The 72,089-nt window shown below is 46.0% G+C and overlaps 2 protein-coding genes across 2 annotated transcripts; one reads left to right on the top strand and one right to left on the bottom strand.

Moving 5' to 3' along the window:
- The first annotated feature begins 42,469 nt into the window (after window positions 1–42,469).
- On the top strand, window positions 42,470–46,757 carry LOC125532319 (UDP-glucose 4-epimerase 1). Its single transcript, XM_048696433.1, has 9 exons — window positions 42,470–42,861; window positions 43,561–43,610; window positions 44,106–44,241; window positions 45,187–45,288; window positions 45,400–45,627; window positions 45,769–45,853; window positions 45,959–46,041; window positions 46,151–46,242; window positions 46,358–46,757. The coding sequence occupies exons 1-9, from the start codon at window positions 42,667–42,669 to the stop codon at window positions 46,440–46,442; spliced, it is 1,056 nt and encodes a 351-aa protein (XP_048552390.1). The 5' UTR covers window positions 42,470–42,666; the 3' UTR covers window positions 46,443–46,757.
- A 1,638-nt stretch (window positions 46,758–48,395) lies between these two features.
- LOC125532332 (pathogenesis-related protein PRB1-3-like) lies at window positions 48,396–49,130 on the bottom strand. The gene has a single exon (XM_048696434.1). The coding sequence runs from the start codon at window positions 49,128–49,130 to the stop codon at window positions 48,396–48,398; it is 735 nt and encodes a 244-aa protein (XP_048552391.1).
- Window positions 49,131–72,089: the final 22,959 nt, after the last annotated feature.

Raw genomic sequence — 72,089 nt, 5'->3', positions numbered from 1 at the left:
TAAATCATGCTCCGAATTCGTTACATAACGGTTAACCATACGTGCATGCTATGGGAATCACAAACCTCAACACAAGTATTTCTACTAATCCACAACTACCCACTAGCATGACTCTAATATCACCATCTTTATATCGCAAAACTATTGCAAGGAATCAAACATATCATATTCAGCGATCTACAAGTTTTATGTAGGATTTTATGACTAACCATGTGAATGACCAGTTCTTGTCATCTCTCTAAATAGATATAAGTGAAGCAAGAGAGTTTAATTCTTTCTACAAAAGATATGCCCACGCTCTAACAAATATAAGTGAAGCAAAAGAGCATTCTACAAATGGCGGTTGTCTAAGTGAAGAGAAACAGGTGTTACGGCATATCTCTCTCAAGGTAGTTTTGGTGATTGATGACAACATGTTTGCGGACTAATCTTGTGCTTTGAATTATTCATAGATTCTCCCCTGGCACGAGATGCCTTCTTCCCCTCGGAGTGTATTTCAAGACGGTGTAGCTCTTTCGTTTCTTTCTCGGTGGACTAGTTGCGTAGAGGGCACCGTACTATCAAGAGGGGGTCCACTGGGGTTTTGCATGGGTGGAATCATCACGTACACATCAGCTTCTCACCCTCCGAGCATTTCCTTTCCATTGAAGAGATCTCTCCTCTCTCCTCCTTGTCCTGGCTGGGTCAAAGCAGTAGTACCGCGCACCCAGCGGTAGTACCGCTGAGAACCACAAGCGGCAGTACCGCTCCGCAGCGGTAGTACCGCCCGTGGCTCTACAGCAGTAGTACCGCTGGGGGCCTGACACCTCTGCCTTGTCCTCAGCTACTTTTAGAGATTTCTTCTCTCTCTCACGCGCGCCCCAGCGGTAGTACCGCACTGCCTGCGGTACTACGGGCGAAGGGTCACAAGCGGCAGTACCGCTCCACAGCGGTACTACCACCCTTGACCCCACTGCCGTAGTACCGCTGGGCAGTCTGGTTCCTACCGCCTTGATTCGAGAGGTCGTTTTCTCATGTCGGGTTTTGCGGCACTAGTCACGGTTGTAGTGGCGGTAGTACTGTTCCAGGAGTGGTAGTACCGCCCTACCACCGCGGTAGTACCGCATTTGCGTCCGTTCCCTACTTGTCTCCCCAGCGCGGCAGTACCGCTGGCTGGCGCGGCAGTAGCGTTGTCCTGGCGGTAGTACCGCCCCATCTCAGCGGTAGTACCGCCCTGTGCGGGGCTGGTTGGTGGGGGGCAACGGGATTGTTGCCCCACTATAAAAGGGAGTCCCCTTCTTCCTTCTCACTAACCTCTTCCTCCCCCAAGCTCCATTTATTGCTCAAGCTCCATTAAATACTCCAAGCTTCATTTTCACCCGATCTATCTCTCTAGCCAATAAAATTTGTTGATTTGCTCGGGAGTGGTTGAGAAGGCTCCGATCTACACTTCCACCAAGGGGTTTTCGATTCCCCCACTCATCCCTAGCGGATCTTGTTACTCTTGGGTGTTTGAGCACCCTAGACGGTTGAGGTCACCTCGGAGCCATATTCCATTGTTGTGAAGCTTCGTGGTCTTGTTGGGAGCCTCCGATTAAGTTGTGGAGATTGCCCCAACCTTGTTTGTAAAGGTTCGGTCGCCGCCTTCAAGGGCACCAATAGTAGAATCACGGCATCTCGCATTGTGTGAGGGCGTGAGGAGAATACGGTGGCCCTAGTGGCTTCTTGGGGAGCATTGTGCCTCCACCCCGCTCCAACGGAGACGTACTTCCCCTCAAAAGGAAGGAACTTCGGTAACACATCCTCGTCTTCACCGGATCCACTCTTGGTTATCTCTTACCTTTACTTGTGCAAGCTCTTTAGTGTTTCTACCCTTGCTTGCTTGTTGTTATTGCATCATATAGGTTGCTCACCCAGTTGCACATCTAGACAACCTAATTTGATGCAAAGTTTAATTTGGTAAAGAAAAGCTAAAAATTGGTAGTTGCCTATTCACCCCCCCCCCTCTAGTCAACCATATCGATCCTTTCAATTGGTATCAGAGCCTCGTCTCTTTTTTAAGGACTTTACCGTCCAAAGAGTATGGTTGATACCATAGACGGTGTGGAGGAACACTCCGGTGTGAATCCGATCTCGTCTACGGGAGATGGGGGAACTTCGGTCTCTCGTGAGGAGTTCAATGTGGCCTTGGAGACATTGAAAACCTCCATGACGACCGAAGTTGAAAGCATGTTTACTAAATTTCTTGAGGGGCTTAAACTATCCACCGCACCGTTGAAAGTGGGTGATCCCGCCAACAAGGTGTCGGATGCTATCCCCGACAAGGGGGAAGCTAGTAGTGAAAAGGCTCCTTCATCTAGTGGCAAGAATGGCACCGACATCTTTTCCCATGTGGAACCACCACTTGTTTATGGTGGACCGGTTCCTTCCACTCATTTGAATCATGCCGGTCCTCCCCCTAAGATTGTGAAAAATGAGGATTTTGATTCTTGGGTTTACCGCTTTAAACGTCATTTAAATCATGTGAACACTAACCTTTGGAGAATCATTGAAGAAGGTTTCTATCCACATGATCCAAGCAACTTCACTCCTCGAGAAGCCGCGGACAATCAATTCAATGAGAACGCTCTCTTCATCATTCAAGATGCAATTCCACCTGAAGACCTACCTCATCTTCGTCCCTTCGCCTTGGCCAAAGATGCATGGCATTGTGTCGTGTCTCTCTACCGGGGAAGCGCAAGCATTCAACGCTCCAACTATGAAGTGGTACAAGATGAGGCCGATGAGTTTGCAATGAAGGAAGATGAAGAACCTCGTGAGCTTTATCGGAGAGTAACCAAACTCGCGGTCTCACTACGAGATCACGGGAGCAAGGACACGGATGACAATTGGATCAAGCGCAAATTCCTCAAGGCAATGATGCCCTACCACAAGGCCATGTCCTCCGTCATTCGTCAAAGACCGGACTTCCACACTTTGACCTCAAGCGAAGTGTTGGATGAGTTTGTGGCCATGAACATTTTGGACAAGACCGCCGACAATGCGGTGCTCCGTTCTCAATGGGCAAAGAAGCCTAACCTTGCATTGAAGGCCAAGCTCACCGTGGAAGAAGAAGAAGAGGAAGAAGAGGAGAGCAACCCCGAAGATACGAAGTATGCATATCATGAACACATGGCACTTGCTTCAAGGCAATTTTGGAGGAAGAAAAACTCGAGGCCCAATTTTAGCAAAAACAACTCGAGTGGCACAAGGGGCAAGGAACGTGTAAGTACTTGCTACAATTGCGGCAACGTGAGTCATTTCATTGCGGAATGCCCGTATGAGAAGAGGGAAGACAATGGTGGCAAACTCATCCGAAAGGACAAGGCCAAGTCGTTCCCCAACAAGAACAACTTCACCAAGAAGACTCCTCCCAAGGCTTTGGTTGTGCAAGAAGAGTACAATGAGGATGATGACGATGATGAAGATGATGAGTCGGTTGCCATGGCCTCCGTTGCCATTGCAACAACGTCACGGGTGTCTCTCTTCGACTCACCCAACGAGAGCATCACCGCCAAGTGCCTCATGGCTAAAGCCACCAACAAGGTAACCTCCAACATCAAAACTACCATCATTAATCATCCCTCCCCAATGGATAGCATTAATGAACTTGAGGGAGCTAATGTGGAGGCTAACGAGTTTGAGGCCTTTATGGGCAAACTCAAGGGAAAATCCAAGAAGCACTTTGTTGCTCTCTTGGAACAACTGGGTGAGGCCAATGACATGATAGAGGCTCACAAAGACACCATCTCTAAGATGGAAGGGCATAGTCGTGACTATGCCGATGAGATTTCGGATCTTTCCAATGCTCTTGAGGAAGAGCGTGGTCTTCGTTTGGCTCTTGAGGAGTCACACAACGTTGATCATGCTAAGTTAAAGAAAGATTAGGATCATGCCCTCATTGTTTCTCGTGTGCTAAATTCCGAGAAGGCCAAACTTGGGGTTGATCTTGCTAGACTCAAAGAGGAGTTTGATATACTTGACAAGGCCCACAAGGCCTTGAAGGGTATACACGCTAGTCTCAAGGAGTCTCATGATCAACTCCAAGTGAAGCTAACTAAGGAGAAAGCAACTTTTCCTCATATGGTTTTAATTGATAATGCAAATGCTACTAACCCGTGTTGTGAGCATATACATCTTGTTGAGGAAAATGCTAAGTTGAAGGAGAAACTTGAGAGAGGTCTTGCGACTTGCATACAAGGCAAGAAGAACCTCAACGATCTCTTGATCAACCAAAAGGGAGGTGTGGCCGAGGAAGGGGTTGGGTACGTGCCCGACTCCAAGAACAAGAAGAAGAATGACAAGACCAAACGACCTCCTCCCCTCATGCAAACCTTTGTGAGGGAGGGAGAGAGTGCCCCCAAGGAGAAGAAGAAGAACAATGTCAAGAAGGGCAATGTCACCCCTCCCAACAAAGACGGTGATTTTAATCCTTCTTATGTGTTATGCCGTGCCAGTGATGGGCATGTTTATGCCAAATTTGTTGGTTCTCTTCATGAGTACATTGAATGGTCTATTTGGGTTCCTAAGACGCTTGTTACTAACATCAAAGGACCCATTACAAAATGGGTACCTAAAACCAAGCATTGATTTCTTGTAGGTGTTTGCTTCCGGTGGTGGATCATGGTTGCTCGATAGCGGAGCTACAAATCATATGACCGGAAGCAAGGACTTGGTGGTGGACATGCACAAAGTTCCATCTATGCCCACCAATGTCGAGTGGGGTGACGCCTCATCCTCTAAGGTATTGGGACTTGGCAAGGTGGTCATCTCTCATGATCTCACGATCGAGAAGGTCATGCTTATTGAGTCCCTTGCATACAATTTACTTTCCGTTCGTCAACTTGCAATCATGGGCTTTGCCACTTTCTTTGATATCGATACCGTGGCCCTCTTGTGGAGCAAGACTCTTAAAGTAGCTTTTGTTGGGCATGTCGAGAACGGTCTATATGTGATTAACTTTTCGGAGTGACCCACTAAGACCGCGACATGCCTAATGGCTAAAGTTGATGTGGTATGGCTTTGGCATCGCAATTTAGCCCATGTCAATATGAGATCTTTGCAAAGTCTCCTCAAGGGGGACCATGTACGTGGACTAATGAATGTTAGTTTTGTTAAAGATCGTGCTTGCAGTGCCTGTATCGAAGGAAAGCTACATGAGAAGGTTCACCCTCCCACGACTATCATTTATTCAAAGAGGCCCTTGGAGCTCCCACATGGATCTTTTTGGGCCCCCATCATTCGATAGTCTTGGAGGTAGGAAGTATTGCTTGGTGATTGTAGATGACTACTTAAGGTACACGTGGGTGTATTTCTTCAAGAGGAAGAGAGAGACCCAACAAACAGTCATTGACTTTGCAAATGAAGCACAACTTCAACACAATGCAAAGATCTTGACAATAAGAAGTGACAACGACACCGAGTTCAAGAACTACACCTTGGATGAATTTCTTAGTGATGAGGGAATCAAACATCAATATTCCGCACCATACACCCCTCAACAAAACGGTGTTGCGGAGAGGAAGAACCAGACGTTGATGGATGCGGCAAGGACCATGATGGCGGAGTTCAAGTCTCCATACAACTTTTGGGCCGAATCCATCAACACCGCGTGTCATGCATCCAATCGGCTCTACCTCCGCAAGGGCTTGAACAAGACTCCATATGAGATACTCACCGGTAACAAGCCCAACCTCAAGTACTTCCGGGTATTCAGGTGTAAGTGTTTCATGTTGGGGAACGTTGCAGAAAACAAAAAAAATTCTACGGTTTCACCAAGATCCATCTATGAGTTCATCTAGCAATGAGTGATTGGATTGCATCTACATACCTTTGTAGATCACGCGCGGAAGCGTTCCAAGAACGGGGATGAGGGAGTCGTACTCGACGTGATTCGAATCACCGAAGATCCTAGCACCGAACGGACGGAACCTCCGCGTTCAACACACGTACGGAGCAGCGACGTCTCCTTCTTCTTGATCCAGCAAGGGGGAAGGAGAGGTTGAGGAAGATGGCTCCAGCAGCAGCACAACGGCGTGGTGGTGATGGAGCTGCAGTACTCCGGCAGGGCTTTGCCAAGCACTATGGAGGAGGAGGAGGTGTTGGAGAGGGAGAGGGAGGCACCAAAGGCAAGGGGGTAAGAAGTCCTCCATCTCCCCACTATATATAGGAGGGCCAAGGGGGGGCCCTGGCCCTAGGAGATCTAATCTCCTAGGGTGGTGCGGCCAAGGGGAGGAATCCCTCCTCCCCAAGGCACCTAGGAGGTGCCTTCCCCTCCTAGGACTCTTCCTCCTTGAAACACTAGGCGCATGGGCCTCTTGGGGCTGGTGCCCTTGGCCCAGGTAGGCCAAGGCGCACCCCCTAAAGCCCATGTGGCCCCCGGGACAGGTGGACCCACCTGGTGGACCCGACCCCCGGGACCCTTCCGGTGGTCCCGGTACAATACCGATGACCCCGAAACTTGTCCCGATGGCCGAAACAGGACTTCCCATATATAAATCTTTACCTCCGGACCATTCCGGAACTCCTCGTGACGTCCGGGATCTCATCCGGGACTCCGAACAACATTCGGGTTACTGCATATACATATCCCTACAACCCTAGCGTCACCGAACCTTAAGTGTGTAGACCCTACGGGTTCGGGAGACATGTAGACATGACCGAGATCGCTCTCCGGTCAATAACCAACAGCGGGATCTGGATACCCATGTTGGCTCCCACATGCTCCTCGATGATCTCATCGGATGAACCACGATGTCGAGGATTCAATCAACCCCGTATACAATTCCCTTTGTCAATCGGATGTTACTTGCCCGAGACTCGATCGTCGGTATCCCAATACCTTGTTCAATCTCGTTACCGGCAAGTCACTTTACTCGTACCGTAATGCATGATCCCGTGATACAACCACTTGGTCACATTGAGCTCATATGATGATGCATTACCGAGTGGGCCCAGATGATACCTCTCCGTCATACGGAGTGACAAATCCCAGTCTTGATCCGTGTCAACCCAACAGACACTTTCGGAGATACCCGTAGTACCTTTATAGTCACCCAGTTACGTTGTGACGTTTGGCATACCCAAAGCTCCTACGGTATCCGGGAGTTACACGATCTCATGGTCTAAGGAAAAGATACTTGACATTGGAAAACTCTAGCAAACGAACTATACGATCTTGTGCTATGTTTAGGATTGGGTCTTGTCCATCACATCATTCTCCTAATGATGTGATCTCGTTATCAATGACATCCAATGTCCATAGTCAGGAAACCATGACTATCTGTTGATCAACGAGCTAGTCAACTAGAGGCTTACTAGGGACATGTTGGTGTCTATTATTCACACATGTATTACGATTTCCGGATAACACAATTATAGCATGAATAAAGACAATTATCATGAACAAGGAAATATAATAATAATGCTTTTATTATTGCCTCTAGGGCATATTTCCAACAAACAGTCTCCCACTTGCACTAGAGTCAATAATCTAGTTACATTGTGATGAATCGAACACCCATGGAATTCTGGTGTTGATCATGTTTTGCTCTAGGGAGAGGTTTAGTCAGCGGATCTGCTACATTCAGGTCCGTGTGTACTTTACAAATATCAATGTCTCCATCTTGAACATTTTCACGAATGGAGTTGAAGCGACGCTTGATGTGCCTTGTCTTCTTGTGAAACCTGGGCTCCTTGGCAAGAGCAATAGCTCCAGTGTTGTCACAGAAGAGCTTGATCGGCCCCGACGCATTGGGTATGACTCCTAGGTCGGTGATGAACTCCTTCACCCAAATTGCTTCATGCGCTGCCTCCGAGGCTGCCATGTACTCCGCTTCACATGTAGATCCCGCCACGATGCTTTGCTTGCAACTGCACCAGCTTACTACCCCACCATTCAAAATATACACGTATCCGGTTTGTGACTTAGAGTCATCCAGATCTGTGTCGAAGCTAGCGTCGACGTAACCCTTTACGACGAGCTCTTCGTCACCTCCATAAACGAGAAACATTTCCTTAGTCCTTTTCAGGTACTTCAGGATATTCTTGACCGCTGTCCAGTGTTCCTTGCCGGGATTACTTTGGTACCTTCCTACCAAACTTACGGCAAGGTTTACATCAGGTCTGGTACACAGCATGGCATACATAATAGAACCTATGGCTGAGGCATAGGGGATGACACTCATCTCTTCTATATCTTCTGCCGTGGTCGGACATTGAGCCGAGCTCAATTTCACACCTTGTAACACGGGTAAGAACCCCTTCTTAGAATGATCCATATTGAATTTCTTCAATATCTTATCAAGGTATGTGCTTTGTGAAAGACCTATGAGGCGTCTTGATCTATCTCTGTAGATCTTGATGCCTAATATATAAGCAGCTTCTCCAAGGTCCTTCATTGAAAAACTTTTATTCAAGTAGGCCTTAATGCTGTCCAAGAGTTCTATATCATTTCCCATCAAAAGTATGTCATCTACATATAATATGAGAAATGCTACAGAGCTCCCACTCACTTTCTTGTAAACACAGGCTTCTCCATAAGTCTGTGTAAACCCAAACGCTTTGATCATCTCATCAAAGCGAATGTTCCAACTCCGAGATGCTTGCACCAGCCCATAAATCGAGCGTTGGAGCTTGCACACCTTGTCAGCATTCTTAGGATCGACAAAACCTTCCGGTTGCATCATATACAATTCTTCCTTAAGGAAACCATTAAGGAATGCCGTTTTGACGTCCATTTGCCATATTTCATAATCATAGAATGCGGCAATCGCTAACATGATTCGGACGGACTTCAGCTTCGCTACCGGTGAGAAAGTCTCATCGTAGTCAACCCCTTGAACTTGTCGATAACCCTTAGCGACAAGCCGAGCTTTATAGATGGTCACATTACCATCCGCGTCTGTCTTCTTCTTAAAGATCCATTTATTTTCTATGGCTCGCCGCTCAATGGGCAAGTCAGTCAAAGTCCATACTTCGTTTTCATACATGGATCCTATCTCGGATTTCATGGCTTCTAGCCATTTGTCGGAATCCGGGCCCGCCATCGCTTCTTCATAGTTCGAAGGTTCACCGTTGTCTAACAACATGATTTCCAAGACAGGGTTGTCGTACCACTCTGGTGCGGAACGTGTCCTTGTGGACCTTCGAATTTCAGTAGGAGCTTGATCAGAAGTATCTTGATCATCATCATTAACTTCCTCTCTAGTCGGTGCAGGCACCTCAGGAACATTTTCTTGAGTTGCGCCATTTTCCGGTTCAAGAGGTAATACTTCATCAAGTTCTACTTTCCTCCCACTTACTTCTTTCGAGAGAAACTCTTTCTCTAGAAAGGACCCATTCTTGGCAACAAAGATCTTGCCTTCGGATATGAGGTAGAAGGTATACCCAATAGTTTCTTTAGGGTATACTATGAAGACGCATTTTTCCGACTTGGGTTCGAGCTTTTCAGGTTGAAGTTTCCTAACATAAGCATCGCATCCCCAAACTTTTAGAAACGACAGCTTAGGTTTCTTCCCAAACCATAATTCAAACGGTGTCGTCTCAACGGATTTCGACGGAGCCCTATTTAAAGTGAATGCGGCAGTCTCTAAAGCATACCCCCAAAAAGATAACGGTAAATCGGCAAGAGACATCATAGATCGCACCATATCTAATAGAGTGCGATTACGACGTTCGGACACACCATTACGCTGAGGTGTTCCAGGCGTTGTGAGTTGTGAAACTACTCCACATTTTCTTAAGTGTGTGCCAAACTCGTGACTCAAGTATTCTCCTCCACGATCTGATCGCAGGAACTTGATTTTCCTGTCACATTGATTCTCAACCTCACTCTGAAATTCCTTGAACTTTTCAAAGGTCTCAGACTTGTGTTTCATTAAGTAGACATACCCATATCTACTCAAGTCATCAGTGAGGGTGAGAACATAACGATAGCCACCGCGAGCCTCAACACTCATTGGACCGCACACATCAGTATGTATGATTTCCAATAAGTTGGTTGCTCGCTCCATTGTTCCTGAGAACGGAGTCTTGGTCATTTTACCCATGAGGCATGGTTCGCACGTGTCAAATGATTCGTAATCAAGAGACTCTAAAAGTCCATCTGCATGGAGCTTCTTCATGCGTTTGACACCTATGTGACCAAGGCGGCAGTGCCACAAGTACGTGGGACTATCATTATCAACCTTACATCTTTTGGTACTCACACTATGAATATGTGTAGCATTACGCTCGAGATTCATTAAGAATAAACCATTCACCATCGGAGCATGACCATAAAACATATCTCTCATATAAATAGAACAACCATTATTCTCGGATTTAAATGAGTAGTCATCTCGTATTAAACGAGATCCTGATACAATGTTCATGCTCAAACTTGGCACTAAATAACAATTATTGAGGTTCAGAACTAATCCCGTAGGTAAATGTAGAGGTAGCGTGCCGACGGCGATCACATCGACTTTGGAACCATTCCCGACGCGCATCGTCACCTCGTCCTTCGCCAGTCTCCGCTTATTCCGCAGCTCCTGCTTTGAGTTACAAATGTGAGCAACTGCACCGGTATCAAATACCCAGGAGCTACTACGAGTACTGGTAAGGTACACATCAATTACATGTATATCACATATACCTTTCGTTTTGCCGGCCTTCTTGTCCACTAAGTATTTGGGGCAGTTCCGCTTCCAGTGACCACTTTCCTTGCAATAAAAGCACTCAGTCTCGGGCTTGGGTCCATTCTTTGGCTTCTTCCCGGCAGCTTTCTTGCCGGGCGCGGCAACTCCCTTGCCGTCCTTCTTGAAGTTCTTCTTACCCTTGCCCTTCTTGAACTTAGTGGTTTTATTGACCATCAACACTTGATGTTCCTTCTGGACTTCTACCTCTGCTGATTTCAGCATAGCAAATACTTCAGGAATGGTCTTTTCCATCCCCTGCATATTGAAGTTCATCACAAAGCTCTTGTAGCTCGGTGGAAGCGACTAAAGGATTCTGTCAATGACCGCGTCATCCGGGAGATTAACTCCCAGCTGAGTCAAGCGGTTGTGCAACCCAGACATTTTGAGTATGTGCTCACTGACAGAACTATTTTCCTCCATCTTACAACTGAAGAATTTGTCGGAGACTTCATATCTCTCGACCCGGGCATGAGCATGAAAAACCATTTTCAGCTCTTCGAACATCTCATATGCTCCGTGTCTCTCAAAACGATTTTGGAGCCCCGGCTCTAAGCTGTAAAGCATGCCGCACTGAACGAGGGAGTAGTCATCGGTACGTGCCTGCCAAGCGTTCATAACGTCTTGTTCTACAGGGAGAACAGGTGCGTCACCCAGCGGTGCTTGTAGGACATAATCTTTCTTGGCAGCTATGAGGATGATCCTCAGGTTCCGGACCCAGTCCGTATAGTTGCTGCCATCGTCTTTCAGCTTGGTTTTCTCTAGGAACGCGTTGAAGTTGAGGAATACGTTGGCCATTTGATCTACAAGACATATTGTAAATATTTTAGACTAAGTTCATGATAATTAAGTTCATCTAATCAAATTATTCATTGAACTCCCACTTAGATAGACATCCCTCCTGTCATCTAAGTATAACATGATCCGAGTTAACTAGGCCGTGTCCGATCATCACGTGAGACGGACTAGTCAACGTCGGTGAACATCTTCATGTTGATCGTATCTTCTATACGACTCATGCTCGACCTTTCGGTCTTCTGTGTTCCGAGGCCATGTCTGTACACATGCTAGGCTCGTCAAGTCAACCTAAGTGTTTGCATGTGTAAATCTGTCTTACACCCGTTGTATGTGAACATTAGAATCTATCACACCCGATCATCACATGGTGCTTCGAAAACAACGAACTGTCGCAACGGTGCACAGTTAGGGGGAACACTTTCTTGAAATTATTATGAGGGATCATCTTATTTACTACCGTCGTTCTAAGCAAACAAGATGGAAAACATGATAAACATCACATGCAATCAAGTAATAATAGTGACATGATATGGCCAATATCACATAGCTCCTTTGATCTCCATCTTGGGGCTCCATGATCATCTTGTCACCGGCATGACACCATGATCTCCATCATCATGATCTCCATCATTGTGTCTCCATGAAGTTTCTCGCCAACTATTACTTCTACTACTATGGCTAACGCGTTTAGCAATAAGGTAAAGTAATTTACATGGCGTTTCTCAATGACACGCAGGTCATACAAAAAATAAAGACAACTCCTATGGCTCCTGCCGGTTGTCATACTCATCGACATGCAAGTCGTGATTCCTATTACAATAGCATGAACATCTCATACATTACATATAGATCATTCATCATTCATCACAACTTTGGCCATATCATATCATAAAGCACTTGCTGCAAAAACAAGTTAGATTTCCTCTAATTGTTGTTGCAAGTTTTACGTGGCTGAAGTAGGGTTCTAGCAAGAACGTTTTCTTACCTACGTGAAAGCCACAACGTGATTTGTCAACTTCTATTTACCCTTCATAAGGACCCTTTTCATCAAATCCGCTCCAACTAAAGTAGGAGATACAGACACCCGCCAGCCACCTTATGCAACTTGTGCATGTTAGTCGGTGGAACCGGTCTCACGTAAGCGTACGTGTAAGGTTGGTCCAGGCCGCTCATCCCACAATACCGTTGAAGCAAGATAAGACTAGTAGCGGCAAGAAAGTTGACAACATCAACGCCCACAACAAATTGTGTTCTACTCGTGCAAGAGAACTACGCATAAACCTGGCTCTGATACCACTGTTGGGGAACGTTGCGGAAAACAAAAATTTTCCTACGGTTTCACCAAGATCCATCTATGAGTTCATCTAGCAACGAGTTATTGGATTGCATCTACATACCTTTGTAGATCACGCGCGGAAGCGTTCAAAGAACGGGGATGAGGGAGTCGTACTCGACGTGATTCGAATCACCAAAGATCCTAGCACCGAACGGACGGCACCTCCGCGTTCAACACACGTATGGAGCAGCGACGTCTCCTTCTTCTTGATCCAGCAAGGGGGAAGGAGAGGTTGAGGAAGATGGCTCTAGTAGCAGCACGACAGCGTGGTGGTGATGGAGCTGCAGTACTCCGGCAGGGCTTCGCCAAGCACTATGGAGGAGGAGGAGGTGTTGGAGAGGGAGAGGGAGGCACCAAAGGCAAGGGGGTAAGAAGTCCTCCATCTCCCCACTATATATAGAGGGCCAAGGGGGGGGCGCCGGCCCTAGGAGATCTAATCTCCTAGGGTGGTGCGGCCAAGGGGAGGAATCCCTCCTCCCCAAGGCACCTAGGAGGTGCCTTCCCCTCCTAGGACTCTTCCTCCTTGAAACCCTAGGCGCATGGGCCTCTTGGGGCTGGTGCCCTTGGACCATGTAGGCCAAGGCGCACCCCCTACAGCCCATGTGGCCCCCGGGACAGGTGGCCCCACCCGGTGGGACCCCCCGGGACCCTTCCGGTGGTCCCGGTACAATACCGATGACCCCGAAACTTGTCCCGATGGCCGAAACAGGACTTCCCATATATAAATCTTTACCTCTGGACCATTCTGGAACTCCTCGTGATGTCCGGGATCTCATCCGGGACTCCGAACAACATTCGGGTTACTGCATATACATATCCCTACAACCCTAGCGTCACCGAACCTTAAGTGTGTAGACCCTACGGGTTCGGGAGACATGTAGACATGACCGAGATTGCTCTCCGGTCAATAACCAACAGCGGGATCTGGATACCCATGTTGGCTCCCACATGCTCCTCGATGATCTCATCGGATGAACCACGATGTCGAGATTCAAGCAACCCCGTATACAATTCCCTTTATCAATCGGTATGTTACTTGCCCGAGATTCGATCGTCGGTATCCCAATACCTCGTTCAATCTCGTTACCGGCAAGTCACTTTACTCGTACCGTAATGCATGATCCCGTGACCAGGCACTTGGTCACTTTGAGCTCATAATGATGATGCACTACCGAGTGGGCCCAGTGATACCTCTCCGTCATACGGAGTGACAAATCCCAGTCTTGATCCGTGTCAACCCAACAGACACTTTCGGAGATACCCATAGTATACCTTTATAGTCACCCAGTTATGTTGTGACGTTTGGCACACCCAAAGCACTCCTACGGTATCCGGGAGTTACACGATCTCATGGTATAAGGAAAAGATACTTGACATTGGAAAACTCTAGCAAACGAACTATACGATCTTATGCTATGTTTAGGATTGGGTCTTGTCCATCACATCATTCTCCTAATGATGTGATCTCGTTATCAATGACATCCAATGTCCATAGTCAGGAAACCATGACTATCTGTTGATCAACGAGCTAGTCAACTAGAGGCTTACTAGGGACATGTTGGTGTCTATTATTCACACATGTATTATGATTTCCGGATAATACAATTATAGCACGAATAAAGACAATTATCATGAACAAAGAAATATAATAATAATGCTTTTATTATTGCCTCTAGGGCATATTTCCAACATTTCATTCTCAAGAAAGGTGTTCGGTTGTCTAAATTTGAGGCTAGAGCTTATGAGGGCATATTTGTTGGTTATGCTACAAACTCACATGCTTACCGTGTCCTCAATAAAACCACGGGACTTATTGAGGAGACGTGTAACATGGAGTTTGATGAGAATAACGGCTCCCAAGTGGAGCAAAGTGGCACTTGTGATGTAGGTGATGAAATTCCTCCTCAAGCCATAAGAAGAATGGGTGTTGGTTTCATCCTACCCATTGAGGAACCCCTTGTGGCCGAAGGAGAAGGACAATGCTCCACTCAAGTGGAGCCATCACCAACCCAAGGCCCACACGCTTCCGAAGAACAAAGTGAAGGCCCTCAACCTCATGAACAAGACCAAGGGCAAGATCATACTCAAGACGGTGTTGACACACCAAGTGATGCCCAAGGTCAAGTTCTCTCCCCCGAGCAAGTTCAAGATCAAGAACAAGTTCATGACGGCGCTCAAGATGATCAAGTAACCTCTCCTCAACTCACCACCGAGGAGGAATTAGAGCATCGTGCCGCCAAGGTTGCTTCCAAGCTCTCCACCAAGGATCATCTCATGACGAATGTGCTTGGAAGCTCAAGAAAGGGGGTAAGCACTCGTAGACAATTAGCAAATTATTGTGAGCATCACGCGTTTGTCTCTTGTGTGGAACCCCACAAGGTTTATGAGGCGCTAGAAGATCCGGATTGGCTCAATGCCATGCACGAAGAACTCAACAACTTCGAGCGCAATAAAGTGTGGAGATTGGTGCCAAGGCCAACGGGGAACCACAATGTCATTGGAACCAAGTGGATATTCAAGAACAAGCAAGATGCCCATGGGATTATCATTCGCAACAAGGCTCGTTTGGTAGCACAAGGCTACTCCCAAGTCGAGGGTATCGACTACGGTGAAACCTTTGCTCCCGTTGCTCGTCTTGAATCCATTCGCATGTTGATTGCATATGCTTCTCATCATAACTTTAAGTTACAACAAATGGATGTGAAGAGTGCTTTTCTTAAGGGTCCCATTAATGAATTGGTTTACGTCAAGCAACCCCCCGGGTTCGAGGATCCCTACTTTCCCGATCATGTGTATCAACTCGATAAGGCACTCTATTGCCTTAAACAAGCCCCACGTGCGTGGTATGACCACCTTACCGAGTTGTTACAAGACCATGTTTTGAAGTTGGGCTAATCAACCCCACTCTTTTTACTAAGAAGGTCAAAGGGGAGTTGTTTGTGTGCCAATTATATGTTGATGATATTATCTTTGGTTCTCCTAACAAAGCTTTCAATGAGGAATTTGCCGCTCTCATGACCTCAAAGTTCGAGATGTCCTCCATGGGAGAGTTGAAGTTCTTTCTAGGGTTAGAAGTGAAGCAAAGAAGAGAAGGAACCTTCATCAATCAATCCAAATACACTCAAGACATGCTCAAGAGATTCAAGCTTAGTGACGTCAAGCCGGCCTCCACTCCAATGCCCACCAAGTGCCAACTTGACTTAGATCCCAATGGTAAAGTGGTGGATCAAAAGGTATATCGTTCCATGATTGGATCCTTGCTTTACCTTTGTGCATCTAGACCGGACATCATGTTGAGTGTGGGAATTTGTGCACGGTTTCAAGCCGCACCTAAGGAAAGTCACTTTGTGGCGGTCAAACGAATCTTTCGATATTTGGCTCATACCCCAAACTTTGGCTTATGGTACCCAAGAGGATCAAACTTCAAGCTTGTAGGGTACTCGGATTCCGATTGGGCGGGAGACAAAGTGGATAGGAAGTCCACTTCCGGAGGGTGCCAATTCCTTGGTTGCTCTTTGGTAAGTTGGTCTTCCAAAAAGCAAAGTTGTGTGTCTCTCTCGTCCACTGAGGCGGAGTATGTTGCCGCCGGTAGTTGTTGTGCACAACTTCTATGGATGAGGCAAACTTTAAAGGATTACGGTGTCACTTGTGACAAAGTGCCTCTTTGGTGTGACAATGAAAGTGCCATCAAGATTTCTCTCAACCCAGTGCAACACTTCAAGACGAAGCATATTGAGATTCGGTATCACTTCATCCGGGATCACATTAGGCGAGGAGAGATCGAGCTCAACTATGTCAACACTCATGACAACCTTGCAGATATTTTCATGAAGCCCTTGGATGAAGCAAGATTTCGCGAGTTAAGGCATGAGCTAAATATCATTGATTCGAGCAATGTGGCTTGAACCCGTGCACACCCTACCACGCTCAATTTGTTGTCTAGTTTAGGTGTAGGCATGGACATAGGGGGAGTGTTGTTCTCTCAATGAACTCTCCCTCCCCCCATTATGCATAAATTGATCAAGTCTTTCACTTTAGCCATTGTTGATGGCACTTGTGCTTAAAAGACGAGTTTTGGTCATGGGCCCAAGGTTAAAATCTTCGCGGTGCCATACCTTTTGAATCAAACATAGGTGGCCTCGGCCACCGCCCTCTTTTGAAGAGGTGTGTCTTGGTCGTTTGTTGGTGTTTTTTTTCTCTTGCCGTTTTTGTCGTTTCGTCGAGCTAAAGCCGTGTCTGTTTAGTTGCCGTGGCGTGCTGGGCGGTACTACCGCTGGTGGTGCACGGTACTACCGCTTATAAGCGGTACTACCGCCCCCCAGCGCGGTACTACCGCTGAGGGACGGGACCAGGGGGTTAAGTCGGGGCAGGGGGAGGTTTCTTCTCCCCCATACCCATTCACTTCGCCCCTCTTTTCTCTTCCTCTCTCCAGCCTCCTCTCGCCGCGGGAGGGCTCCAGAGGATCTCCGTCTCCGGGGCGTCCCTCTCCATTTCCTTTGGTGGAGTCGATCCCCACCTCGTCCTCTTGCCATGGATGCCGGTATTGCCCCCGTTCTTTCTTTCGTTTTGTCTCTTTTTAGTTCTTGTTTCTTAGGGGCAATGGTGGTTGCATCTCTAATTTTTGGCGAAATCTAGGCTTGAGTTGGTTGTAGAAGGCAACTGGACTATCTCGATTAGAGTTTGGTAGGATTATTTTTGAATTTGGTAGGCCGGTAGTGCCGGATCTGACTGCGGTAGTAAGAGCCCGCTGTTTCACCGCCTCGTGCTATATGAAACTGTTGTTTCTCCGCCTCAAGCATTACTACCACTCCTCTTGGAGCGGTACTACCGCTTGACCTAGAGCGGTACTACCGCTGAATGCCAATTTCCATCATTTTCCTGCCTTACCTTGATCTTTTTGTTGAGTTTGTTGGCTTATGCTCGTTCTTTCTGGTTGTTTTGCGTGTTCTTGTGTTTGGCTCCAGGTGATGACCGTTCCGAGCAGCAAGGTCACCGTATCAACCCCAGGCGTGCCACATCAAAACGCTACCGCACCTCAGAGCCAGCCAGTGGTTCCTCGAGCACCCAACCGCCTCCAACAAGTGCATCTGCAAGTGTTCCTCCACCTCCTCAGCAATCGAAGCGAGCCGCCAACAAGCCAAAAGGGAAGACTGTGACTGAGATGACCAACAAGGAGTTTTGGGAGAAGCGTTGCTGCAACACCTATGCGGTGGACCAAGAACCCACTTTGGTCAACCACCCGTTCTGGAACCGTTTTCAGTTTGCCATCTACTTTGATGTGATCAAGGCCAAGAAGAATCTTTTTGTTGATGTTCGCTACATTGACACTGATGCTATGGAGAAGGACCCGGAGTACTTTGGCGAAGCTCTTCAGATGTGCACTCAGCTGAACATTCTCAGGATCATGCAATTCAACAAGGATTTCGATGCGGATTTGGTGGCTCAATTCTATGCCACCGTCCATCTTGGGACGGATGTCGACAGGACTCTGACATGGATGACCAATGGCAAGCTGCTTTCTGTCAAGTGGAAGGATTTCATGGAGTTACTTGATGTGGTGGATACCGGGCTTGAGACTCCTGTCGGTTTCCGTCCTCACCGCAATGCTACATCCACCCACAAGCAAGCCCTTTGGCCCTACTGCACTGTGAAGGTTCACCCAGTAACTGAGAAGAAGACCTATGAGCTGTCTCCGTATCTGGACATTCTTCATCGCATATTCCGTGAGACTCTCTTCCCTCAGATCGGGAATCTGGATATGGTCCACTCTTACCTCATGGACATGCTCCTTTTCTGTCAGCATGAGAAGGAAGCAAGCACTGGAGAGAGCCTGGATATCTCTCATGTCATGTGGTCTGAACTTCTATCTGCCGTGTCTAAGCGCAAGTGTCCTATCTATGGTCCATTCATCATGAGGCTCATTGAGAGGGCCTGGGCACAGACTTATCCCAGAGTGCTGCTAGAGACTGGAGACTTGGTTTCTCATGAGATCAAGCGTCTGAGGAAGAAGGACAACTGGACAGTGCCTCACATAGGGGGTCCATCTGCTACTGCTGCCACAGGGGGCCCGTTTGCTGCTGCTGCTGCCATGGGGACCGAGGGTGAGGCTGCTACCGATGCTCATGAGGAGGACTTTGGCCCCTCTAGTGCAGAATCGTCGTGGGCACAGAAGCTTAAGCGCAAGATGAAGAAGCTTTTCTGCATGGAGTCCCATGGTCAGTACATGACTCATGTGGTGGAGAAACATGCTAGGACGCGCCACTAGGAGCTCATGCGTCAGATGGGAGCAACAGTTGCCAGTGGGTCTGAGGGTCAGATCACTGAAGAGGAGGACTGGATTCATCATAATTGCCACTGGACCGACTCCGATGCCGAGCAGTTCTCGACCCACGACGAAGATGCAGAGATGTGATGTTCGAGATCTTCCTCCTCCCATCACCTGGAGTCGTAGTGTCACTCTTCGCCCTTTTTGGTGTCTCACTGCCAAAGGGGAGAGAGTGTAGGGATTTGCTTCTTGTGTCGTGCTTTGAGTCGTCTTGTGTTTTCTTGTGTGTTCCTTCTTTGGTTTGGTTTGGTGTGAGTCCTAAGTTCTAGTCATATGGTGTAAGACATATGCTCCCTATCGCTACCTTATTACGTATGTCATTTCAGAGTACTGTAGTTTATTATGAGATGCATGCTTGTCCTGTCTATTCTCTTCTCTCATATATCTTGTGCTTAGTATTGTTGGACTATAAAATATAGGGGGAGTGTTGATCCGAATGTGTGTGCCATGCCATCTCTTGGTGCACACATTCTAGGGGAGCCCGTCTATATTTTGTAGTTCTTAGCTTTCTTCGCTTTATTTCTTTTCCTTGCACAAATCCCTAGTTGTCATCAATCCACCAAAAAGGGGGAGATTGTTACGGCATATCACTCTCAAGGTAGTTTTGGTGATTGATGACAACATGTTTGCGGACTAATCTTGTGCTTTAAATTATTCACAGATTCTCCCCTGGCACGAGATGCCTTCTTCCCCTTGGAGTGTATTTCAAGACGGTGTAGCTCTTTCGTTTCTTTCTCGGTGGACTAGTTGCGTAGAGGGCACCATACTATCAAGAGGGGGTCCGCTGGGGTTTTGCATGGGTAGAATCATCACGTACACAGCAGCTTCTCACCCTCCGAGCATTTCCTTTCCATTGAAGAGATCTCTCCTCTCTCTTCCTTGTCCTGGCTGGGTCAAAGCGGTAGTACCGCGCACCCAGCGGTAGTACCGCTGAGAAGCCACAAGCGGCAGTACCGCTCCGCAGCGGTAGTACCGCCCGTGGCTCCACAGCCGTAGTACCGCTGGGGGCCTGGCACCTCCGCCTTGTCCTCAGCTTCTTTTAGAGATTTCTTCTCTCTCACGCACGCGCGCCCCAGCGGTAGTACCGCACTACCTGCGGTACTACGGGCGAAGGGTCACAAGCGGAAGTACCGCTCCACAGCGGTACTACCGCCCTTGACCCCACTGCCGTAGTACCGCTGGGCAGTCTGGTTCCTACTGCCTCGATTCGAGAGGTCGTTTTCTCGTGTCGGGTTTTGCGGCACTAGTCACGGTTGTAGTGGCGGTAGTACTGTTCCAGGAGCGGTAGTACCGCCCTACCACCGCGGTAGTACCGCATTTGGGTCCGTTCCCTACTTGTCTCCCCAGCGCGGTAGTACCGCTGGCTGGTGCGGCAGTACCGTTGTCCTGGCGGTAGTACCGCCCCATCTCAGCGGTAGTACCGCCCTGTGCGGGGCTGGTTGGTGGGGGCAACGGGATTGTTTCCCCCACTATAAAAGGGAGTCCCCTTCTTCCTTCTCACTAACCTCTTCCTCCCCCAAGCTCCATTTATTGCTCAAGCTCCATTAAATACTCCAAGCTTCATTTTCGCCCGATCTATCTCTCTAGCCAATCAAATTTGTTGATTTGCTCGGGAGTGGTTGAGAAGGCTCCGATCTACACTTCCACCAAGGGGTTTCGATTCCCCTACTCATCCCTAGCGGATCTTGTTACTCTTGGGTGTTTGAGCACCCTAGATGGTTGAGGTCACCTCGGAGCCATATTCCATTGTGGTGAAGCTTCGTGGTCTTGTTGGGAGCCTCCGATTAAGTTGTGGAGATTGCCCCAACCTTGTTTGTAAAGGTTCGGTCGCCGCCTTCAAGGGCACCAATAGTGGAATCACGGCATCTCGCATTGTGTGAGGGCATGAGGAGAATACGGTGGCCCTAGTGGCTTCTTGGGGAGCATTGTGCCTCCACACCGCTCCAACGGAGACGTACTTCCCCTCAAAAGGAAGGAACTTCGGTAACACATCCTCGTCTTCACCGGATCCACTCTTGGTTATCTCTTACCTTTACTTGTGCAAGCTCTTTAGTGTTTCTACCCTTGCTTGCTTGTTGTTATTGCATCATATAGGTTGCTCACCTAGTTGCAGATCTAGACAACCTAATTTGATGCAAAGTTTAATTTGGTAAAGAAAAGCTAAAAATTGGTAGTTGCCTATTCAACCCCCCCCCTCTCTAGTCAACCATATCGATCCTTTCAACAGGCAATCCAAACTTCAAATGATATAAGTGAAGCACATGAAGCATTCTATAAAGCCGTACTCAAAAGATATAAGTGAAGTACATAGAGCATTCTATAAATCAACCAAGGACTATCTCATACCAGCATGGTGCATAAAATAAAACTGAAAACTAAATGCAAAAGACGCTCCAAGATTGCACATATCGCATGAACGAAACGAATCCGAAAACATACCGATACTTGTTGAAGAAAGAGGGGATGCCTTCCAGGGCATGCCCAAGCTTAGACGCTTGAGTCTCCTTGAATATTTACTTGGGGTGCCTCGGGCATCCCCAAGCTTGAGCTCTTGCCTCTCTTCCTTCTTCTCACATCGAGACCTTCTCGATCATCGAACACTTCATCCACACAAAACTTCAACAGAAAACTCGGTGAGATCCGTTAGTATAATAAAGCAAATCACTATTCTAAGTACTGTTGCAAACCAATTCATATTTTGTTTTTGCATTGTGTCTACTGTAATATAACTTTTTCATGGCTTAATCCACATATGTGAATTGATAGTTTCATCAAAACGAGCAAACTATGCATCAAAAACAGAATCTGTCTAAAACAGAACAGTCTGTAATAATCTGAACATTCACCATACTTCTGGTACTTGAACAATTCTGCCAAAATTAGGAAAAATAAAAAATTTATATAGAAATACAGTTCAAAAATAATCAGAACCATTTGACGTTCCAGCTATAAATGTAAAATCGTGCACTACAGCCAAAGTTTCTGTCCTGCACAGTACAAACCAACGAGCAAATGTAAACATCCTAAAGGCAAACCTTGGCACATTATTTTTATAAAACAATGGAATTGTACAAGAGGATAATTATTTTTGTTGAAAAGTTTATGTAATCAAGATTCACAAAGTTGCCGTGAGCATGAACAAAGTTCAAGGAGCTCTCCCACTTCAACAATGCTTGTCTTTCTCACTTTCACTTTCCTTTTTGAAATTTTTTTGGGTTCCCCTATTTATTTTTGTTGTTTTTAAACTATATAAAAGCACTAAACAGAAATAAATGACTCCCTAAAACTTCCGGGTTGTCTCCCTGGCAGCGCTTTCTTAAAGCCATTAAGCTAGGCATATAGTGCTCAAGTAGTGAATGCACCCGGATCCCAAGGTATATCAAAGCCAATTTTAATTAACAATGATTTATAATTTAGTAGTGAGCACAAAGTAACATATATCATGCAACAACGAAGTCTAACTCTCTTCCTATGCATCGGCATGTCATCATAGAACAATTCATGCACACAAAGTAAAGGCCAATGCATAGTATAAACAGTTTCTTGCAATTTGTATAGTGTGGGAAACATAGAGGGGTGGAGATATAGTTCCTCTCTCATAATAATTGCAAGTAGGAGCAGCAAACACATGCATATTATATCTATCAAAATCATCATGTGTAACGGTAAAAGGCAACCCATCAATATAATCCTTAATAAGTGCAAACTTCTCCGATATAGTGTAGTTGGGAGAATTCAAAAAGATAATAGGACTATCATGCATGGGTGCAATAGCAACAATTTCATGTTTAACATAAGGAACTATAGCAAGTTCATCTCCATAAGCATAATTCATATTGGCATCTTGGCCACAAGCATATCAAGCATCATCAAAAAAGGATATTTCAAGAGAATCAACGGGATCATAACAATCATCATAGCAATCATCCTTCGGTAAGAACGAAGGGAAATTAAACAATGTATGAGTTGAAGAGTTACTCTCATTAGAAGGTGGGCACGGATAGCTAATCCGCTCTTCCTCCTTTTGTTCTTTGCTCTCCTCCTCATCTTTTTCATCCAATGAGCTCACAGTTTCATCAATTTCTTCTTCCATAGACTCCTGCAAAATATTAGTCTCTTCTTGGACAGTGGGGTAGTCCTCAATATATGGTTCAACATAGCATTAGAAGCATAATTATCATAGCAATATTTAAGTATGGCAAAATTTTCAGATTTGTAAAGAGTAGCATCATATGTTTCAATCAAAGAAGCAATTTCATAAGCACCCTTAAAAGCAACAAATTCTTCAATTTGTTGAACATCATAGTAACTATAAACACCCTTAGCATACGAAGATACGATTCCATTATCACTAAACTCACATTGATAGGGAAGGTGTTTCTTAGGGTTTTCAGAACAACAAGTAATATCATATTTCGCATAAATTCCAAGCATAGCATTGCAAACGATGAATTTGACCCAGTAAAATTTTCCCTTTTTCAGATATTCGGTGTCGCACATAATAAGCATGCTCATCTAAAGATTTTCCCTCAACTAAGCTAGTTGGGGTTTCAGCACGAGCACATAGGGATCGAAGATGATCCAAGTAATAAGCTTCAGTAGTGTGATAGATTTTGAGTGGTTCTTAAACCATTGGTTTAGTAGGTATAACTAATTTTTTTTGGTATTTTGCGTTTCCTACCCATAACTAAAGATAGAAAACAACTAAGAACAGCAGATAAAAATTACTTAGTGATAAAGCAAACAAGCACACACGAGAATATTCACCCCACGCTATTGCTCCCCGGCAACGGCGCTAGAAAAAGGTCTTGATAACTCACAAGTATAGGGGATCGCAACAGTTTTCGATAAGTAAGAGTGTCGAACCCAACAAGGAGCTAAAGGCAGAACAAATATTCCCTCAAGTTCTATCGACCACCGATACAACTCTACGCACGCTTGACGTTCGCTTTACCTAGAACAAGTATGAAACTAGAAGTACTTTGTAGGTGTTTTTGGATAGGTTTGCAAGATAATAAAGATTACGTAAATAAAAAGTAGGGGCTGTTTAGGTAAAGACACAACTAAATTAGTTTTAGTAAAGAGCTTTTTGTTATGAGAAAGTTATTTGTCCCTAGGCAATCGATAACTAGACCGGTAATCATTATTGAAATTTTATTTGAGGGAGAGGCATAAGCTAACATACTTTCTCTACTTGGATCATATGCACTTATGATTGGAACTCTAGCAAGCATCCGCAACTACTAAAGATCATTAAGGTAAAACCCAACCATAGCATTAAAGTATCAAGTCCTCTTTATCCCATACACAACAACCCCCTTACCCGGGTTTGTGTTTCAGTCACTCACGCAACCCACTATAAGCGAATCATGAACGTATTGCAACACCCTACAGCAGGGATCTCTCATGCTTGCGCGACACGGAGAGCACCATAGGACAGCACCAATAATAAAACATGCAACTCAAACCAATCATGATCATCAAATAACCATTAGGACAAAATGGATCTACTCAAACATCATAGGATAGCCATACATCATTGGGAAATAATATATAGCATTGAGCACCATGTTTAAGTAGAGATTACAACGAGTAAGAGAGAGGTTACACCGCTGCATAGAGGGGGGAAGAGTTGGTGATGATGGCGGTGAAGTTGTTGGTGAAGATTGCGGTGATGATGATGGCCCCCGGTGGCACTGAGGTGCCACCGGAAGCGAGGGGGAGAGAGCCCCCCTCCTTATTCTTATTCTTGACCTCCTCCCTAGATGGGAGAAGGGTTTTCCCTCTGGTCCATGGCCTCCATGGCGTGGGAGGGGCGAGAGCCCCTCCGAGATTGGATTTGTCTACTTGTCTCTCTCTGTTTCTGCGTTCCCAGATTCTACCCTTTCATCGTTTCTTATATTCCCGGAGATTCGTAACTCCGATTGGGCTGAAATTTTAACATGATCTCTATCCGGATATTAGCTTTCATGTGGCGAAAGAAGGGCATCAACTGCCTTACGGGGTGGCCACGAGTGTCAGGGGCGCGCCTGCCCCCCTGGGGCGCGCCCCCTGCCTCGTGGGCCCCTCGAGCATCGTCTCATGTTGATTTCACTTCCCAAAAATCACATATATTCCAAAAAAAATCAACATCCATTTTTATCCCGTTTGGACTCCGTTCGATATGGATTTTCTGCGAAACAAAAAACATGCAACAAACAGGAACTGGCACTGGGCACTGGATCAATATGTTAGTCCCAAAAATAGTATAAAAAGTTGCCAAAAGTATATGAAAGTTGTAGAATATTGGCATGGAACAATCAAAAATTATAGATACGACGGAGACATATCACTTAGCTAACAGTTTCTTAAGATCATCTCTATCATTACAAGCAAGAAAGTCTCTAGCAGTTTCTCATCCATAATATAACCCTCAGGTACAACAGGCAATTCATATCTAGGGGGAGAATCATAATATTCAGTTTCAATAATATCATCAGTTTTAGTAATTTCATTCTCTCTAACCCTAGCAAGTTGTTCATCAAGAAATTCACCTAATGGCACAGTATTATCAAGCAAAGAAGTAGCATCATCATAAGCATCATGCATAGCAGAAGTGGCATCATCAATAACATGTGACATATCGGAATCAATAGCAGGTGTAGGTGTCACAAGCTTACTTAAAACAGAAAGTGAATCGAGTGCAGAGCTAGATGGCAGTTCCTTACCTCCCCTCGTAGTAGAGGGAAAAATCTTGGTTCTTGTATCTTTCAAATTGCTTATAGTGATCAACAGATATAAATCCCAAGTGACTCAAAGAATAGAGCTATGATCCCCGGCAACGGCGCCAGAAAAAGGTCTTGATAGCCCACAAGTATAGGGCATCGCAATAGTTTTCGAGGGTAGAGTATTCAACCCAAATTTATTGATCGACACAAGGGGAGCCAAAGAATATTCTCAAGTATTAGCAGATGAATTGTAAATTCAACCACACCTGAAAGACTTCATATCTGCAACAAAGTAGTATGGAAGTAACGGTAACGGTGGCAACAGTAATAGTAGCAGTTTTGTAACAATCATAACAGTGGCAACAGAAAAGTAACGGAGCAAAGATCAATATGAAACGAACTCGTAGGCAATGGATCAATGATGGATAGTTATGTTGGATGGCATTCATCATGCAACAGTTATAACCTAGGCTGACACAAAAGTAGCTCCAATTCATCAATATAATGTAGGTATGTATTCTGAATATAGTCATACGTGCTTATGGAAAAGAACTTGCATGACATCTTTTGTCCTACCCTCCCATGGCAGCGAGGTCGTATTGGAAACTAAGGGATATTAAGGCCTCCTTTTAATAGAGTACCGGACCAAAGCATTAACACTTAGTGAATACATGAACTCCTCAAACTACAGTCATCACCAGGAAGTGTCCCGACTATTGTCAGTCTGGGGTTGCCGAATAATAACACGTAGTAGGTGACTATAACTTGAAAGATAGGATCAAGAACACAAACATATTCATGAAGACATAATAGGTTCATATCTGAAATCATGGCACTCGGGCCCTAGTGACAAGCATTAAGTATAGCAAAGTCGTAGCAACACCAATCTTAGAACATAATGAATACTAGGGATCAAACCCTAACAAAACTAACTCGATTGCATGGTAAATCTCATCCAACCCATCACCGTCCAGCAAGCCTACGATAAAATTACTCACGCACGGCGGTGAGCATCATAAAATTGGTGAGGGAGGATGGTTGATGATGATGATGGCGACGATTTCCCCTCTCCAGAGCCCAAAAAGGACTCCAGATCTGCCCTCCCGAGGAAGAACAGGAGGCGGCGGTGGTTCTGTATCGTAAAACATGACGAATCCTTCTCTCTGATTTTTTTCTCCCCTAACGTGAATATATGGAGTTGGAATTAAGGTCGGTGGAGCCTCGTGGGACCCATAAGACCACAGGCGCGCCCCAGGGGGGTGGGCGCGCCATCCACCCTTGCGGACAGGGTGTGGGTCCCCTCTTGTTGATTCTTTCTCCAATATTTTCTATTTATTCCAAAAATAATCTCCGTGAAGTTTCAGGTCATTTCGAGAATTTTTATTTCTGCACAAAAATAACATCATGACAATTCTGCTGAAATCAGCGTCGGTCCGGGTTAGTTCCATTCAAATCGTGCAAGTTAGAGTCCAAAACAAGGGCAAAAGAGTTTGGAAAAGTAGATACGGTAGAGACGTATCAACTCCCCCAAGCTTAACCCATTGCTTGTCCTGAAGCAATTCAGTTGACAAACTGAAAGTGATAAAGAAAAACTTTTACAAACTCTGTTTGATCGAGTTGTTGTAAATATGTAAAGCGAACTTTTAAGTTTTCAACAGAGATTATGAACTAACCATATTCACAATAACATTTAGGTCTCACATTTACTCATATCAATGGCATAGTTAACTAGCGAGCAATAATAATGAATCTCGGATGACAACAATTTTTCAAAACAATCATGATATGATATAACAATATGATATCTCGCTAGCCTTTTCTGAGACCGTAAAACATAAATGCAGAGCACCCCTGAAGATGAAGAACTGACTAGACATTGTAATTAATGGTAAAAGAGATCCAGTCACAGTCATACTCATTAATAACAAAGCATACAAATGACAGTGGTGCTCTCTAACTGGTGCTTTTTATAAGATGATCATGACTCATCAATAAAAGTAAATAGACGGGCCCTTCACAGAGGGAAGCAGATATTTACCAAGGTGCCAGAGCTCGAGTTTTGAAATAGAGATAAATAATATTTTGAGCGATATGCTTTCATTGTCAACATAACAACCAAGAGATATCGGTATCTTCCATACTAGATACATTATAGGCGATGAAGACGTATCATTTCACATAGAGGAATCCCCCGCCCGGGCCTGCCCATGCAGTAGGGACCTCCTATATTGCGCTCTGCACGCCGGGAGAAGAAGCAACTCACATGTTTGGGCCGGCTCCATGTCCGGGAGGCCTGTATTTTAAATTCTGTTTTTATTTTTTATTTTTATTTTATGTGTTCATTTTCTTCTACTTTAAATAATTTGGGACTTCAAAAAAGATCTGAAAGTAAAAAACAAATGAGAATTTTGAAATAAAAGGTTTAAACATAATAGAATGTTTGTGGATATAAAACATGTTCGCGATCTTACAGAAAATGTTTGCTTATTCAAAAAATGTTCAAATTTTGAAAACAAATGGTCAGGAAATCAAAAAGTGTTGATGATTTTTTTTAAAAGTTTGTGTATTAAAAATGCTAATGAAATTAAACAAATTTCACCAATTCAAAAAATGTTCATGAATAAAAAAATATCCTAAAATTTTAAAAACTGTTCGTGCCTTATAAAATAATTTATTCCTTCATAAAATGTTCGTTGACTCAAAAAATGACCATGCATTTCAAAAAATGTTCGCTAAAGCACAAAAATGTTCGTGAATTTGAAAAGGTGTTCCACCAATTTTCTCGAACAATGTTTGTCCTTTCTAGAAATGTTCGCCAATTCAAAAAAATTGTTAGAAAATATTTTCACAATTTTTAAAAATGTTTGCAAATAGTATAAAAGTTCATAATTGCAAAACAATCTTGATTTTAGAAAAATGTTTAGAAATTTATAGAAGTGTTCATGAATTTGAAAAATGTTCATGATTTTAAATATGTTCATGAGTTTAAAAAAATGTCATTATTTGATGAAATTGAGAGTGATAGCATATCTCTGTGATGCAGCAAAATGTGATCATGACCATTGAAGATTATGATTTTTTTTCTTCCATTGCAACGCACGGACCCTTTTGCTAGTAAGAAGAAAGCGAAAAAGAAGAAGAAAGTGACGAAAAGAAGACTTGTGCCTGCGTGCGCTGTCGCCGCCATTGCAGCCGGAGCCACTGCGGTCATCTGCCATGGATTGAAAGCGGAGAGGAAAAGACGAATCGAAAAAAGGAGAGAACCGAGAGTGTGGAGTAGGCTGAGCGGACTGCAGTCCACGGTTCATTGAAGAGGACATATGTGGAGTTGGAGTCAGATAGGCTGACGAGACGGACGCGCCCAGGCCATCCCATATGAAAAGCGTCGGACAACCCAAACGTTTGAGAACGGTTTGAGTCGCCTGAATGGATCGGATTTTTATGAACGGTCACTGACCGATCAGCCGCCCGGACGTTTAAGATGGGTTTAAGGCCTCGGCTGTGCATGCTCTAGCGTACTTTTACTTTGGGCGTGGGTATATTATATATGCCACCTCGTTCGATTAACCTGTTTCTTTTAATTTCTACCATGCATTGCGTGTATATTATATATGCCACCTCGTTCGATTAACCTGTTTCTTTTAATTTCTACCATGCATTGCGTGTAGAAAATAAGAAGACGACGTTGCGTGCGTGCGTGCGCCGGCCGTTGACAGAAATAAATTTCTGTGTGGAGTTAACGTACGAGTAGTAGCCAGGCACGTATGCAAGGTTCTCGACGGGTCGAACAAAGTTTGATTTGTTACCAACGTGGGAGACAAGTCAAGGGTCTCTTTGATTCAAAGGATTTTTATAGGATCTTTGAAAAATTAGAATCTTTAGAAATTTTTTCTACGTTGGTCGTTTGATTCGTAGGATTAAATCCTGTAGGATTTTTTTCCAAGAATTCATTTGTACTACATTTTACAGGAATTTTAATATCCACTCCAACCTCTTCGAAGAAATTCTTTGTTTTTTCCGTGACACAATCAAACAAACTCAAATTCTATATAGGGATCCAATGAACATGCCATTCTAATCTTACGCTTTCTCTATTCCTATGTTTTTGCAATTCTATGAATCAAAGAGGCCCTAAATTAGCAAAGTGTCGGGTAGGGTGTCCGTGCCATGCATGCATCTCCATCCATCACCGTCGATCATGTCCGTCCTATCCTATCTAGGAGTAGTACTTCACCTGCGACTCCTGGTTGGCTCCTCGTCGTCTAGAGTCTAGACTTCTCTGCAACCTCTCTCTGGCGGCTTCGGCAGCCGGCCGGAGAGTCGGGAGAGAGAGGGATGGACGTTTCTCGTCTACATATCATGTGTCCGTACCGGACTTGCTATTAATCCTCCCTAGCTAGATTTTTTTCTTTCGGAGTAACCCTAGCCAGAATTACAAAAGAGAAAATGTATGGGTGAGGCTTTTTGAAATTTTCCAATATTTAAATAATGGATTTTAAGTTTTTTTAAAAAAATACACAAGTACGTATAGATGTGTACTAGACGATGACCGTCTACTACAATAAGTTTTGTCCGCCTCCGACAAAGGCGGGGTGATGACGGCAGCGCGCCTTCGGCTCGTTTCAGTGCTTGTAGTCGTCGCTAGGTGGTCTATAGCTTAAGATGTAATTTTTATTATTTTGTGGGTTTGTTGTACTGCCATGATTGATAATGAATAGATCGAAAGTTTTCACTAAACAAGATGTGTTTAAGATTTCATCGTGAAAATATGTTTCGATACGAGCTGTAAAATAAATCATGTATTTTTGTAGTGAATAATACATGTGGTACACATACATGGTTTTGTTATTTCTTTCTGCAAGTAGCTCGCATAATATAAAGGAAAGAAATAGCTGATGTGCACGTTTTAAGATACACTGTTTTTGATGGCTAGTACTATATCATTTTTCCTAGACAATTATAATTATAATTTGATATAAAAGGAGTTTTCTCTGTCTCTCACTCTCATTGGAACATGGCATTGACCGGCCAGCTGATTCAACGTGATAGTATTTAATTTTGAACATGGTTTGGACCGACGTGATGGATGTAACGTGTGGACGGTGTGCGGTATTAACTAGTATAGATAGAGATGGTAATAGCGATTTGGTGCGACAATTAAGCGAAGGCGACGGGTGGATGGATGGATATGTACACGAGCGGTGTCATCTCATGGCTCATCGATCGATCGTTATTTTGTGAAGAAGGAGAAAAGGTCATCTCATGCATGGTTCCATCGTACACACACATATATGGTCGGCGTCCACTACCGTTAATCAGCTGCGACATGTGACCGTGCCTGCGTGGCACAATGCTTGCTACTCATCTTCATCCAGGAGTAGCTGCTAGCTAGCTTAACGGACGGTCGGTCGGTAATTCCAACCAACTTTGTAAATTTGTTACACGTGTGTGTCTGTGTGTGTGGCCTGATCCACTCCTAACCACTTTTCTATCTAGCTAGCTAATTAAAGTAGTAGTAGCAATCAACTGGTAACAAACCTGGCCAGTGGCCACTTTTCTATCTAGCTCAGCATAATTTCACCGACCATGGCATGCAAGTTACTAGTCTGTTTTCTTGTTTCTTTCTGCCTTTCCTTTCAGGTTGGCCGAGTAACAAAGTTACTCAAGTCAAGGCCTCTCCCTTAACCCACACGTCCTTGATTAGACCTAACTACTTGGGTTGACCCACTCCATCAATTTTGTTTCTCCTACACCTTGATTAGTATATAAACTTGCTGATGCGCCAACTTAACTTTACTAGATGAAACAATGCATGTTGCTGTGAAAATATGTTACTATATATTTCAATGAGATTTGGTTGTATGAAAAACATATAATTTGTTGTGTCATATATAGTTGTCAAATGTTTATTTAAGATAAATGACAAATATAATGGAAATTCGCATGCATGTTTGAATCTTAATTAAGATGCGCTTTCTTCTATGCATGCATGGTTGCATGTTGAAGAAAAATATGTTGGTGCGGTCTAACTATTCAGATATGGAAGATTCTACCACATGACACGTGTGGTTAGCAAACTACAAATTCACGTACGTAGGTATAGAAGATTCAACTTTTTACCCCCTATTTGCAAATTTGTGGCAGTGTGTAAATTTCGTTGCCATCTGTTACCGTGAAATTGAAAGGTTGTTATACGATTTTTCCATTTAGCACATGTATGAATGTCATACTAACTCGAAACCTACATTAGTTGTGTGTGTTATACCTTCTCGTATATGCCTTCGTACCACTCAAAACAGCTCAACTTGCAATCAACCCAAACTCACTTGCCTAGTCATCTGTACCGGGTGGCAACTTTGAAAGGAGAGGAACGCCTGCATCTTTAAACACAAATTACTACGAGATTTAATTCGAATAAACACAGAATAAGTCATGACGGCAATAGCATAGTAGATAAATAGATCGAATTTAGGGCACAAACTTGAAACATGAATTCTACCACGACCTCGAACAGGAAAAACAAAATTGAGGAAGAGGTTGTCGCAGTCGGGGAAGAAGTCGTCGTTGGTGAAGTCCTCGCTGCCAGCAGTCGCGTAAGTGCGCTCCTCAAAAATCTGATCGCCCCTTTCCCGTACAGGATCACAAGAAGCAGGGTTCCGGAGGCCTGCAGACTTGCGTGGCGACGCAATGATCTGGAACGGTGGTGCGAAGCCATACGATGCGGCAACGGCTAGGGTAGACGTCTGCCTGACTATAATGCGGGCCGGGTAGGTCATGGGAGTAAACCCCACGTCCGAGTCATGATCCAAAAGAATAAAAAACGGTTCAGTAATTAACGTGTCCGTTAATTATTCCCGCAACACGCGTCATGGCGTGGTGACAGTCACGTATATGAATAGACCAAGAGAATTTTAGTTGGGCTTCGGACCTAAGGCCCACTTGCAAATTCCAAACATAAAGCGAGCCCTCCCACGGCAATCCTCTATATCATCAATGAGGAGCTTAGACTCTGGTCCAATGCTGCCTCCTGACGAAGGAGATCTCTTCAAACCTACTCCCTCCGTTCCAAAATAGATGACCCAACTTTATACTAACTTTGTATAAAGTTGGGTCATCTATTTTGGAACAAAGGGTGTACTACCGTAACATTATGTACATACCTACTTGCTAACCTGAACACTGTAACCTGGCCTTCTTGGCCTTTCTCTTAATGAAATGAAATCAGCGTCCGCTATTTTTCGTCAATAAAAAAAGGACTTGACTGGGGCATTTCAATGGTTTGGTCAAAATAGATCAACCCTCACGCTCCAGGCTTCGATCGACATTTCGAGCTCCAACCTCTTCAAGAAAATCAAAATCTTGGCATGCCTGCTCGTTACTGACCGCCTCAGTACCTGTATCGACCTCTTCGGAAAGAATTGCACCTACCACCAGGGTCGGGTGTGCGAGGTACTCTGAAGATGAAGACGCGACTCACCTATTCGCCCTGAACTCTGTCGCCAACATCATAACAGAGGATGGCCGGGAGGAGAGGCGACGAGCCATTGTTGCTTGCTAGCTACTCTCTCCGTTCCAAATTACTCGTCATGGTTTTAATTCAAATTTGAACTAAAACCACGACGAGTAATTTGGAATGGAGGGAGTAGATTCATATTGTGAGCTAGAGCTAGTTGTGCATCGGGCGGGAAGCGTGCCAGAGCCTTGTGGGTATACGCTAGCCGAGCTGGTTTACGCTTCCGGGTTAGCGTGCCAAATCTGCTTGATAGGTTGGCCTATTTCATCGTTATAATTACTAGGAATTTGATACTACACATTTTGGGATAAAATGTGGTGTTCAATTTTAAATATGGTACATTTATGTCACAAAATCTAGAAATAGTAGAGGGTGGAACAATGGAATTTTCTCTTGTCCCTTTTTTTTCTATGAACAAAACCACTGGCCAAACAAATACACTCTCCCTTTCACAATGCGCCACGCCACACACATGTATAATTTTTGGAAAGTCACACTTCATCGCCATTAACCAATATTAATATCATTAGATACATTGTGAGACATATTTTATATTGTTTTTTTTTTGTAAACGTGATCAAACTTGAAAAAAAAATATAGACCGTTGTATGATGTGAAACGGCGGGATTATTGTGGTCGGCAGCCAACTCCGGGGGGGTGAGGCTGAGGCTGACAGCTGCCCGTGCCCGTGTGGCACTCCCTAAGTTAACGGTCGGCCGGTGGGTCGTTCCAACCTACTCCACTTTGTTACACGTGCGTCGTGCATCCACTTCTCTACGCGTCTCCTCCCATGCCTACGTACGACTACTCTTTTGACCAAGCTTAACTTGGTTGTTTCTTTCTGGTAGCTTTTGACTAGCTAAGCTACTCCCTCCATTCGGAATTATTTATCGCAAAAATAAATATATTTAGATGTATTTTAATTTTAGATACATTCATATTCAAGATAAATAATTCCGAACGAAAGGAGTACTTGATTAAGCAGTAACACTGCTGGCGATGGCCACGATGCATGCGTGTCAATCCATCTCTTCCGTGCCATGGCAAAAAAGGGGGACACGACGGGGCATCACTTAGTCCACACGTACGTGCTCTAGTTTGCGTACGTACTCCGCGGGGTTTATTCAACCTCATTGTACTGTACTTTAAGTCAAAGTTTGATCATACATTTGAATAGTCGAAAATAAGTTATATGCCACAGAAATAACACTATTGGAAACTTCTTCTGAATATGAATCTATTAATATAACTTTCGTGTGACATATAACCTCTATTCTGCTAATTTAATCTATGATCACAGTTCAACCAAAAATACGATGGGGACCAATAAATAAATCACGACAGGCAAGGTGAACTATCTATGACCCTCGCGTCGCCCCACGCCGGGTGACTCGAGGGGAACCCCAGCCGCCGCCCCTTCTCCCGGCCACCCCGCGTCGCCGCTGCCGGAGGGCCGACCGGTGAAGCCGCGCCGGACCCAGTGATGGCCGTTCTCCTCCGCCCCCTCCCGCTTTGCCCCACGCCCTTTTCCTCCACCGCTCCTCCAGGCCCATCCCCTGTCAGCTCTGGCAGCTTCCTCCGGCGGTGGGAGCGCCCTCCCCCGGTGTCTTCCTCGCCAGCCGCTAGAGTGACGGGTCTCCCTCCGGATGCGGCTCCCCCCTGCTGCGTTGGTCCCGCCTGCCTCATTTGGATCTGGGCTCCGGCCGGTGGTGGTGCTCTCCGGCCAGCTTGCCGTGGCGGCCAAGCGCGTCCTCCTTGCTGCGTCCACCCCCTACCCCGATCCCCACCAGTCGTCCCTCTGTCGTCACCGGTCTCTGGTGGTCGCGCTTCAGCACCAGATCTGACCGGTTCAGATGGCCTCGTCAACCGGCTCCCCGTGCTCTCTTGTTGCGGCCTCACGCTAGCCACGGTGCACCTCGGCCTCGCCTCGTTCTGCATGCAGCGGCCCGGTGTGTTGTTGCTTCTTTGGCCCTCCGTTGCTCGCTTCACAGCTCATGGCTGCCTAGGGCTACAGTGGTGGTTGGCCGACTTGCTCCGGTTGCGAGGTGGAGGAGGCGCTGCCGGGTGAAAACTTCATCGACAATGACGGCTACAGCTGCCATTTTCCCTTCTTGAAGGCATCGAGTTTGGCATTGTTTCCCTCCCCCTTCCCAAGCTTCTCAGATCCCGAGAGAAATCTCGGACCCCGGGTTCCCCCGTGTCAGATGGTGTCGACGTCTCTACGTTGTTTCCTCCTTGGGGCCATCTTCTTGGATTTCTTCTACTTCGGGTGGACTCGCCCCTTGCTGCTTCATCTCCACCTCGGCTCTGATCCTGGCTGGCCATTGTTCTTGGCGACTCGAGTGGATCTTGCTTGGACATCTTGGGGTGGCCTCGACGACACGCTTCCCTTCGACCTCGGCGGTAGTACACCGATGTTGCGCCCTTCGGTCTTGGTGGCGCGTTGCCTTCTCGGCTTCGCTGGCGGCACACCGGTGCCGCCGCTCGAACTCGGCTATCCGACGCTCTTCATTCGCGCCAGTGATGCTTCTTGGTATGCTTCTACTTCGGTGTCTCCTTTCCGTCAGGCTTCGGCGTTTTTGCAAAAAAATAATGTTGAAATAACATGGCTCATGACTCCTTGAGGCGTACGACATTATACCGTTGTGTTCCTCGCCATAACCCAAATCTAGAGAGGAAACCCATCAATGATCATTGTCATGGCTAATAGTGCAGTCATCTGCTGGCTATAGGATGTTATCATGTCATCTACTATTACTAATCTAAGAGCCAACATGTGTAGTAGTTAGGTACAAATAAGTACTACTCCATCCGTCCCATAATGTAAGACGTATTTTGACACTACACTAGTGTCAAAAAATGTCTTACATTGTGGGACAGAGGGAATGCTTTATTAACACATGACCCACCTCACATTCTCACAAAGCTTGTTGGAGCCCGTACTATAACTAGCTCTTAATCTATGAGCCACTTTTCATATGTGCTCTCCTTTTCAACTCAAAGGATAGTAATATTTAAACACTTCTAGCCCACTAATTACATAATGTTATTATACTTGCTTATTATACTTGCTTTTAGAGTCGGAAGATCTCGATCAGTTTGAGTTTATTAGTGCTTCTCGCATTTTGTGTCAAATTTTGGCCGTAATTTTAACTAATATAAAATCTACTATGTTTTATGTAGTCTAAATAGTACCATTAAACTTTTTTGAAATACAAATCCAATTTGACATATTGCTAGTTAAGCTTACGGTCAAATTTTGACCCAAAATACAAAGGGGGACTAGTAAAGCCGAACGAAAAATGTATTTTAACAAAAAATATTGACAACTCACGTGGATGCAGGTGATATAGGTAAGCCCGGGAGAAAGAGTGCTAGCTGAAAGAAAACGCCCTCGTTATAACCACCAGCCTTCAACTTGTGTGTAAAGGAACTAACGGTGCCACGACCTTTGTGTTTCAATTAATTTGAGGTGACATATTGCTACAAGAAAACAAAATTAAGAGATGCCATCACATCTCACACGTTGTATGGTTGTTAAATTACCGACACGGCACATATCCATTCACGGTGCAAGGGATAGGACCAGACGATGAAAGCAAGACAAGGAGGAAAGAGATGGTGGGGGGGGTGAATGTCCGTGTGATCCTGTAAGAAAATAAGTAGAAAACGGACAAGTGATCGCTCATGACACCACCACATGTGAATTTGATCGCATCAAAGGGGGTCGGGCAAGCTAGTTGTCTGCCTGTCTTTTTATTTTAGATTAGATAGCTACCCGTTTATTCTAAGCGGTGTCTAAATTTAGTACACAACTGGTGGTGTCATGGAGCAGAGGTATTACTATTTGTTTGTTTTTTCAAGAAAAAAGAAAAGATCAGTTTATGAAGAAAAATAATAGGAGGTCTTCCCCGTGAGGCAGCGAGAGAAACACATGGACCGTAATGAATGAACAAATAGCGTTGAGAAACGCCATCCCGCCATGTATGTGTGGAGAGCAACCCAGGCGAGCAACAGTTTATATGTCACACATAGGCAGCAACAAAGAAAAAACAACAACGTGGCAAGCCTTTGTAAAAGCAGTCTAAAATTAGACAAAAATAACAAAGAAAGAAAGAATGGTGAATAAAATAAATACACCTCCCCAGATATTGAGAAGAGAGAAATATACTAAAGACGTCGTCAATGGGGGGTATCAAGTAATTATAAACCTTTAAAAGGGAAATCAAATCCTAGAATGTGGTGTTCGTTGATATTTGTGTAGCATATTTTGGCAATGGGAACAAATCACTGTGTTGATTGTGACTTCATTTTTTGTGGTGGAAAAGATATCTTGTACTACTCAGAAATTAAGGATTACAATCATGGTGTCTAAAGATGTCTAAGAAGTTCGGGTTGAGATGTACCAAAGGTCACCGTATAATGAATAGCAGTATTCTAACAACGTCTAATGCGAGTAATACAAGAATCATGCTCCTTCATGCCTTCTTTTATATCCTGAATAAGAAAGGCATATCTCGGTTTGTTTCTAATCTTGCTCTACACCACCGCGACGGCGTCCGAACAATCATACTCAATGTTAATATGAAGGTTACTCCACTGTAATGGCAAGAGACAATCCTTCTCTGAGAGCAAAAAACTTCAGCTTCAAATGCATCAACGCAAGAAAATAACTGCCGGCATGAACTGAAAATTACTCTGCCCAAGTGGTCCCTCAAAACCATGTAGCTCCCTCAGAACCATCAAGAAAGGTACCATATATATTAAGTTTGACAGTCCACAAATTAAAATATACTGAAAGAGGAATATTTAAGTTGTGCGTTGTATAAATGGCGATTTATATTGTACATACCATTGTATATATCCACAAGACGTGAGGATGTACTAGAGGAAGGAGGGTGACAAAATATTTGTCGCAGTGTAACCACACTGATTGGTTGGCTGAATTTGGTTGGGATCATCTAACTAACTGCGTGCGATGCAAAGAGAAAGGTTGAGGTGCCGATAATTTGCATAGTCCAAGTTTGCTTGGAGTAAAAGAATTTGTCAAGGGATGAAAGAAGGGAAAGCTGTCTATCATGCTTCAAAAAAGAAAATTAAGAAAGAAATAATATATTTTCTATTTTTTGGTCGTAATTAATTCCGTTGCACGATCGGGGCCCGTGAGTTCACTGTGCGGGAGAGGGCATGATATACGACGTCAATCAATGGATGCATGGATCAATCGTAGCAATGAAGGAAGGATGGAAAGATACGACCAATAAACCAAGACGAAGGAGGTACATAGTAGGAAAACTTGCAGGGTGGTAATGGATACATACGATATCTTGAAAAACCCATAGAAATAAATGGTACTCCAACTTTTGTTCGGTTTCATTCACTACAAAACGGTTTGAATTGGGGAGCGTAGCACGTCACGTCTGTGGAGGCAAGGACCACCCACTATATGTTTTGCGGAAAACTCTCTGAGTGGTGGAGTAATTGGATGAAAGGTCCTCGAGCCGTGGGAGCCGATGTGCAATTTCTGACAGAGACCCATATTATCACATATTCTCACATAGGACTCGCAAACCCTCCCCTAACCCTTATCTCTTCGCCTCCTTGTCTCATATCATACTCACCAAGGCAAACGTGGGGAACGCCGATTTGGAGCTCGCTGACAGTGATCAAGGTGGCATGGAGCCAAGCCTGCGAAATCTATGGGAGTACCCTCCTGAGTACGGTATGTCGTGAATCCAGCACTCCTCCACTACAGCCCCTTACGCTTTCATTAGCCTTTTGGCCAATGAGAGTTGTCAATGTTGCCCGTGTTTTAGAACGAAAAGTGATATTTTTCTTTTGCCGGAGTTGGACATACTAGAACATAGAAACTTACCCTATATTTCCATTTAGTCTGGTTTTGGCCTGTCCACGGAGCCACTGCAAGCGTGTAGTCAAGGATGAGCCACTCGGTTAACCTTGCATGCAGTTAGAAAAGGTCGAAGCCAAAAGAAACAAATCTAACATTCTTAAGAAGTTGCTCCCCACTTCTATCAATTCTCTCAACATGCACACTGTCTATATCATCATCATGCCACATCATCATCTAGTTTGCAAATTCTCTTAACATGTAGCTACTCAACTCAGCCATGCAGCCACATCATCCAAGCGTTTCCAGTCACCCTCTCCCTCGGTTTGCTTCCGGTGTTGACGAGCATATTCTCCCGGTTCTCATGCGTAGCAGCTTAAGATTCTTTAACAAAGGCAATAATATTTCTTGCATTGGTTAAGAAGACAATTCGTTACAAAGGAAGTATAAAATGGAAGATTGGAGGCATGAAGAATATTTACAAATTAGAAGAGTGGATGAAAGAAATTGTGTATGTAATGCCATATGCTTTAAGTTGTGGAGGCCAGCCATCCACATCTCTATGGAACTAAAGATCCTCCCGTTTCTTTTCATTCCTCAGGTGGCACCAACGTAGCATAACCAAAGCATGTAAGTCTTTTTTGCGAGGTGGCTAAAATGGCAATCGGCCCCTCAGTCCTCCACGTTGTTAGTCAGCAGAGAAGGAGCGAGATCAGCTGGGAAACTAAAAAAGCGCAAGGCGAAATCCCAAACTGCAGAAGGAACCGAGCAATGGTAGAAGAATATCACACATTTTTTAATTATTCATTCAGTTACCTCTGTCTCTGTACATTCTTATCAAAAACTGTGAGTGAAACACTTATCAGTATTGAACAAATATAATTCCATGGATGTGAGTTAAGTTCTACATACGTTGCTAGATCTATGAATATTTGGCCGACCATAGTAGGCAGACGCCGAGACGCGTACCATCATATTTTCATGTTCTTTTAGAAAATTAATACTTTCAGGTATCATGAATACCAAATATGTTATGAATTTCCAGAGCTCTGATGTACATTCATTGTCATATGAAACTGGACCTTAATATTCTTCAACCATCATATGTCAAACAAGTCATCGGAAAATCCCACAACAACGCGTGGGGCATTGTCTAGTATAATAAGGTAGTCTCAATGCAAGGAGCTTAGAGGGTCACTTGTGATGGGATAGATGGGTGGATGTAAATATGTAACAGTCTGTGGATGATGTGCGGCAGTAGTAAATGATGACAATAGCAATTTGGTGGCGATATATGACAGAAAAAGATGGAGAGATAGCAACACATATATACAAACCTCTTTTTTTCGTGGGACAATATACAAACCTCTAAAGAGAACACAAAAGGAAATAAAATACGAAAGCACTCTATAGATTTTGCAAAAAGGGTCATTGCAACTAGACTTTACACGTTTGTGCATCTACTCTTGTACTCGTCTCTACGTAATACTCTACTGACCCTACCTTTTCCTCTAATTAATCAACCATTAATAACCTAGCTAATACTCTCTCTGTAAATTAATATAAGAATGTTTAGGTCACTATTTTAATATTCTAAACACTTTTATATTAGTTTATGGAGGGAGTATTAAATAATCTTTCCTTGTGGTTTGACTTTGTTTCTTGTATCTTTAGTTATGGGTTTTGGCTGAGCACAAAGTAACCTGCACCTGCAGCAGACGTCAATCCATCTATGTTCCGTGTCCTGGTGAAAAAGGATACGTCCTCGCTTCATCCGCACACGTCCACTTACGTGCTCTACTACTTTTGCGTACGTATACGAGCTAGTTGACCGACCCGATCCATCTTATCTCCATCAATTATATATTTCCTGATGATCCCTTGATTACCACTTAATTTGCTTTCATTTTTATCAAGCTTCCGATACTCTCTCCTTTCTCGAGAATGAGAGCCAAATCTCTATATTTATTTTTAGACAATCCAATATTACAATGATATTTTTTCAGGAAAAAAAACAACCAATCCATTCATAAAAAAAAACTCTTAAGGTAGTACAAAGAACAATAAAAGTAAAAGTTACAGCAATATATGTAGACCACAAAGCAACGAGTACAAGCATTGAAGCGAGCTGAAGACGCTCCGCCGTCATCGCTCCTCCCTCATCGGAGGCAAACATTATTGTAGTTGACAGTTGGAAAGACGAAGGAAGGTAAAAGTTGGACAGCCGAGTGTGTCTCTCCCCCCTTCATCTCTCCTCCAAGGAAATACGGCTGGGCTTCCTGCCTTCCGTCAGCGGCGCCGCTGGTCTGCCACGTCTCCTATGGCCTTAGGGCCATGAGTGTACGGTGGATTCTGGCCCTTGCCGGCAGGAGGGCTTCGTTTTTAGGTGCTTTTTCAAGTTTTGTTAGGGTTTGTGTCCTACTCAGGAAGGCGAGACAACGGCAGCTTGAAGATAGAATAAGGTTCTCTCCAACTAGCCTCCATCCCGGTGGTGTGTCTAGTATCGTCTGAGAGCGTGTGGTGGTGTGTCTCCGGCGGATCTCGCAGGATTCGGTCGGTGGTTGTTTTGATGGGTTTATTCGGATCCTTTCGATCTAAACTTCTCTTCTTCGCGACGGTTGTTGTTCTGGTGCGTTGGCCCTATGGGATCATCTTAGCACGATGACTTCCTGACGGAGATTGAGGCTGGATGAAGGTCCTAATTTAGTGGTATATAGAAAAAAAAATGGTAGGGTACAGAATTTGCTCCTCGTGCACAAAAAATATTCTTTTTTTGTAAATTGCAAAATTTATTCTATAGAAAACCTGGTCTACACGAATATGCCGAGATATTTTTTTGTGGGGAGGAGGAAAAAAATAAACGCTACACATGGACGGACACTGGTGCGAGAGAGAGACTCTTTCCGATGAAAGGGACGGAGGCTATGGGCTCTGGTAACGTGTAGTTAATACTGGAGTATATAAGAATATATAATGGGAAAGAAATCGTAATCGATGGTGATATATATCCACAAGAGATGGATGTAGAGGACGGTGATTGAAGGAATGAATGACGCGGGTGATTTTTATGATGATCCATGGCGGATGGTACACGTGTACGGCCCATATTGTAGCAGAGCAGAGCAGAGCAGAGAGGAAGGAGGAGGATATGCCAAGGAGCGTTGCGTTGGAGGAATCAGGAATCGTCCTCTCCGTGGCCTCGATGTGGTGGGAGCCGTCCCCTGTCGACTCCTCCATATATATCCCACCCTGCGCTCGCTTTGCCTCCTCCCTGCAACTGCTCTTGTATCGCAAGGAGAGCAAGAAAGAAAGAAAGAAAGAAACAAACCGCTCTTGTATCTCTCAGGCCAAAGAAGAGGAGAAACCAACTTCCCCTTCTCACCCCCCACCCCAGATATATAAAACCCAAAGAAAGAGTCGAGGAGGAATCAGAACAAGGAACAAGATGGTGTCTGCGGTGTTGAGGACGATCCTGGTGACCGGCGGCGCGGGGTACATCGGCAGCCACACCGTGCTGCAGCTGCTCCTGCAGGGCTTCCGCGTCCTCGTCGTCGACAGCCTCGACAACGCCTCCGAGGAGGCCATCCGCCGCGTCCGACAACTCGCCAACGCCCCGCAAAACAGCCTCGACTTCCGCAAGGTTCCCTCTCTGTTTGTTTTTTCTGTTGCTTCATTCAGTTTCCGTTCCGATTCCGATTCCTTCTCCGGCGGTCGCTTCATTCAGTTTCCGTTCCGATTCCGATTCCATCCTCCTTCTCCGGCGGTCCCGTCAACCGTGAATTGGGGAATTCCCTTCCCTTGCCCTCTCTCCATCCTATTCCTTCTCATAAGCAAGCAACTTCTTCTTCTTCTTCTTGTAATTGTAATTGTTAGTAAGAAGATAGACACAAGTAGCTACAACTCTCTAGAAACAAGGAAAGAAAGAAAGAAAGTCCAGCCGCGCGATTCCGGCGGGTCACACCCTGCGTGCCTTATTTTTTTTCTTTGTTTCTTGGTTGATTTTCCTTCCTTCCTTTCCGCCTCCGCCTCCGCCATGTGAGGGAAAAAACGCGTGTCTCCATCCACACAGGACACAGCCCAACTCCAGCCGCCCGCAACCGCAATTGACCATCCTTCCTTCCTCCGTTGCTCTTTTCGAAACGGAGGCATAAGATTTGCCTCATCTATTAAATAAGGAGATTTTGATTGACCAAGGACGGATTCATTACGTACATGTGTCAGCCCAATTGGTTTCCTATAATTAGTACAAATTTTCTTCTTCTATCAAATTATTGATGATTTATTTTATTTTGCTGCATACGTATAATGCAATAATATGTGCGTGCGTGCGTTGGTGCAGGTGGACCTTCGTGACAAGGAGGCGCTCGACCAAATCTTCTCCTCCCAAAGGTATCTTCTACTTTTTTCCGCAGAAAAAAAAGCTATCTTCTACTTTTTCCCTCAAAAAAAAGGTATCTTTTTTCGGCTTATTATTAATAATTAACTACAGTATATTATTGAGTCCACAAATGAAAGGTTGATTAGTCCGTCCGTCCGGCCGTCGTGCCAGCCAGCCAGCCGTATCTGCTATACCAAATACGACTCTTTTTCTTTCTGCATCGTCGTCGTCGGTAGGTGTCATCTGCTACTAGTACAAGCCGAGCTGGGCTGGCTGGAAAGTTGTCTCTAGCAAGCAAGCCAAGCTATCTGCAGCTGGACCTGCCGGTTATGCTCTTCCATATTCGTTCCTTAATTCATTCTCCCCATGCATGCATTGGACGGACACTTGTCCAACAGACCGTCATGATCAACAACATATTAGCATAATAAAATAGGCTTAATCAAGCTATGGGTGTTTGTTTTATTATGCTCATCGCTCATCATCTGGCTGGTCTGGTCGAGCAGGTTCGAGGCTGTGATCCACTTTGCCGGGCTGAAAGCCGTCGGGGAGAGCGTGGAGAAGCCCCTGCTTTACTACGACAACAACCTCATCGGCACCATCACCCTCCTCCAAGTCATGGCAGCACATGGATGCAAGAAGGTACCACATACCCGCCTTTTCTTTTTTCTTTTTTTTTTCCTTTTTGTATTTGTATTTGTATTGTATTGTTGGGTCACAGGATACGAGTGAACGAGCAAGAGCCTTGCCGCTCGCTGGGCTGTCTGGTCCAGGTGTCTCATAATTTCCATCACGTACTGTACTTGATGCGCAGCCACCGCCGGCCGGTCCCAGCTTGCTTGCGCTGCCTCTCTTGTTGCCTAGCACCATTTTCTTTTCTTGTTGCTGCCTCTCTATGTATGTATGTATGTACGTATGTACGTATGTACGTATCTACGTATGTGTAGGAATTGTAGGGGGAACAAATAGCGGTTTTAACAGTTGGCCTGTCTGTCTGAATAATGGACGGTGTGGCCTAGGTTCAGGCCCATTGCTTGTTCTGCACTAGGCAATACTACAGCAATGGCCTTGGCATTCTCGACTACAGTACAGCAATGGGAGGGACAGCCAGATGCAAACACTCTCATTACAGTTGGTCCTTGTCTGTCTCTAGGATTTGTCAAAAAGAAACAAAGGTTTTAACATAAAAGCTGGTCTTTGTTTACTCTCTCATCAAGCCTCAACAATAGACAGCATGCATGCTGGTGTGTGTAGGCTCAAGCAAACATCCCATTACACATTCCTACTTGTTCTGCAATAACCAATGATGCAAATACCTTGGCAGCATACTAGTTAGGCATTCCTTCATTATTGGGTTCAGATGCAGACAGTTTCATTACAGTTGGTTATCTGTTGGGTCTGAATAAGTTAGGCTTAAGGACGGCGCTACAGTGCACTGCAGGCCATATATGCTCTGTTCTGCAGCATCAATTAGTTATGCTGCTACCTAGGTGTATAAGCATATGATTAAGTACACCGAATCGAATGGTTGTCATCATCATCATCTGGTCTGGATGTTAATAAACTGCTTTCATTTCAACTCCACAGCTTGTCTTCTCATCATCAGCCACTGTCTACGGGTGGCCCAAGGAGGTGCCCTGCACCGAGGAGTTCCCGCTCTCGGCGACCAACCCTTACGGCAGAACAAAGGTACCACCCAGAGCCACTATGGCTTGCTTTATGTCGCCTGTCAATGACAGATATTTCTCTTGCACAGCTGCTCACTAAGTACATTGTGTGTGTGTGTGTGTGTGTGTGCAGCTTGTCATTGAAGACATCTGCCGTGACCTCCAGCGCTCGGACCCTGACTGGAAGATCATCCTGCTGAGGTACTTCAACCCAGTCGGCGCTCACCCGAGCGGCTACATCGGGGAAGACCCCCTTGGAGTCCCCAACAACCTGATGCCCTATGTCCAGCAAGTCGCTGTCGGGAGGCGGCCTGCGCTGACGGTTTATGGGACCGACTACAACACCAAGGATGGAACAGGGGTATGTATGTGCAACATCCAACCCTTAACTAACTAACCAACCAACTGATGAATCAATCAATCAATCAATCATTCATTCGTGCATAATTGAGAGCTTGCTGCCTCTAACTAACTAGTATTGGTATGCAACACATGATGGCAGGTACGTGACTACATCCATGTTGTTGACCTGGCTGACGGCCACATCGCCGCCTTGAGGAAGCTCTACGAAGATTCTGACAGAATAGGTGCGTGCCAACCATGAACATGACAGCTGACAATGAATGATCTTATACTTAACTGAAGAATGGTTGTTGTTAACGGATGAATGAATGGTTTGCGCTTAATTGCAGGGTGCGAAGTGTACAATCTGGGCACTGGAAAGGGGACATCCGTGCTGGAGATGGTTGCCGCATTCGAGAAGGCTTGCGGAAAGGTAAACCAACTTTTTTACAGAAAGTAGTAGAATCATCATCTCACATGCATATGTTTATATGCTTTGCTTTGCTTTGCTTTGCTGATACCAATACTAATATTTTTTACAGAAAATCCCTCTGGTTTATGCTGGAAGAAGAGCTGGAGATGCCGAGACTGTGTACGCTGCCACCGCCAAAGCAGAGAAGGAGCTCAAGTGGAAGTAAGTTACTCTTTGTTGTTTTGGTTGCTATTTTCTCGAGAGTTTGGTTGTGATGGATGGTGTAACCAACACAAGGCAATAACAATAACAATGATGATGTGATGAAAATGAACAGGGCCAAGTATGGGGTGGAGGAGATGTGCAGAGACCTGTGGAACTGGGCCAGCAAGAACCCCTACGGCTACGGATCCAGCGATTAATAGACACCAGAGCCAGTAGTAATAGCATACACCATATGATTCATCTATATATTTATCCACCACCACCACAGAGCACAGAGAGAAGAAGAGTACTAGTGATGTGTATAGGGAGTGAGTCGGATCGGATCCATCAGTAGCTTATAATTAATTATATTGTTCGCGTTAGAAAGCTAATCATATCAATCTCCCTTATGGAGTAGAAGAAATAAGGTTGGTTCCCTTGCCTCGTAGAAATATATATATATATCTTGTCGCTCATGGAATAACTTACTTTACCTACTGATATAAATATATATGCTTGGTTCATTTTGTTGATTCTTGGTCTACCCTGAGTTGAATTGGCTGCTTCTACATATGGTCTCTGTGCTGAATTATTGGTGATCTCTGTGCTGAATGAACTCTGTTGCTGAATTATTGGTGCGTGCTGGAACCATGAAATGTCTATTTTTTGTCTTGTTGCTCAAGATGCACCGAGCATAGTTCAGATGGCTATGCTCTTGGTGGTCCTGGATTATTCCAGACTCTTTGGCGCTTTGGTTAGTAGAGAGTCCATCAAGTTGTATTGGCTTCGTCTCTCGTTGTTTTCTTTTTCTTCTGAGACACGTCTCTCGTTGGTGTGATCATAGAAATGAAAGTGTGTGTTTCTCAAAAAAAAAAAAAAACTTGTGGCCCAAAAGATTAGCATCAAAATGATCAAATTGACGCTTGCAGACATGGGCGCCCATTTAGCTGAAATCCTGGTTTTGGGACTGTCTGAATTTGATTTTTTTTTTATTTCCTACGTTTTTGTTTTATTTTTCTCTATTCTTGTGGAAAAATTCAGAAAATTGAAATTGTAATATATGTTCAAATTTTTCTGAAAAATTTGTAATTCAAAAACTTTCTGCAGCTTCGAAAAAATGTTCACACTTTTCATAAATATTCAGATTTTTTAAATATCAGTGTTTCTTCAAAAAATCCCACAGACATTTTTAAAATAGTCCACAAGCATTTCCAAAAATGTTTGCTCTAAAAATATATATTCTGTTTTTCGGAAACTAAATAAATAACTGACTAAAAAATGCTAGGAAAAACCGCTTGGCACAGTATGCACACCGCTACAATGTTGCAGGCAATGGGTCGGCCCAGTCGGGATGTGCTCTATGCATCACGTCCATATTTGACGAATAGAGCGTCAAATAGAAGGTCCCGTGAGCGCGCCTCGCCATTCCAGTTTCATGTCGGGGCGACGCCGCCTGCGTGGCACTCAGCCTGGCTACAATCCATGTACTTGGTGATCTAGCCGCAAATTAACTGCCAATTCTCACTTTCTCCTTAATTAACGAAAATGACTTGTCTTTTTTAAGAAAAGAAAAAAGGTGTTGTGTTTGGGGCTTCTAGACTATGGCACGTGTTGGAACTCCAAAAAAAACAAGGGTTGCTTTTAGTTGAGCAAGGAATTGAAGTGTATCATTTTCGTATATTGTCGAAGATGCCTATATCCATATATAGCATGGTGAGATGGTGTGATGTAAAAAGTATGCGTAGAGTATTACTCCATCCGTTCCTAAATATTTGTCTTTTTAGAGATTTCAAATGGACTACCACATACGGATGTATATAGACATATTTTAGAGTGTAGATTCACTCATTTTGCTTTGTATGTAGTCACTTGTTGAAATCTCTAGAAAGACAAATATTTAGGAACAGAGGGAGTAGTAATGAAAACCAAACGACTGAAAGCTAAAATTGAGTTGTCGCGGGCCAAAGACATTACACAATGTAGAGCCCGGCAGATCAAAAAATGTTAGTCCCAAATCGAGTAAATTAAGTAAAAAAAAGTCGAGTAAATTAAGAAGACAAGCTAGTCCGCTAATAAAAGAAAATGAAAACTTGAGGTGTAGTCCAGCCCAGCCCAGCCCAATATGAAGAGGCAAATGGGCTACTACTGAATGAATTAACAAAAAGAAAGAATTAGGTGAGCGGCACCTCTCCCTTCCAGTTCCCGGGCGGGTCGTAGGAGCAGGTGATGAAGACGCCGCCGGCGAGGCACTCGGCCCGGCCGCAGCCGACGTACTTTGTGGTCCGCCAGACGATCTGGGTGAAGTGCTCGCAGACCTGGCCCGGGTGGCAGGCCTGCGCCCGCCAGTCGTAGAAGGAGGACTCGCTGGCCCAGTCGCCCACGGCCTCCACGGCCTTCCAGTCCCACCCGGTGCCCCAGAAGACGTTCTCGCCGTAGGGGGAACCCACCGAGTGCATCATCACGCAGTCGAACCGCCGCGCGTCCGACCACCGCCGCGCGTACCGCGCCAGCTTCTTGCTCCACCGCAGCGGCGGCACGCCGTACTTGGCCCGCACCTGGTTATGCGCGTCCAGGAACTCCGTCGTCATCGTCTTGTACCCGCCCCGCCCGCCGGTGAAGGACCGCAGCCCCTTCTTGGCAGCCTCCGCGAAGAAATCCGCGGCGTTACCGTCCGGCCATGAAGGCTTCTCCTTCTTGTCCTTCTTCTCCTTGTTGCCCGCCGGCGGAAGGTAATTGCCGTCTGGCCACGAAGGCGAGGAAGAAGACTGCTTGTCCTTGTGCTTGTTGCCCCCGAGGTGGTCGTGCGAGTGGAACAGGGCCGCCGCGATGTCGATGTGGACGGCGGCAAGCGCGTCCACCAGCGCCAGGAGAAGGAGGCCGAGGAGCACAACCCCGCCGGGCGCCATGAATGATGATATGATCTCCTTGCTTTGCTTTGGTTGCCTTGCTTGCTGCGCTTTGTCTCTCGTGGCCGGCCGTATGCAGTGGAATGGATCAAACTTACTTGTCTTAAACTTGCATGCTTTTTGGTACCAAAATTAGCCTGCCTTTTGCTGCCAAGCAACAAGCATGCATGCAGTACGTCCCCAGAATTGGATGCTGCCATGCACCACCCAGCCAAATCACTTCCTGTGAGCCCGGCAAACTAAGGACTTCCCAGGAGTTGACCGGTCAATCATCACATCACATGGGTGTCTTGTAACTAAAGACAGAAACTTAAGAGTTCGGACCACGGCCGTCAGCTGAAACACTGCAGAGGTTCAAACGCGACGGCAATATTACATCCAAAAACAGCAGCCATCTAGAAGTCTTAGCTAATCATGAAACTCCCACGCAATCTTCAAAAGCTTCAGCTGCTCGGCGGAGTTTGTCTTGCCAACACCTGGATATTCTTGATGCACGTCATGGCCTCCGACATACGCTCAGCATCGCGCTCCTTCCCTAGCGGAGTCCACGTCTGTAAAAAAAGATGACATTTGAAGATCACATCCGCGGGGTGATTAGGGATTTTTTTTCTCAATGGTAATTTTGTTGCGCGTCGTCCAGATTGCCCAGAACAGCGCCCCTACGCAACGCCAAGCGATTCTACTACTAGTCCCTTTCGTAGTTTTGAGAATAGAAATCAGATCCTTCCCCGAGGCTGGATTCCAATTCGTATGGAAAGCCTCCCTTACTGCACTCCATGCAAACCTGGCCAGATGGCATTTAAAAAAGAGATGGTTTGCATCTTCGCCAAGGCCGCATACCGTGCAAGTGCCATCCGCAAGACCGTTGCGTTTTGCCACATTGTCCGAGGTGGGCAACCGGTTCCTGAACATTTGTCACGTGAAGATTTTAATCTTCAGGGGCAGACCGGCCTTCCATAGCCCCCTAGCTATGTCAAGCGATGTACCTTCGGTTAGCTTGTTATATAGGGACTTAACCGAGAATTTCCTGGAGGCATTCAAGCTCCACTCGGCCGAATCAGCACCCGTTCCTAAGCATATGGTGCATATACTCTGTAACAGGCCCTCCCAGGAAGCACGCTCGTCGGTGGAAAGGGCCCGCATAAAGTGAATCGCCGGGGGTGCAGCGCGGAGCGCATCCCCTACTGATATGTTAGTGTCAGTGGCAATCCGGTATAGGTTGGGGTGGCTTTGCCAAAGAGGGGAGGCACCCAGCCAGTGATCGAGCCAAAACCGAGTGGAAAGGCCGTTGTTGATCTGAAATTTTGCCCCGATAGCAAAAGCAGGGCGTACCATTTGGATCCCTTTCCAGAATGCGGAACCGTTGGCCGAGGCCATGAATGGAGTGCCATTCGGGAAGTACTTAGCTTTGAGCAGTTGCGCCCAAAGACCCGTCTCGTTTTGGGCCAGCCGCCACCACCATTTGGACAGGAGGGCCACATTCATTAGTTTGGAGTTAAGGATGCCCAACCCTCCGAATTTTTTTGGCCTACATACAGCTGCCCACTTAACTAAGTGGTATTTCCGTTTGTTACCCGTTCCTTCCCAAAAGAAACGGGATCTAGGTGTGTCTAACTTAGCGTGCACACCGTCAGCTAGTAAGAACATCCCCATGGTGAATAGGGGGAGGGAAGAGAGGCTCGAGTTAGTTAGTATGAGCCTCGCCGCCGAGGACATAAACCGCCCTCACCATGGGCTAACCCTATTGGCCACTTTCCCATAAAGAGGCTCCCACTCTAAAATCGATAGCTTGCGGTGAGAAACTGGAAGCCCTAGGTACTTAATTGGAAAGCTCCCTAGCTTACAATTAAGTAAGTTTGCGATTCTAGCGCTTTGCTGGTCGTCCATCCCCATGGTAATGACCTCACTTTTGTGAAAGTTTATTTTGAGTCCAGAAAGGATCTCAAAGGCAAGAAGAATCAACTTGACCGAAGCCACACTATGGTCATCTGGCTCAAACAGTAGCAAGGTGTCGTCGGCGTATTGTAGGTGTGACACACCACCTGGGATGAGGTGTGGGACAAGCCCCTTTATGTGACCGACTTCCCTGGCCTTGGTCAGCAGAGCTGCCAATGCATCAGCCACAAAGTTAAAGACGAGTGGGGAGATGGGATCGCCTTGTCTTAACCCTTTCTTGTTACGGAAAAACTTCCCCATTTCGCCATTCACAATAACCGAGGTGTTGCCACTCGAGATCAGATGCATGATCCGATGGACAAACCCTGCCTCAAAACCCTTTTTGAGGAGGACCTCCCGCACAAACTCCCAGTTTATGCGGTCATACGCTTTCTCGAAGTCTAGCTTGAGGATAATACCATGTCCTCTCGTTCGTTTAAGTTCGTGGATTATCTCTGTGAGAACAATAGGCCCTTCTACAATGTTTCTACCTTTAAGGAAAGCCGTTTGACTCTGATGAATAACTCGTTGAGCCACCGGCGCTAACCTAGAGGCATACGCTTTGGCGCAAAGCTTGAAGGGGACGTTGATGAGAGTGATCGGGCGGAACAACTTGATGGAGTCCGCCCCTTTGACCTTAGGGATTAGACAAATCGCCCCATAATTGAGCCGTGCGAGGTCTACCGTACCCAGGGCAAAGCCGTTAATAATAGCTTGGAAAAGGTCTCTAAGGAGCGGCCAAAACCTTTTGAAAAACTCCACCGGCCAGTCGTCCGGGCCTGGGGCCGTGTCGTTCTTCATTCCAGCTAGCGCTAAATCGATCTCTTGCAGCGAAAAGGACACCATAAGGGCGTCATTTTCCTGTTGGGAAACTCGCTCGGTCGGTCCCCATAACTCCTCCCTTAGACTTAGTCCTTTAAGTTCCGCTGTTCCCAACAGCTGTATGAAAAACTCGTAGATGTGGTTAACGATTTCGTTTCGGGAAACCAAAATCCCGTGCTCCGACTGGAGTCTTAGGATTGAGCTCTTGCGTTTGCGCCCGTTAGCGTACGCATGAAAGTAGCCAGTGTTGGCGTCGCCTTTCACGACCCACTTTATGCCGCCCCTGCGACGCCAGTACTCCTCCTCTGCCCTAAGAATTGCCAAAACCTGGTTTTCTAGGGCGTATCTATGCTCCCATTCGTTGCCAGAAAAAGGTCTTATGTCGGCCTGCGCATCTAGGCGCGCAATTTCGTCCACAATGCATTCCCTTTCCCTTTTGGACTCGCTGCCGTGGTTGGCGCCCCAGCCCCTGAGGAATACGCGCAAGGCCGAAGCCGCTGCAGACCAGAATTCTACTGGTCCTCGCCGATACCCCACCTGGTGAGCTATCGCAGCCCAACGGTTCGTGACCAGTTGGCAGAAGCCCTCATGCTCGAACCAAGCTGTCTCGAAGAAAAATCTTCGACTACGACGCACACTGTCCTCCCCTGATGACAGTATCAGAGGAACATGGTCTGATCCTATGCGCGTTTCGGCCACTAAGGTGCAAAGGGGAAACAAAGCCTCCCATTCACTTGAACAAAATACACGGTCAAGAACACAACGTACTGGATTTCGCTGTTTGTTCGTCCAAGTGAATCTTGCACCCGTGCGTGCAATCTCCCTGAGAGCAACAGTCGCAATGGCATTGTTAAAAAGGGATACCCTAGCCCAATCTATATTGCCATTATTTTTATCCGCCCCCGAGCGGATCAGGTTAAAATCTCCGCCTACCACTACTGGTAGGTTGGCCGCTCGTTTGGCCCCAACCAAGGTTGTGATTTCCCCCAAGAAATCCCCAGACCTCACGTGGTCCGTCGGCCCATAGACACTGACAATCACCCAGGTAGCCTGGGAAACCCGGTGTCTAACCGTAACCGCAATGGAAAACGTACCAGGCTCCCACAAAATAACATCACATATATCCTTATTACAACCCATCAATTGACCACTAGAATGACTCGAGGAAGGAGTCCAGAACCATTCAAAACGTTGAAGAGGGTCGTATGCCAAAAGATCTCTGTACGTGAAATCTGCATTAATCGTCTCTTGGAGCGCTACAAAGTCTATATGCTCTCTGGACATGTACTCTCTGAGCTGCGTACGCCGCCCCCATGGCCGCATCCGTGAATATTCCAGAATATGTACCTCATCAAATAATGCGATTTTGCAGGCGAACTCCACAGGAGCTCACCGCCTTGGCCACTCGCTTCCTAGCCGGAGCCCGATTGGAAGAAGGCAAGTCCGAGGCCGCCCTAGCCTCGTCTCCCTCGATGGGCAAAGGGTCTGCACCAGCCCCTACTGGTGTTGCGGCCGGTCCCTCCGCAAGCTGTGCCTCCGCACAGCGGGCGGCAGCCGCCGCAAGGGCGGCCAGGGCATCTTCGCGCGCGCGCACTAGAGAAATTACGTCCATAGGCGAGGAATCTACCGCAACGCCACTATTGCGCAAAATCTCGGCGAGGTGATCGTCAGAGAAAGCATTCAGAATCTTAAAAGAGGGGGTTGGATTACCTGTCACGTCCATGTTCTTGTCTGCAGCACGGATCTTGGCGCTTTCCATGGAAGTCAAGTCCCCGAGCTTGGCCTTGGCGCGCACGCTGGGAGCCTGAGTCGCCACCGGGGTCGCCCTGGATCTCTTGGCCTTGGTAGCCGGCCCTGGCGCCACCAGCGCCGCTCCAAGCTCACCCCCAGCGCCTCCAGCGAACCCGCAGACTCCTTGGCCTGCGTCTTGCTCCCAGGCTTCCTCCCAGCCGTCTTCTTAGCCTGCCGACCGGAGCCGTTCGACGTGCGCCTGCCCGAGGCCGGGGTGAGGTCCGAGTCCACGTTGGAAATGAAAACCGCCACCGAACCCCCACCCCGCGCAGGGGAGGCGGGCAAGGTGCCAGTCTCCGTCGTCGCCACCGTCAGAGGCATGATTTGAGCAGTCAGGTTGGAACCGTACTCGTCGAAGGATGGGTCAAGGGAGCGGGCGAGGGGAGGGAAGCTGACAGCAGTGTCTTGAGTTGAAACCAATCCCAGCTTCTCCCAGGTCTCTGTATCGATAGAAGTGTCTTGAATACTGTCGTCTGGCTCCTCCATCGTCACCCCCATCTCCACGTCTTGATCAGCCAAGGCCGCACCCGAGCCGTCCACCTCCTTATGGGGAGCCGCAGCCGAAGATTTTGCTATTTTCTCACCATTGGCGGCGTCCTTGGAGGGGAGGCCCTCAGTTGGCCCGGGCTTGGGCGGCCTGCCTTTGCCTTGCTGGCCCTCTGGAGGGGGAGCGGAGGGGCCCGCCCCAGGAGCCCCACCGCCGTCTCCCAGACGTCGCGGCAACCGCTCCAGCTCCACTTTGATCTGGTATCCTTCGTGGTTGAACCACACCTCAACAGTGCCGTTGAGTTTTGCCGGGGTCTTGCATGTGAGTTTCATCCGCACTGGACCAACCTTGATGAGTGAGAGCTCGTCGACCACGATCGGACGGCCCAGCATCTTGAATGCCTCCTTGATGCGCTCCATCTTGCGGTGTTTCTCAGGAATCCCGTGGAGCTGTTGGGGAACGTAGCAATAATTCAAAATTTTCCTACGTGTCACCAAGATCAATCTATGGAGTCATCTAGCAACGAGGGAGGAGTGGATCTACATACCCTTGTAGATCGCGCGCGGAAGCGTTCAAGAGAACGGGGTTGATGGAGTCGTACTCGTCGTGATCCAAATCACCGATGATCCTAGCGCCGAACGGACGGCACCTCCGCGTTCAACACACGTACGGAGCAGCGACGTCTCCTCCTTCTTGATCCAGCAAGGGGGGGAGAGGTTAATGGAGATCCAGCAGCACGACGACGTGGTGGTGAAAGTAGCGGGATTCCAACAGGGCTTCGCCAAGCGCTGCGGGAAGAGGGAGATGTGTCACGGGAGGGAGAGGGAGGCGCCAGGGCTTAGGTGCGGCTGCCCTCCCTTCCCCCACTATATATAGGGCCAAGGGAGAGGGGGGGCGCAGCCTTGGCCCTTCCTCCAAGGAAGGGTGCGGCCAGGGAGGAGTCCATCCTCCCCAAGGCACCTAGGAGGTGCCTTCCCCCTTTAGGACTCTTCCTTTCCCTTATCTCTTGGCGCATGGGCCTCTTGGGGCTGGTGCCCTTGGCCCATATAGGCCAAGGAGCACACCCCTACAACCCATGTGGCCCCCCGGGGCAGGTGGACCCCCTTGGTGGACCCCCGGACCCCTTTCGGCACTCCTGGTACAATACCGATAATGCACGAAACTTTTCCGGCGACCAAAACAAGACTTCCCATATATAAATCTTTACCTCCGGACCATTCCGGAACTCCTCGTGACGTCCGGGATCTCATCCAGGACTCCGAACAACTTTCGGGTTACCGCATACTAATATCTCTATAACCCTAGCGTCGCCGAACCTTAAGTGTGTAGACCCTACGGGTTCGGGAAGCATGCAGACATGATCGAGACGTTCTCCGGTCAATAACCAACAGCGGGATCTGGATACCCATGTTGGCTCCCACATGTTCCACGATGATCTCATCGGATGAACCACGATGTCAAGGACTTAATCAATCCCGTATGCAATTCCCTTTGTCTAGCGGTACGATACTTGCCCGAGATTCGATCATCGGTATCCCGATACCTTGTTCAATATCGTTACCGGTAAGTCTCTTTACTCGTTCCGTAACACATCATCCCATGATCAACTCCTTGATCACATTGTGCACATTATGATGATGTCCTACCGAGTGGGCCCAGAGATACCTCTCTGTCACACGGAGCGACAAATCCCAGTCTCGATTCGTGCCAACCCAACAGACACTTTTGGAGATACCCGTAGTGCACCTTTATAGTCACCCAGTTACGTTGTGACGTTTGGCACACCCAAAGTATTCCTACAGTATCCGGGAGTTGCACAATCTCATGGTCTAAGGAAATGATACTTGACATTAGAAAAGCTTTAGCATACGAACTACACGATCTTTGTGCTAGGCTTAGGATCGGGTCTTGTCCATCACATCATTCTCCTAATGATGTGATCCCATTATCAACGACATCCAATGTCCATGGTCAGGAAACCGTAACCATCTATTGATCAACGAGCTAGTCAACTAGAGGCTTACTAGGGACATGGTGTTGTCTATGTATCCACACATGTATCTGAGTTTCCTATCAATACAATTCTAGCATGGATAATAAACGATTATCATGAACAAGGAAATATAATAATAACCAATTTATTATTGCCTCTAGGGCATATTTCCAACAGTCTCCCACTTGCACTAGAGTCAATAATCTAGTTCACATCGCCATATGATTAACACTCACAGGTCACATCGCCATGTGACCAACATCCAAAGAGTTTACTAGAGTCAATAATCTAGTTCACATCACTATGTGATTAGCACTCAATGAGTTCTGGGTTTGATCATGTTGCTTGTGAGAGAGGTTTTAGTCAACGGGTCTGCAACATTCAGATCCGTATGTACTTCGCAAATCTCTAGGTCATATTATAAATGCTGCTTCCACGCTCCACTTGGAGCTATTCCAAATGGTTGCTCCACTATACGTATCCGGTTTGCTACTCAGAGTCATTCGGATAGGTGTTAAAGCTTGCATCGATGTAACCCTTTACGCCGAACTCTTTATCACCTCCATAATCGAGAAACATGTCCTTATTACTCCAAGGACAATTTTTGACCGCTATCTAGTGATCCACTCCTGGATCACCTTTTTACCCTCTTGCCAGACATGTGGCAAGGCACACATCAGGTGCGGTACTCAGCATGGCATACCGTATAGAGCCTATGACAAAAGCATAGGGGACGACATTCGTCCTTTCTCTTTCTTCTGCCATGGTCGAGCTTTAAGTCTTAACTTCATACCTTACAACTCAGGCAAGAAATCCTTCTTTGACTGATCCATCTTGAACACCTTCAAGATCATGTCAAGGTATGTGCTCATTTGAAAGTACCATTAAGTGTTTTGATCTATCCTTATAGATCTTGATGCTCAATGTTCAAGTAGCTTAATCCAGGCTTTCCATTGAAAAACACTTTCCAAATAACCCTATATGCTTTCCAGAAATTCTACGTCATTTCTGATCCACAATGTGTCAACAACATATACTCATCAGAAATTCTATAGTGCTCCCACTCACTTCTTTGGAAATACAAGTTTCTCATAAACTTTGTATACACCCAAAATCTTTGATCATCTCATCAAAGCATACATTCCAACTCCGAGATGCTTACTCCAGTCCTTAGAAGGATTGCTGGAGCTTTGCATACTTATTAGCATCTTTCAGGATTGACAAAAATTTCCGGTTGTATCACATACAAACTTTCCTCAAGAAAATCGTCGAGGAAACAATGTTTTGACATCCTATCTGCAATATTTCATAAATAATGCAGTAATCGCTAATATAATTCCAACAGACTCTTAGCATCGCTACGAGTGAGAAAGTCTCATCGTAGTCAACTCCTTGAACTTGTCAGAAAACATCTTAACGACAAGTCGAGCTTTCTTAATGGTGATACTTACCATCATTGTCCGCCTTCCTTTTAAAATCCATATGTACCTAACAGCCTTACGACCATCAAGTAGTTCTTCCAAAGTCTACACTTTGTTTTCATACATGGATCCTCTCTCGGATTTTATGGTCTTGAGCCATTTATCGGAATCCAGGCCCACCATCTTCTCCATAGCTCGTAGGTTCATTGTTGTCTAGCAACATGACTTCCAAGACAGGATTACGTACCACTCTGAAGTAGTACATATCCTTGTCATCCCACGAGGTTTGGTAGTGACTTGCTCTGAAGTTTCATGATCACTATCATAAGCTTCCACTTCAATTGGTGTAGGTGCCACAGGAACAACTCCCTGTGCCCTGCCACACACTAGTTGAAGAGATGGTTCAATAACCTCATCAAGTCTCCACCATCCTCCCACTCAATTCTTTCGAGAGAAACTTTTCCTCGAGAAAGGACCCGATTCTAGAAACAATCCCTTATTGCTTTCGAATCTGAGACAGGAGGTATACCCAACTGTTTTGGGTGTCCTATGAAGATGTATTTATCCGCTTTGGGTTCGAGCTTATCGGCCTGAAACTTTTTCACATAAGTGTCGCAGCGCCAAACTTTTAAGAAATGACAACTTAGGTTTCTCTAAACCATAGTTCACACGGTGTCATCTCATCGGAATTACGTGGTGCCCCTTTTAAAGTGAATGTGGTTGTCTCTAATGCCTAACCCATAAACTATTGTGGTAATTCGATAAGAGACATCATGGTATGCATCATATCCAATAGGGTGCGGTTATGATGTTCGGACACACCATCACACTATGGTGTTCCAGGCTGTATCAGTTGTGAAACAATTTCCACAATGTCTTAATTCTGTGCCAAACTCATAATTCAGATATTCATCTCTATGATCCTATCATAGATACTTTATCCTCTTGTCACGACGATCTTTCAACTTCACCCTGAAATTACTTGAACCTTTCAATAATTCAGACTCGTGATTCATCAAGTAAATATACTCAACATCTACTCAAATCATCTGTGAAGTAAGAACATAACGATATCCACTACACGCCTCAGCACTCATTGGACTACACACATCAAAATGTATTACTTCCAACAAGTTGCTTTCCAGTTCCATTTTACTGAAACCGAGGCTTTCAGTCATCTTGCCCATGTGGTATGATTTGCATGCCTCAAGTGATTCAAAAAATCAAGTGAGTCCAAACGGTCCATTTGCATGGAGTTTCTTCATGCATAAACACCAATAGACATGGTTCGCATGTCTCAAACTTTTCAAAAACGAGTGAGCCCAAAGATCCATCAACATGGAGCTTCTTCATGCGTTTTATACCGATATGACTTAAGTGGCAGTGCCACAAGTAGGTGGTACTATCATTACTATCTTATATCTTTTGGCATGAACATGTGTATCACTATGATCGAGATTCAATAAACCATTCATTTTAGGCGTAAGACCATTGAAGGTATTATTCAAATAAACAGAGTAACGATTATTCTCCTTAAATGAATAACCGTATTGCTATAGTCATAATCGAATCATGTCTATGCTCAACGCAAACACCAAATAACCATTATTTAGGTTTAACACCAATCTCGATGGTAGAGGGAGCGTGCGATGCTTGATCATATCAACATTGGAAACACTTCCAACACATATCGTCAGCTCACCTTTAGCTAGTCTCCGTTTATTCCGTAGCTTTTATTTCGAGTTACTAACACTTAGCAACTGAACCGGTATCTAATACCCTGGTGCTACTAGGAGTACTAGTAAAGTACACATCAACACAATGTATATCCAATATACTTCTATCGACCTTGCCAGCCTTCTAATCTACCAAGTATCTAGGGTAATTCTGCTCCAGTGGCTGTTCCCCTTATTACAGAAGCACTTAGTCTCGGGTTTGGGTTCAACTTTGGGTTTCTTCACTAGAGCAGCAGCTAAATTGCCGTTTCATGAAGTATCCCTTCTTGCCCTTGCCCTTCTTGAAACTAGTGGTTTCACCAACCATCAACAATTGATGCTCCTTTTGATTTCTACTTTCGCGGTGTCAAACATCGCGAATATTTCAAGGATCATCATATATGTCCCCGATTATAGTTCATCACGAAGCTCTAGCAGCTTGGTGGTAATTACTTCGGAGAAACATCACTGTCTCATCTGGAAGATCAACTCCCACTTGATTCAAATGATTGTTGTACTCAGACAATCTGAGCACAAGCTCAACAATTGAGCTTTTCTCCCTTAGTTTGCAGGCTAAGAAAATCGTCGGAGGTCTTATACCCCTTGACGTGGGCACGAGCCTGAAATCCCAATTTCAGCCCTCAAAACATCTCATATGTTTCACGACATTTCAAAACCGTCTTCGGTGCCTCAACTCTAAACCGTTTAACTGAACTATCACGTACTTATCAAAATGTGTATGTCAGATGTTTGCAACATCCACAGACGACGTTCGAGGTTCAGCACACTGAGCGGTGCATTAAGGACATAAGCCTTCTATTAAGCAATGAGGAAAATCCTCAGTTTACGGACCTAGTCCGCATAATTGCTACTATCAACTTTCAACTAAATTTTCTCTAGGAACATATCTAAATAGTAGAACTATAGCGTGAGTTACGACATAATTTGCGAAGACCTTTTGACTATGTTCAGGATAATCAAGTTCATCTTATGAACTCCCACTCAGATAGACATCCCTCTAGTCATCTAAGTGATTACATGATCCGAGTCAACTAGGCCGTGTACGATCATCACGTGAGACGGACTAGTCATCATAAGTGAACATCTTCATGTTGATCGTATCTACCATACGACTCATGCTCGACCTTTCGGTCTCTTGTGTCCCGAGGCCATGTCTGTACATGCTAGGCTCGTCAAGTTAACCTAAGTGTTTTGCATGTGTTTCCGAGGCCATGTCTGTACATGCTAGGCTCGTCAACACCCGTTGTATTCGAACATAAGAATCTATACACCCGATCATCACGTGGTGCTTCGAAACAACGAACTGTCGCAACGGTGCACAGTTAGGGGGAACACTTTCTTGAAATTTTAATGAGGGATCATCTTATTTACTACCGTCGTTCTAAGCAAATAAGATGTATAAACATGATAAACATCACATGCAATCAAATAGTGACATGATATGGCCATCATCACTTTGCTCCTTTTGATCTCCATCTTCGGGGCTCCATGATCATCATCGTCACCGGCATGACACCATGATCTCCATTATCATGATCTCCATCATCGTATCTTCATGAAGTTGTCTCGCCAACTATTACTTCTACTACTACAGCTAATGGTTAGCAATAAATTAAAGTAATTACATGACGTTTATGTTGACACGCAGGTCATAAATAAATTAAGACAACTCCTATGCCTCCTGCCGGTTGTCATACTCATCGACATGCAAGTCGTGATTCCTATTACAAGAACATGATCAATCTCATACATCACATATATCATTCATCACATCCTTTTGGCCATATCACATCACAAGGCATATGCTGCAAAAACAAGTTAGACGTCCTCTAATTGTTGTTGCAAGTTTTTACGTGGCTGCTATAGGTTGCTAGCAAGAACGTTTCTTACCTACGCCAAAACCACAACGTGAATTGCCAATTTCTATTTACCCTTCATAAGGACCCTGTTCATCGAATCCGATCCGACTAAAGTGGGAGAGGCAGACACCCGCCAGCCACCTTATGCAACTAGTGCATGCCAGTCGGTGGAACCGGTCTCATGTAAGCGTACGTGTAAGGTTAGTCCGGGCCACTTCATCCCACAATGCCGCCGAATCAAGATAAGACTAGTAACGGCAAGTAAATTGACAAAATCGACGCCCACAACTACTTTGTGTTCTACTCGTGCATAGAAACTACGCATAGACCTAGCTCTGATACCACTGTTGGGGAACGTAGCAATAATTCAAAATTTTCCTACGTGTCACCAAACCAAGATCAATCTATGGAGTCATCTAGCAACGAGGGAGGAGTGGATCTACATACCCTTGTAGATCATGCGCGGAAGCGTTCAAGAGAACGGGGTTGATGGAGTCGTACTCGTCGTGATCCAAATCACCGATGATCCTAGCGCCAAACGGACGGCACCTCCGCGTTCAACACACGTGCGGAGCAGCGACGTCTCCTCCTTCTTGATCCAGCAAGGGGGGAGGAGAGGTTAATGGAGATCCAGCAGCATGACGGCGTGGTGGTGGAAGTAGCGGGATTCCAACAGGGCTTCGCCAAGCGCTGCGGGAAGAGGGAGATGTGTCACGGGAGGGAGAGGGAGGCGCCAGGGCTTAGGTGCGGCTGCCCTCCCTTCCCCCACTATATATAGGGCCAAGGGAGAGGGGGGGCGCAGCCTTGGCCCTTCCTCCAAGGAAGGGTGCGGCCAGGGAGGAGTCCATCCTCCCCAAGGCACCTAGGAGGTGCCTTCCCCCTTTAGGACTCTTCCTTTCCCTTATCTCTTGGCGCATGGGCCTCTTGGGGCTGGTACCCTTGGCCCATATAGGCCAAGGCGCACACCCCTACAGCCCATGTGGCCCCCCGGGGCAGGTGGACCCCCTTGGTGGACCCCCGGACCCCTTTCGGCACACCCGGTACAATACCGATAATGCATGAAACTTTTCCGGCGACCAAAACAAGACTTCCCATATATAAATCTTTACCTCCGGACCATTCCGGAACTCCTCGTGACGTCCGGGATCTCATCCGGGACTCCGAAAAACTTTCGGGTTACCGCATACTAATATCTCTATAACCCTAGCGTCACCGAACCTTAAGTGTGTAGACCCTACGGGTTCGGGAAGCATGCAGACATGACTGAGACGTTCTCCGGTCAATAACCAACAACGGGATCTGGATACCCATGTTGGCTCCCACATGTTCCACGATGATCTCATCGGATGAACAACGATGTCAAGGACTTAATCAATCCCGTATGCAATTCCCTTTGTCTAGCGGTACGATACTTGCCCGAGATTCGATCGTCGGTATCCTGATACCTTGTTCAATCTCGTTACTGGCAAGTCTCTTTACTCGTTCCGTAACACATCACCCCGTGATCAACTCCTTGATCACATTGTGCACATTATGATGATGTCTACCGAGTGGGCCTAGAGATACCTCTCCGTCACACGGAGTGACAAATCCCAGTCTCGATTCGTGCCAACCCAACAGACACTTTTGGAGATACCCGTAGTGCACCTTTATAGTCACCCAGTTACGTTGTGACGTTTGGCACACCCAAAGTATTCCTACGGTATCCGGGAGTTGCACAATCTCATGGTCTAAGGAAATGATACTTGACATTAGAAAAGCTTTAGCATACGAACTACACGATCTTTGTGCTAGGCTTAGGATTGGGTCTTGTCCATCACATCATTCTCCTAATGATGTGATCCCGTTATCAACGACATCCAATGTCCATGGTCAGGAAACCGTAACCATCTATTGATCAACGAGCTAGTCAACTAGAGGCTTACTAGGGACATGGTGTTGTCTATGTATCCACACATGTATCTGAGTTTCCTATCAATACAATTCTAGCATGGATAATAAACGATTATCATGAACAAGGAAATATAATAATAACCAATTTATTATTGCCTCTAGGGCATATTTCCAACAGGAGCCGCACCCACGCTTCTGGCATCACCAACGGGGAAATCACCTCGTGTACCACATCACGCACCCTAACAGTGATATCATTGATAGAAAGGAACAATTTTCCACTAGTCCGAGCCATATGGAGAAGATCTGCAGAAGGAAACACCACCATAAAATCATCCTCTCCCACTTGAGTAACTTGCCAGTCCCAGTCCCCCGTGACCATGTGCTTGAGTTCTTGTTTGACGACCCGCACGTTCAGACGGCCCGGATCAGCAGAGAGGATAGCAGCGTTGCCAGTAGAAAGCTGTCGCGGCTCCTCGGGTTCCTCCTCTTCTTCGAACTGAAGGCAAAATAAACCTTCCCTTGAAATAGCACTACCCATGATCTGCAAGCACGGCTGTCGCCCCCTTGTCGGGCAGTGTTCAGAAGCATGGCCTTCTTCTTTGCACAACACACATAAGGGCAGGAATGTGCATTTTGACTGGAAATGTCCAAGTCTCCCACACTTGAAGCATTCCACGCCCGGAGCCTCCATCGTGTCCTCCACCGTAATGGGGGCGCTCGCCGTTCCCTTCGATCCAGGAGGGCGCGTCACTGCCAAAGGTTCGGCAGCCGCCCTGGATCTCTTGGCCAGAGGATCCCCGTGGCCACCACCACAGTTGGGATGATCCATCGGCTTGCGCTCGAGCTCCCGTCGACGCGCCATCTCCTTCTTCTTCTTTTTTCTTTCTTGCTGTTGAATCCACCATGGGGGAGGAGGACCCCAATCCCCCTCGTGCCCGCCTTCCTCGTGGAAGCGCTCAGATCTGCCCCCTTGCTTCGCGCGCATCGCCTTCTTCGCCTTCTCCCGCAGGTCTCGCTCTCGCCGTCGCTCCCCATCCAAATCCGGGTCCTCCATAGGCCGCTTCTCCACTCGCCGGCCGCTCATCACCGCCACCGCGAACGAGATGTCAAGAGGAGGTGGGAGGAAAGGGGCGAATGGACCTGGCTAGGTGAGCAAAGCGCCGCACCTCTTTTTTGGTTGCTGGAAACCCTAATGAGGGGTCGGGGCGGCCGCGTCGCACCCATAAGTAGGCACCGGAAGTGGGCCGGGGCCAGTGCGAGGCCAAGGCGGGCCAAGCCGAAACGACCGGCCCACTAGGTACCTGACCACCACCCGCTGGCGACAAGCCGGGCCCCACCAGAAGAGGCCCGACAGAGCCAATCGGCCCAGACGCCGAAGCAGGCTCTCGGCCTACGGGCCTTACCTCGGGCCCAGGCCCATTGTAGTCAGCCCTAGCCAGAGGAGAGCCGACCGACGCCGCCTGCACGCCCATCCACTCTACCTCCGAGGCGACCGGCGCCCCAAGCGCAGCCGCGACCTTCGCCCTAATCTCCCGCGCAGCGACACCAGGAGACACCGAGCCCCTACCCGGAGTCGTCGAGGGTTGCCAGACTCGGGCGGCGATGGCACGCGACCCCCGGCCGCCCGGAGCGAAGCGGCGGCGCGCCCCAGCGATGCCACTTCCTTTGGCGTGCGCGAAGGCGACAAAGTCGCTGAGTACCGACTGAACGAAATATGCCCTAGAGACAATAATAAAGTTATTATTTATTTCCTTATATCATGATAAATGTTTATTATTCATGCTAGAATTGTATTAACCGAAACATAATACATGTGTGAATACATAGACAAACAGAGTGTCACTAGTATGCCTCTACTTGACTAGCTCGTTAATCAAAGATGGTTATGTTTCCTAACCATGAACAAAGAGTTGTTATTTGATTAACGATGTCACATCATTAGTTGAATGATCTGACTGACATGACCCATTCCATTAGCTTAGCACCCGATCGTTTAGTATGTTGCTATTGCTTTCTTCATAACTTATACATGTTCCTATGACTATGAGATTATGCAACTTCCGTTTGCCAGAGGAACACTTTGGGTGCTACCAAACGTCACAACGTAACTGGGTGATTATAAAGGAGCATTATAGGTGTCTCCAAAGGTAGATGTTGGGTTGGCGTATTTCGAGATTAGGATTTGTCACTCCGATTGTCGGAGAGGTATCTCTGGGCCCTCTCGGTAATGCACATCACATAAGCCTTGCAAGCATTGCAACTAATGAGTTAGTTGCGGGATGATGTATTATGGAACGAGTAAATAGACTTGCCGGTAACAAGATTGAACTAGGTATTGGATACCGACGATCGAATCTCGGGCAAGTAACATACCGATGACAAAGGGAACAACGTATGTTGTTATGCGGTCTGACCGATAAAGATCTTCATAGAATATGTAGGAGCCAATATGGGCATCCAGGTCCCGCTATTAGTTATTGACCGGAGATGTGTCTCAGTCATGTCTGCATTATTCTCGAACCGCAGGGTCCGCACGCTTAACGTTACGATGACAATTATTATGAGTTTATGCATTTTGATGTACCGAAGTTAGTTCGGAGTCCCGGATGTGATCACGGACATGACGAGGAGTCTCAAAATGGTCGAGACATAAAGATTGATATATTGGAAGCCTATGTTTGGATATCGGAAGTGTTCCGGGTGAAATCGGGATTTTACCGGAGTACCGGGAGGTTACCGGAACCCCCCGGGAGCTATATGGGCCTTAGTGGGCTTTAGTGGAAAGGTGAAAGGGGCAGCCCAAGGTGGGCTGCGCGCCTCCCCCTCCCCTAGTCCTATTAGGACAAGGAGAGGTGGCCGGCCCCCTCTCTCTCTTTCCCCCCTCGGGGAATCCTATTCCAACTAGGATTGGGGGGGGGGGGGCCCTACTCCCGGTAGGAGTAGGACTCCTCCTGCGCCCTCCTCCTGGCCGGCCGCACCCTTCCCCTTGGCTCCTTTATATACGGAGGCAGGGGGCACCTCTAGACACACAAGTTGATCTTTGAGATCGTTCCTTAGCCGTGTGCGGTGCCCCCTGCCACCATATTCCACCTCGATCATATTGTAGTGGTGCTTAGGCGAAGCCCTGCAATGGTAGAACATCAAGATCGTCACCACGCCATCGTGCTGACGGAACTCTTCCCCGACGCTTTGCTGGATCGGAGCCCGGGGATCGTCATCGAGCTGTATGTGTGCTAAGAACTCGGAGGTGCCGGAGTAACGGTGCTTGGATCGGTCGGATCGGGAAGATGTACGACTACTTCCTCTATGTTGCGTCAATGCTTCCGCAGTCGGTCTGCGTGGGTACGTAGACAACACTCTCCCCTCTCGTTGCTATGCATCACCATGATCTTGCGTGTGCGTAGGAATTTTTTTGAAATTACTACGTTCCCCAACAGTGGCATCCGAGCCAGGTTTTATGGTTTGATATTATTTGCACGAGTAGAACACAAGTGAGTTGTGGGCGATATAAGTCATACTACCTAGCATGTCATACTTTGGTTCGGCGGTATTGTTGGACGAGACGACCCGGACCAACATTACGTGTATGCTTACGCGAGACCGGTTTCCCCGACGTGCTTTGCACACAGGTGGCTTGCGGGCGACTGTCTCTCCAACTTTAGTTGAACCAAGTGTGGCTACGCCCGGTCCTTGCGAAGGTTAAAACGGAGTCTATTTGACAAACTATCATTGTGGTTTTGATGCGTAGGTGAGATTGGTTCCTGCTTAAGCCCGTAGCAGCCACGTAAAACTTGCAACAACAAAGTAGAGGACGTCTAACTTGTTTTTGCAGGGCATGTTGTGATGTGATATGATCAAGGCATGATGCTGAATTTTATTGCATGAGATGATCACGTTTTGTAACCGAGTTATCGGCAACTGGCAGGAGCCATATGGTTGTCGCTTTATTGTATGCAATGCAATCGCGATGTAATGCTTTACTTTATCACTAAGCGGTAGAGATAGTCGTGGAAGCATAAGATTGGCGAGACGACAACGATGCTATGATGGAGATCAAGGTGTCGCGCCGGTGACGATGGTGATCATGACGGTGCTTCGGATATGGAGATCACAAGCACAAGATGATGATGGCCATATCATATCACTTATATTGATTGCATGTGATGTTTATCTTTTATGCATCTTATCTTGCTTTGATTGACGGTAGCATTATAAGATGATCTCTCACTAAATTATCAAGACGTGTTCTCCCTGAGTATGCACCGTTGCGAAAGTTCTTCGTGCTGAGACACCACGTGATGATCGGGTGTGATAGGCTCTATGTTCAAATACAACAGGTGCAAAACAGTTGCACACGCAGAATACTCAGGTTATACTTGACGAGCCAAGCATATACAGATATGGCCTTGGAACACGGAGACCGAAAGGTCGAGCATAAATCATATAGTAGATATGATCAACATAGTGATGTTCACCAATGAAACTACTCCATCTCACGTGATGATCGGACATGGTTTAGTTGATTTGGATCACGTGATCACTTAGCGGATTAGAGGGATGTCTATCTAAGTGGGAGTTCTTAAGTAATATGATTAATTGAACTTAAATTTATCATGAACTTAGCCCTGATAGTATCTTGCTTGTTTATGTTGATTGTAGATAGATGGCTCGTGCTGTTGTTCCGTTGAATTTTAATGCGGTTCCTTGAGAAAGCAAAGTTGAAAGATGATGGTAGCAATTACACAGACTGGGTCCGTAACTTGAGGATTATCCTCATTGCTGCACAGAAGAATTACGTCCTGGAAGCACCGCTGGATGCCAGGCCTGCTGCTGGAGCAACACCAAATGTTATGAACGTCTGGCAGAGCAAAGCTGATGACTACTCGATAGTTCAGTGTGCCATGCTTTACGGCTTAGAATCGGGACTTCAACGACGTTTTGAACATCATGGAGCATATGAGATGTTTCAGGAGTTGAAGTTAATATTTCAAGCAAATGCCCGGATTGAGAGATATGAAGTCTCCAATAAGTTCTATAGCTGCAAGATGGAGGAGAACAGTTCTGTCAGTGAGCATATACTCAAAATGTCTGGGTATAATAATCACTTGATTCAATTGGGAGTTAATCTTCCAGATGATTGCGTCATTGACAGAATTCTCCAATCACTGCCACCAAGCTACAAGAGCTTCGTGATGAACTATAATATGCAAGGGATGAATAAGACTATTCCCGAGCTCTTCGCAATGCTGAAAGCTGCGGAGGTAGAAATCAAGAAGGAGCATCAAGTGTTGATGGTCAACAAGACCACTAGTTTCAAGAAAAAGGGCAAAGGGAAGAAGAAGGGGAACTTCAAGAAGAACGGCAAACAAGTTGCTGCTCAAGAGAAGAAACCCAAGTCTGGACCTAAGCCTGAAATTGAGTGCTTCTACTGCAAGCAGACTGGTCACTGGAAGCGGAACTGCCCCAAGTATTTGGCGGATAAGAAGGATGGCAAGGTGAACAAAGGTATATGTGATATACATGTTATTGATGTGTACCTTACCAATGCTCGCAGTAGCACCTGGGTATTTGATACTGGTTCTGTTGCTAATATTTGCAACTCGAAACAGGGACTACGGATTAAGGCGAAGATTAGCTAAGGACGAGGTGACGATGCGCGTGGGAAACGGTTCCAAAGTCGATGTGATCGCGGTCGGCACGCTACCTCTACATCTACCTTCGGGATTAATATTAGACCTAAATAATTGTTATTTGGTGCCAGCGTTGAGCATGAACATTATATCTGGATCTTGTTTGATGCGAGACGGTTATTCATTTAAATCAGAGAATAATGGTTGTTCTATTTATATGAGTAATATCTTTTATGGTCACGCACCCTTGAAGAGTGGTCTATTCTTATTGAATCTCGAGAGTAATGATACACATATTCATAATGTTGAAGCCAAAAGATGCAGAGTTGATAATGATGGTGCAACTTATTTGTGGCACTGCCGCTTTAGGTCATATCGGTGTAAAGCGCATGAAGAAACTCCATGCTGATGGACTTTTGGAACCACTTGATTATGAATCACTTGGTACTTGCGAACCGTGCCTCATGGGCAAGATGACTAAAACACCGTTCTCCGGTACTATGGAGAGAGCAACAGATTTGTTGGAAATCATACATACAGATGTATGTGGTCCAATGAATATTGAGGCTCGTGGCGGATATCGTTATTTTCTCACCTTCACAGATGATTTAAGCAGATATGGGTATACTACTTAATGAAACATAAGTCTGAAACATTTGAAAAGTTCAAAGAATTTCAGAGTGAAGTTGAAAATCATCGTAACAAGAAAATAAAGTTTCTACGATCTGATCGTGGAGGAGAATATTTGAGTTACGAGTTTGGTGTTCATTTGAAAAAATTGTGGTATAGTTTCGCAACTCATGCCACCCGGAACACCACACCGTAATGGTGTGTCCGAACGTCGTAATCATACTTTACTAGATATGGTGCGATCTATGATGTCTCTTACTGATTTACCGCTATCGTTTTGGGGATACGCTCTAGAGACGGCCGCATTCACGTTAAATAGGGCACCATCAAAATCCGTTGAGACGACGCCTTATGAACTGTGGTTTGGCAAGAAACCAAAGTTGTCGTTTCTGAAAGTTTGGGGCTGGGATGCTTATGTGAAAAAGCTTCAACCTGATAAGCTCGAACCCAAATCGGAGAAATGTGTCTTCATAGGATATCCAAAGGAAACTATTGGATACACCTTCTATCACAGATCCGAAGGCAAGACTTTTGTTGCTAAGTTCGGAAACTTTCTGGAGAAGGAGTTTCTCTCGAAAGAAGTGAGTGGGAGGAAAGTAGAACTTGACGAGGTAACTGTACCTACTCCCTTATTGGAAAGTGGTACATCACAGAAAACTGTTTCAGTGACACCTACACCAATTAGTGAGGAAGCTAATGATGATGATCATGAAACTTTAGATCAAGATACTACTGAACCTCGTAAATCAACCAGAGTGAGGGCCGCGCCAGAGTGGTACGGTAATCCAGTTCTGGAAGTCATGCTATTAGATCATGATGAACCTACGAACTATGAAGAAGCGATGGTGAGCCCAGATTCCGCAAAATGGCTTGAAGCCATGAAATCTGAGATGGGATCCATGTATGAGAACAAAGTATGGACTTTGGTTGACTTGCCCGATGATCGGCAAGCAATTGAGAATAAATGGATCTTCAAGAAGAAGACTGACGCTGATGGTAATATTACTGTCTACAAAGCTCGACTTGTCGCAAAAGGTTTTCGACAAGTTCAAGGGGTTGACTACGATGAGACCTTCTCACCCGTAGTGATGCTTAAGTCTGTCCGAATCATGTTAGCAATTTCCGCATTTTATGATTATGAATTTTGGCAGATGGATGTCAAAACTGCATTCCTGAATGGATTTCTGGAAGAAGAGTTGTATATGATGCAACCGGAAGGTTTTGTCGATCCAAAGGGAGCTAACAAAGTGTGCAAGCTCCAGCGATCCATTTATGGACTGGTGCAAGCCTCTCGGAGTTGGAATAAACGCTTTGATAGTGTGATCAAAGCATTTGGTTTTATACAGACTTTTGGAGAAGCCTGTATTTACAAGAAAGTGAGTGGGAGCTCTGTAGCATTTCTGATATTATATGTGGATGACATATTACTGATTGGAAATGATATAGAATTTCTGGATAGCATAAAGGGATACTTGAACAAGAGTTTTTCAATGAAAGACCTCGGTGAAGCTGCTTACATATTAGGCATTAAGATCTATAGAGATAGATCAAGACGCCTAATTGGACTTTCACAAAGCACATACCTTGACAAAGTTTTGAAAAAGTTCAAAATGTATCAAGCAAAGAAAGGGTTCTTGCCTGTGTTACAAGGTGTGAAATTGAGTAAGACTCAAAGCCCGACCACTGCAGAAGATAGAGAGAAAATGAAAGATGTTCCCTATGCTTCATCCATAGGCTCTATCATGTATGCAATGCTGTGTACCAGACCTGATGTGTGCCTTGCTATAAGTTTAGCAGGGAGGTACCAAAGTAATCCAGGAGTGGATCACTGGACAGCGGTCAAGAACATCCTGAAGTACCTGAAAAGGACCAAGGATATGTTTCTCGTATATGGAGGTGACAAAGAGCTCATCGTAAACGGTTACGTTGATGCAAGCTTTGACACTGATCCGGACGATTCTAAATCGCAAACCGGATATGTGTTTACATTAAACGGTGGAGCTGTCAGTTGGTGCAGTTCTAAACAAAGCGTCATAGCGGGATCTACATGTGAAGCGTGTTGGGGAACGTTGCAGAAAACAAAAAATTTCCTACGGTTTCACCAAGATCCATCTAGGAGTTCATCTAGCAACGAGTGATTGGATTGCATCTACATACCTTTGTAGATCACGCACAGAAGCGTTCAAAGAACGGGGATGAGGAAGGCGTACTCGACGTGATCCAAATCACCGGAGATCCTAGCGCCGAACGGACGGCACCTCCGTGTTCAACACACGTACGGTCAGCGTAATGTCTCCTTATTCTTGATCCAGCAAGAGGGAAGGAGAGGTTGAGGAAGATGGCTCCAGTAGCAGCACGACGGCGTGGTGGTGATGGAGCTGCAGTACTCCGTCAGGGCTTCGCCAAGCGCTATGGAGAAAGAGGAGGTGTTGGAGAGGGAGAAGGAGGCAACCAAAGGCATGGATGAAAAGCACTCCTTCCCCCACTATATATAGGAGGGCCAAGGGGGGGGGCGCCGGCCCTAGGAGATCCAATCTCCTAGGGGGGTGGCGGCCAAGGGAGGTTTCCCTCCCCCCCCCCCAAGGCACCTAGGAGGTGCCTTCCCCTCCTAGGACTCTTCCCCTTTGAAACCCTAGGCGCATGGGCCTCTTGGGGCTGGTGCCCTTGGCCCATGTAGGCCAAGGCGCACCCCCTACAGCCCATGTGGCCCCCCGGGATAGGTGGCCCCACCCGGTGGACCCCCGGGACCCTTCCGGTGG

The sequence above is a fragment of the Triticum urartu genome, chromosome 1 (genome assembly GCF_003073215.2).
Source record: "Triticum urartu cultivar G1812 chromosome 1, Tu2.1, whole genome shotgun sequence".
Lineage (NCBI taxonomy): Eukaryota > Viridiplantae > Streptophyta > Magnoliopsida > Poales > Poaceae > Triticum > Triticum urartu.
The sequence above is the reverse complement of the archived record's forward strand: the minus strand, read 5'-3'. Positions and strand labels throughout refer to the sequence as shown.

Excerpts from the sequence above, each read along its gene's own strand:
- LOC125532319 (XM_048696433.1), top strand. The coding sequence starts at position 42,667 with ATGGTGTCTGCGGTGTTGAGGACGATCCTGGTGACCGGCGGCGCGGGG. Across the intron at positions 43,611-44,105 it reads CAAATCTTCTCCTCCCAAAG|GTTCGAGGCTGTGATCCACT; the intron begins GTATCTTCTACT and ends CTGGTCGAGCAG. Across the intron at positions 46,243-46,357 it reads GAGAAGGAGCTCAAGTGGAA|GGCCAAGTATGGGGTGGAGG; the intron begins GTAAGTTACTCT and ends GAAAATGAACAG.
- LOC125532332 (XM_048696434.1), bottom strand. The coding sequence starts at position 49,130 with ATGGCGCCCGGCGGGGTTGTGCTCCTCGGCCTCCTTCTCCTGGCGCTG.